The sequence below is a fragment of the Diadema antillarum genome, unplaced genomic scaffold (genome assembly GCF_040938485.1).
Source record: "Diadema antillarum isolate AM-2024a unplaced genomic scaffold, OU_Dant_1.0 scf00000069, whole genome shotgun sequence".
In the NCBI taxonomy this organism is placed as follows: Eukaryota; Metazoa; Echinodermata; class Echinoidea; order Diadematoida; family Diadematidae; genus Diadema; species Diadema antillarum.
Window position 1 is genome coordinate 186,365 of NW_027270958.1, and position 72,089 is coordinate 258,453.

A 72,089-nucleotide genomic window follows, 5' to 3' on the forward strand; every position below is an offset into this window, starting at 1 on the left:
ACTAATCAAACATGGAACATGATTCCAATATCTTCTGCTATTAAAGAGGAATACTGCGTAGGGATAAGTAATTACATGGGCAAAGATACACATCAAGAAAACGTGGCATTGCAGTTGAAAACGTGGCATTGCAGTTGAATATGTATTGGTAAAAGTACTGATCAATTATGCATCAAACATGTAAGGCACAGTGATGTACAAAATGTATCACCTTAAAAAAGATATATGGGTAAATAAAATGGCACCTATGCACATAATTAAAAGGTAAGACAGTATATAATGAAAACGAATGGGGCCAATCTGATGCATCTGCACACTGTAAGATCCCTGTCCAAAATTTAAACAGAGAGCTGACACTGCACTGTCTTTGCTGACTGGTTCATCAGCTTTCCAATAGGACGTCATGATACTTCCATCAAAATCCACTTTGCATTTGACATTATAGATAAAGGGACCCAATTCACACCACGAGGCATGAAACATGCATCTTTCACTTTCTGCAACAAAGCAAAATGCTCGAGAGCCTTACTGACTCAACATTGCCTTGTCACATTTTGTCAGATGAGGAAAAGACACATATATGGAAAGACCAACGGAAGAAAAAATCTAGTCAAAATGCTCCCACATCAAATTCTCTACAAAGCTGATAACACTTGCAGAAGTAAATAAGTACATTCTGTTTTCTACAGGATTTACTTGGAAGCTCATCCTCAAGGCCTATTTTCACACATTATACAATACAATCAAAGTGAATAGAATTTTGTAAAAGAAGGTACTGCTCTCCATATCAACCTTGAAACCAGAACCTCACAAGAACTAAAACAATGATGATATGCAAATACCTTTGGGAATCTACAGATTTTACAGGGTATGCTGGCAATTTGAAAGCATGTTCTCCAGAAATCATGATACATACCCCACTCCACTTCTGTCTATCCCTTTGCTTTAATAGTTCAAGTTAGTACTGGAATGGGGGTGGTAAACCACATTGTTGTGACAGAAAGTTAACCTCAAGCTTTACAGCAGTGCCCACAGGGCATGTGTATCAGAAAGTCAAACATACATTCAGATTGCGAAATTTGCAACTTTGCATTGAAGTTGTCTTTTCTCCTTTTCATGCCTCCGTGTGTCAGTTACTGTATACGACGTATATTTTGCGAGTCTAAATTTTTGCGAATCGGGAATTCCCGACGATTTCACGAGTGGCTAAATTCGCGATCGTGGAGTCTGTACTGAACGGAGAAGTATGCACGCGTACGTCACATTCACATCGGGATCAGAGTCAATATTTTCGCGTGTCTTTAATTTCGCGAATAGCACCTGACTCGCGAAATTCGCGAAAATAAAAACCTCGCGAAATATTCGGCGTATACAGTAGATACTGGTACTCTGTATGCATTACTGTTTTTATTTTTTCTCTCTCTCTTTGCAAAATTTAATGTTCTTGTGGCCAAGTCTTGTTTTGATCAGAGTGATATGAAGAGCAATACCTTCTTCTTTAACCTGTGGAGAAATGATAGTTAAAATACAAGGTCTTAAGAAGCCCCTACTTTTAATTTTCTCACATAAATCTGTCTTCTTGTCCCATCAAAAGAAATGTGAAAAGCCACTTCCAATAAACTGTAAATAGGAAACCTTACATGTGCTACTGTGTTTGTAGTGCACATTGTTTGTAATCATAGTTATAGAGCCATTTCTTCTTTTTTTCAAAATCAATTGTATTTCAAAACTTTCCCAATTCTTCCAACAACAAAAAAAAAATCCAGGACTATTAGGGCAATACGCAAGACATCTGTCATGGAAGCAGCACTTTATAAAAGACAATTGCACAGTTATTCTACATTCCTAAGGCAGTAAAAACAGGATTGGGAAATGAAGAAAACAGGCCCTCACCAGTAGCGTCTGCTTTGGCAGGGAAGACACGTCAGCTATGGAGACACACTTTTCTACCACACTCCGAAAAATGTGAACCCTGATTTGTTGGATTTCTGGACAAGACACTTGCACACTTTTACCTATTTCACACATAATACTGCTAACACAAGATCGCATCATTTCATAATGCAGAGCACAATACACTTTGGGAAAAGACCTGTCTGCAACAAATATCTATGGACTACTACAGGCTTTATTAAGCACTTTGGAAAGTTATGTTACTCTACGCAAGGTTTGGCAATATTGCAGTTGGAAATGATTAGTTCGGTTAAACCGGAATTGGTCAAAATGACTCTGGTGAATAACTTTGGCAACACAAATAAGAACTATATTGGGAAAATCTGTGATTTTTACAAAGGTAAGGTGTAGGAGAACAATTCAATATCAGCTATGTTTCATCATTTAAAAAAAATATACAACACACAAAAATGCACAGTTCTATGACTGCTTTAGGAAAACACAGAGGAGAGTCAACACGGCCAGAAACTCAGGAAATATTAAAGGTCCCACTAGCCATCAAAAAACATTGTGTTTTTACACCAGAGAAAATAGTGCCCATCTTGTTAGCACAGTGGCCTGTTCTATAAACATCTTTTTGAATAAAGGATTAGGTGATGTGATGATTGCTGATGCATCCTACTTATCTTCAAATTTGTGAATTGAGGACACTGTAACGATATTCAAGTTCCAGCTACATTGTACATTTCATTTTTCATTACAGTTCATATAATGTAGCAAAGTGAATTGATTACTTTAGAGGTTCTTTGGTTTCCATCCCCCCCCCCCCCCTCATATGAGCCTATAAGATTAAAGGCACAAAAACACTGGCCTGATTACACACGAACTGTACCACAGCCCACCCCCAAACAATGTTTTGTGACATGTGGTGTCTAGAAATGATATGAAAACTATTCTTTCTGCTAAAGGCCATGACCTTCACTGGCCGCCAACACTGATATGGGCATGTGGGGTGCATTGCAAGGTGTTATCTATTTCTTTGTTTTTGGTTGCAGAAAGATGTCCAAAGTGCCTGACACAGAAAGAGTTAAGATGCTTCATCTCATCTTCATCCTTTACGCAGGGCTCAACATTAACTCTTTCTCTAGTGGCCTATTTGAAAACCCAGCCACTCGAAACATCCTTACATCTGAAATTTTGGTGGCCTGAAATACACAGAAACATAGCAATCCTTTTTAAAGCCTCTTTGGAAATTTGGCAGCCTGACATCAAATTTTTGTTGGTCCTGGGTCACAAGGCCACCGCTGATATCGAGCCCTAATATATGATACAGTGTATATGCAGGGACAGTCAGCGGTGGCAATCAAATGATGACAGGAGGAATATTCCTGTGATGAAATGTTCTTCGGACTCGATGTGCTAAAATATGCTCTATTGCTTGTGTGATCATGATCCCACAGAGTAATTTTTGAATTTGTATCGTAAAGTTCCCACAGGCATAAATATTTGACAAGTGTTGGAAATACATTAAAGAAAAAAAAAACCACATACAGCATGAAAAGAAGCAAATTACACCATGTTGACTCTGCTCTGTGCCTATTCCAGCAAATAAACATATATAATCATTAAGATTCAACACAAACAGTCATTTTTACTAAGGCAACAACTGAACAATACAAACAAACAGAAGAGAAATTTTGACACTCAAAGAGACCACTTCATTACATCAGCAGGGGTTGGGTGACAATCTCCAATATGGGTCTATCATGGATGTGAGAGTACTTGCAGAAAAGCACATCTAAAATAATCTGAAACTTATGAAAAAGCATCTGGCGTGCATTAAACTGTGAACATATCAATGCATGACACACAAAAGATGCCAGATGGCGAGTGATTGCAATTTAGCCCACTTGAGTGTTTGCTCCAAGGTGAGCTGAAAAGCCTGAAAAGTGGGTTCGGAGCAGAATAAAAAGGTCCGAATTCAGATAAAACGCTTAACTCTTACATCCCCTGTCCACACAAGGTATTTCTAAATAGTATGGAATGTTTCTATTTGGTCCTCCTAAATTGCAACCTGAACTAAACGGTCATTTTGAATAAAAACATGAAGTGACCTGAAATGAAATTGAAAAATTATAAAACAAATTATAAAATTATAAAAAAATACAGTTATGAACAAAGAAAGAGAAGACACATACATAAAGTAGATGACAGAAAGAGAACGAATAAAAATGAGTGGATGAAGAAGAGAAAGAAAAAGACAAAATGAACAGGAGTATTGGAGGAAGGCAATGAATGAGACAGTGAAGGAAAGACATAGAGAGAGGGACAAACAGTGGGATAAACAGAAAGATAGACAGACAGAAACAGAGACAGACAGAGGAGAGAGAAAAGAGAGAGACAGAGACAGAGACAGAAACAGAAACAGAGAAGAGAGATAGAAGAGAAAGAAAGAGAGAAAAAGAACAAAAGGTGTGTGTTCCTGTGAGTAAAAGAAAGGGGACAACACAAATGACAACTGTTCAACTAAAATTGAAAAAAAAAAAAAAAACACCACAAAAACATTACAGAAAGCACAAGGTGGAACTGCAGGTGCGCATAAGAAAAATTAGTGAATATTAAAAAACAACAACAACATACCAACCAAACTATATCCTGCTAAACAAGAGGATTATGTTATAATGTCTGTGTTGACATTGGTGCCGAAGATAATACCCAGTCAGTGTATTAAAAGATAGTACCCATGTTTGGCAATATAGCTATTCTGGAATGTCACCACTTGGTATCCACTACTTCACAAAATAGATATTAGGGAGCTTTAGATTTTTGCGACGGGGACGGGGACGGGGATGTTCAGAGGGAAAAAAACATGTTCTGAGCATGCGCAGAAGCGCGCATCAAGTCGATCTAATTTTAGCTTGCGTCATCTGAGTTTTTCACTACGCGTTCTGGGCTATTTTTACGTCTGCACAATTTTTGACGTAGAGAACTACTTAATGCACCGATCATATGGGGGGGGGGGGGCATTTTAATTTTTTTTACGTCATGTCCCAGCGTATAAAATCTAAAGCTATTTCTGCGCACAACGCAGGGGAGAGGAAAACGTCCAGCTCAAGCGTCGTCTCAAGCATCCACGCTGCAAATCTAAAGCTCCCTATTACCACAGAACTGTACACAACAGCCAATCATTGCCTACAGCGGCAAGGATGCTGCATACAATTAATACTTGCTGACTGAATTCATCTAATCTCATGGTTATCAAATTGGCAACCCTTTATGTCAGTGCATGAAAAAAGGCTTGCATACTTCAGTGTGAGAATTTCTTTCAAGTTAGTACTGGAAATGCGATTATACATATCGCCAAGGCAAGTTGGAATAAACAATAAATATTACATCTAAACATACGACTATAAAAAACACCTCAATATACAAGTTAATGTTCAAAATTTGTGCCCATCGGCTGTACAAAAAATAAAAATGCAAATCTAGAATGACAGCACATTTCAACTGAAAGTGAACAAAATGCTATATAACTTGCATTTCACCCAGTTTCAGCACATACATTTGCTTCAGCATGTACAGTGTATAATACAAGTATTCAATCCATAATATCTGCATGTTGTCAACACATTCATTAAAAACACACTGAACATTTCAGCACCTTCCCACCAGGAATATTCCCTGATGAATACTTACAAGTACAATGGTAAATTCCTGTAAAGTTTAGAACACTGTTATTTAATCAATGTCAAATATAAGAGCTTGGGGTTCTACTATAGTAAGGCAAATATTAATATGGAAATTAGTTGACAATTGATTCCCTTTAAAGACAAACAGAATTCAAACATTGCTATACTGTTAGAGAATTCAGAACAATTTATCAAAAGCAACCGCATGAAATCAATTTCCTTGCACAATGAAATAGAAAGAAATCCACTGATTACTTCAATATTGCTCTTCCACACGTACTGGCAGCTTGTAGCTAGACTTTGACATATTCCATTCTGATACAAAAATTACATACCACAGAAGAAAAATTAGATACTTCGAATGCTGCCTATTCATGTCAGCTGCATAAAAATGGAAAAAAAAAAAAGTGTAATAGGAATGTCTTGTTTTATCTACGATAGAAAAAGGAAGACTGAGTAGAAGGAAGAGAATACAAAAAAAAAAAAGACATCTAAACATGTTCCAATGATCATAGATTAGGAAAAAAAAACCCATCAGAAGTATGAGATGGCTGGTATTCGTGTGATGTAGTGGGCAGAACATGATCTGTACATTTTACAGAGCTTAATTTGAAAATTAATTTTGTACAAGCATGATGAGGGAATACTGTGAATGGTGTTTGGTTTTTTTTTTTTGAAAGATATTTTCTGCCATCTTGAATTGCACATCTCTCTTTCACACATTATACAGACTTCACACAGACTTTACACCTCCAACATACCTCTTCCACAAAGGAGCATGCACAGATTATTTCATCATGCACAACACTATTTGGCTACACTGGTACATACTGATCTTCCAACATACTGTCAATACACACAGTACTTCACAATGTACTTACAAAATATCTCCTGGATATAAAATCAGTTTATCCATGTCCTTCCAAGAACAGGAGTAAATAGTAATTAAAAATTGCTCTATCTGAAGAAGATTTTAAAACTGTGTGTTCATTGACACTTGTGAAATAATATTGAGATGTGATAAATTTTACCTCTACTGTACTAGTAAGTCCAACACAGCCTGAGTTGATGTTCAGCAAATCACAAATTCTCTTTGGTACTACAAAATACAGACTACTGGTAACTAGTAAAGAGGTAAATATGTATGTACATGGAAGTGCCTTTCTCAAATTGATTGATTTACACAATGCTGATCATATTTCAGATAATAAGAGCACTTCTCGCGGAAGATCATTGGTAAAGACACAAAATACTTTGATAGCAAAGTACACTAGTCCTCCTACCACAGAGAACTACACTGTCTTATGTACATCTTCCCTTGAATTGAGAATTATTCCAATGAAATATTAAATTTCATTTCAATGTTTATCTATGATTTTCTTTTCCCCAGCACAGCCCAGTAAAGTTTGCTAGAAAGTTTTGCATTACAATGCAACCTCACTGTTACCACCAAAGCCAAAGGAAATGTTTCACTTGTGACAAGTGTTGAAGTGGCTTGGCTACCAAATTTTCTATCTGCCAAAGACTGCTAGCTATCTAATCATCCAAAGCCACTCTTGTCTTAAACTGTCTCTTAAAAAAAGAAAGAAAGAAAAAACAAAAACAATCAACTCTAGAACAAGCCACATGTGGCCATCAGCGCAGTTTCTGCCTTGCTACATGTATCATGTTGGTCAATTTGCATGCACAAAATTTACCCCTTGATATTTTCACACTCTCACATAGAGCTAAGCATTTGTTTTTACCTTTTCAATTAAACAGGAGGGATCAAATTCATTTTTTTTTTCTCTGCATGTATCAAAAAAATGTTTTGAAATGCCTTACACATAGTTCTAGAATATTGACTATTATTGGGTATGAGATCACTCATGACATCACTGAACATTTTCAGATCGGTAGGGACTGACAATGGATCATTCAATTTGCAAGTAATATATTTGTTTCTTTGAACAGATTAGTGTTCCAGTACACATTTAAAATCAACTTCTGAAATTAGAGAAATGACATCATTCATATCACTTAAAAATAAAACTGTCAGCTTTTCACACCATGTATCAGATTTCAGAAAATAGAAATCTGGTGAGCTAATGTGTCTGCAACACAAAAACAGCTCAACTTCCATCCATAAACAGAAGACAAATATCACTTTGCACATCTTAACTGGTTGTGAACAAAGTCTACGTACCAGTTAACTAATCTGGGCCTCAAAATCACCTTGCACTTTAACATTACACTGTCACAGGTAAGACATTTCCTTCGGCTTGGCAAAAGTTGAGGGAAGGGGTTGGGGCATGGGATGAGATGCGAGGTGGTGTACACCTGCAATACTTTGGATGTCAATTCTGTGTTCAGTAGCAGCTAGACACATTACAGCTTTATACTGGGTAGACAGTTGCCAATGCATTGTTACACTGCAGTAAAAAATACCGGTATTCAAATTGTATTGGAATATACTGCGGCCAGATGACATCCTGATATGATATTGCCATCAGACGTCAACCATACCGCATCACAAGAAAATAGTATTGCAGTGTTTCTTTCCATAGTTGGCACACAGCACCAATACGCTGCACTAAATTACCAACACATGGCATGTAAGTCTGCCCATTTCATTGTGATATCTAAAGACCAATCTTCCTTAGGTTAAAATAGGACCATCATTTCTAAACGAGTCACGTCAGACAATGTGAGCAACGATATTTCCCAATCCCAACCATACTGCTGCATATTCAGATTTAAAAAAAAAGCAGATGAATTCACTGTGCATCTAATTCAAACAATATTGTTCAAGAGACGTCAATTTCTTACATCTTTAATTTGTAATCATCCCTCAATATCTGGCAAAGAAGAGCTATCGCTACAATGTATAGAGCTGGGCAAGAAATATGGTATGCACTAAACATGTCTCTTACACACACTCAAGTTATCATGATATTCACAAACTCTTGTGAAATTTTAATTTCAAAATATGCACAAACATCATGAACAGGAACATCATCCATCCTTCTCAAAGGTGTTAACTTGAAAACCTGATCATACCTACCAACTTTATATACCAGCACATATTCTAGTTTTCACCCTTTGTACAACTCTCAACATAATCTTCCATGGTTGCATAATTAATTGTAAAAATGCATTTTTTGGCATTTACTTATAAAAACATCATTCCAGGAATCAAACTCACTTTTTCCCCAAACTTGAAATTAAGTGTAAATTTTCTTCTTTTTTTTTTTCTTAAATTGTGTATTTAAGTTGCTCTTTGAAGACATCAAGAATTTTTATGAAAGATAATAGAGTATTACTTGGGGACTTGTACATAAGGATTTGAATATAACTGTAAAATTGTTCAAGATTCTTTATTTGCTGTGATTAATAACAGCCTTACAATCAACTGCAATCCTTAATCATACGGGTTTTTGGAATGATAAATCAATGTAACACTTTGCTACCAAGCTTAATATTGGAAACAAGTGATTCTTCCTGTTTTTTCCAAACATTTGACTAAAATTTTGTTTGATATGACAGGAAGCCCATATGCATTCAAAATTCAACTGGCTGTTGGAAAAACATTCAAATAACTCTCCACAACAATAGGGGAGAAGTTAGAAAGAAAAAAAAAAACCCTCTCTATTTCTCATCATGATCTACACAGATTTTGAAGTTTCTGATGACCAGAATACAATCATTAAAAAAGGTGACAGAACAAGAGAGACTTAGTAACAAATACGCTCAATTAAAAGAATCTAAAAAGGTCAAAAGAGCGAATACTGGAATCAAATGACTAAAACACAACATCTTTGACAAAATCATCAAATAGCGATTAAGAATCAACAATCTAAAGTCATAAGCTACGTCTGAGTCTCTAAAATCTAGCCCTGTGCTTTATTGAGCCCACAGCATCCACCTTTATCGAAGTACAATGAAGATACCCTTCCTATATTACAGAGCAACACCTGATGCACATAGAAGAAAGGACAGCTCTAGATCTGCAAAGGAATATGAAACACCCTCCAATAATTTAAAGCGTTCTGAGTATAAAGTGTTTTGCAAGCACATTTTGCTCAACCTTCACTCTGCCTTGGTTTTCAGTTTGTGTGTTTATCTATCTTGCTACCTAAAATTGAACAATTATTATGTAGCCACACTCAAAAATTCATGAAGCAACAATGGAGTAAAAAATGCCCTGCAGCATCATACTGTATACGCCGAATAATATTTCGGGAGGTTTTTATTTTCACGAATTTTCACGAAAATATCGACTCTGATCCCAATGTGGATGTGATGTATGCGTGTACATTTCTCCGTTCAGTACAAGACTCCACAATCCCAAATTTCACCACTCGCGAAATCATCAGAAATTTCTGATTCGCGAAAATTTAGGACTTGTGAAATATATGGCGTATATAGTAATTGGTATAAAGGATTATTTACTATATCATGCATGCATTAAAGGCCAGGATTTAATTGGTACTGAAGTTCATACCTACCTGACAGTTTGACAAATTTGCAAAAACTCAATATAAAAATACACGTCAGCATATTATATTCCACAGAGCACGCCCTTGTTTGATCAAAATGTTCCATGGGTATATTGTAATGACCATGACCTTTCTGGAAAAAAAAAATTATACTAACCTAAACATCATATAGAAATTGAATCCTAGCAAACTTGGTCATCAAAATTCTTGCATTCAGAATGAAATTTGAAAAAAAAAGTCAGCTCTTCAATTATTAAGATTTCAGTTGGAGATAGTGTAATCTCCTTTTTCCGAGGCAACCAAGAGATCTACTCTTTTAGACTGCAATTTTGAAGTTTTGATAAGGAGAGAGAGAATTCTCATTGTATCACTCTCTGTGCTGTTTTTGATGAAACCTAAAACAAAGTGAAGGCGATTCCAAATGTGTAGTACAGTTTGCAAATATAAACCATCAAAATCATCACATCATCATTCAAGAATTTTCCATTCAATTCCATAAATGTCTTTTCTCAGTCAGTAATGAGAAATTTCATCTTTGTATAAAGTTGAAGATGAAGTTAATATTTGTTTTAATGCAACTGCTTTATATATAACTGAAAACGCCATGAACTCAAGGCATGAAACATCTAACATTTTGGAAACGTAATTGTTTGTTGTGTGTAAATCATATTTTCAGGGTCAATGTCACTATGTCATTTAGAGGCAGATCAGCATAAATGTAAAAGCTTCATTTTGCTGAAATAGATATAGCACAACCAAATGATGCTGACAATTTGGCAATCAGACATTTGAAGGTGAATAGTGTAATGATGGACCAGAATAATTATGATAATTGCATTGATGAATTAGAATATCCGTAGCCTCACAAGTATGAGTAAATACATCTACAACATAATCATCGAGCCCTGAATTTGGAGGATATTTCAGTGGGGTTAATTCTTTTGGTATGCAATGGGGTACTCTTTTCTTCTATTCAGTTCTTACCTATGTTGTGTTTAAACTCTTTTAATCATAAAATGCTAGAACATGGCAATCACAAACCTGTGAATTTTCCTCTATGACAGACTGAAAAAAAAAAATGATACCACTTGACAAAGTTCTAGTTCTACGCGTAGCAGTTGTTGTTGTCGTTTTTAATGACAGTGTAATGAGAAGGGTATTTCTTGCATAAGCTATACAAGCTACAGAACTGCGCTTCAACTCAGTAACTACGTGAAACTACAGCTACCTGCTTTTGTGGAAATGTACATACACAGTAGCACAATGTAGACCTAGCGCTAAATAGCTGAGCCCTGTCTTACAAATAGACAATGCAAATAATTGTTAATTCTCCAAATACTGTATATGGCATATATTTCCTAGCGGTTTTTAAATTCACAAATTCCATACATTTGACAACATGGCTAAATATTGCCTCTCATACTACAAATTATGCAAAGTATATGACCTCCGGATGTGGAAAATTGCTAACTTTGCTCCTTGAAAAGAGACTAATGTTTATTTCTCATTCTGCAACTGTGGTTCTCAATCATGAATTTAACCACTTGGTAAAATTATCTTGCACATTCTGATCTTATCTCATAATCAACTGCCTTTCTTGATAACACAGGGCTCTCCTAGAACAGGTCTAAACTCTTCACGAACAGAGTACTTAGAATATTGAAAGTGACTACATTACTATACAGTAGGTAATAATGATATGCATTTTGGAAAAAAAAAAGGCTCTGACCAGAACCCTAAAACTAGTACTTTCACAAATACATACAATAATGTAACGATTGAGTATACCGTTTGTATGAAACATTTTAGAGATTTATCTTAACAGTCTCTTGAAAGTTCTCTTGAAGGTGGCAATCATCTGTTCAAAGCCAAGCTATTTTCCATCAAAGTTGGTATGAAGAGATATCATGAGGAAAGAAAGTAATAGTACCTGTTTCAGAGACTCCAACTCTCCCGTTTTCGACGGGAGATCTCACGCCGAAAGCCCATTTTTGCAAAATCTCCCGTTCTCCCGCTTGAGAGTTAATTTCCACCGCCCTGGCTCTGTGTCTCCCGCTTGAAATGATTTCTTAATTAATACCATTGTATGTTGAAAAATAAGCCTTAGATAACATGAGAGAGCATCTAGAATCCTAGAGCTGGACCCCGCCCGCAAAGAACCTCGCGTTTTGAGCAAATAGAATTGGAGTCTCCCGTTTGCTAGGGGTCTCAGGCGGGAGAATCTCCCGATCAGTACGTGCTTGGGGTTGGAGTCTCTGCTGTTTGTAATCTCACTGGTGGTGTGAAATGCTGGAAGTGAAAGTATTGGGCAAATTTCCTGAAGTCCTTTGAGTTATTACAGCATCTTCAAGGTGATTAATATTATAGTATTGTCAAGCAGGAACAAATGATTTCAAAAGTAACTAAATTCTTCCCTCAGACATCCATTTTCTTCTTGAGGCCTAAGATTATACGCGAGTCTGGAATTTCATCTACAGATAACATCACTACAGCTGCACTTGAGGACTGGATATATGTTCAAATCCCAAGTCATTCCTGCAATATACTTAAATTTAATTCTTCCCAGATTTTGTTGCATTCAAATTGGTGGATACCTGCAATATACTTAAATTCAATTCTTCCCAGATTTTGTTGCATTCAAATTGGTGGATACCTGCAATATACTTAAATTTAATTCTTCCCAGATTTTGTTGCATTCAAATTGGTGGATTTTCCTGAAAAACTGATTTAAAAAAAAATATCAATTCAGTTTATCTTCAATCTCTGAATACCAAGAATCTATCTTGTAGGTTTAATGTTACAAAATGTTAATGTCAGTGCTTGTGCATGGAATGCTTCTATGGGCAAATGTCCCCTGTGCCTTGTCAGTTTGATTTTTCCTTTTGTATTCAATGATCAGTGTACAAATCTCATAAACTGAATACTGAACATTAGTCGTAACCCTCACAAAATATAAACAGGAAAATAGTCGAAAAAGAAATGAACGGCAATAATGGAAGGCATGCATGAATGTGCGATCATATGTCTAATTACTGTATTACAAAACATTTGATATGATAGTTTGATAATTGCAGGACTTGTCTGAAAAAAACCCCAACAACACCACTATCATTAAGTGAGATGTTAATCATGTGTCAATTTGTATTTCCTCCAGTAAGAGGATGCTTAATACTTCTATTCTCTCAATTCTTATCGAAGATCACTACCAGTTTCCAATTAATTGATATTTCACACAGATACAATGTACATGTAAGGTTAATTCTTGTATCAGAATTGGCTGTGTGGAGATATTTCATGATCTGCTAATATTTTGTCCTTTGTAAATTTTAAATGTATCTGACATTATCAGTGTAAACTGTAACACAAATGTGGACAAAGTTATGTTCATCTTACCTTCCAAATTTGGCATGAAGTGACATTGCACTTGTATGCTTAATACAGATGTTCAGATTCTCACTTTAAAAAAAAAAAAAAAAAACCTTTCGAAAATTTCTGTCGGAGCTACCACAGTAATATTTCATTAACCTTTTTAATGTGCAATTTGGCCTGTAGTCCTCTTTCTTCTTCTTCTTTTTTTTTTTTCATCTCTTGTTTTTTTTTTTCTATGGCAAAGAATCTGCAAAAGCAATACCTTGAAAGCCAGAATCTCAAGTTAGTTTTACTAATCTCGAAATCTCTAACTTGGGACACAAAAAACATAACAGCAAAGTAAATTATGAACATTAAATTTCCACACGTGATCTTGCTTTGTTGTAAATGTCTGTGTGTGTTGAGCAAATTACGCAAAACCAAAAGCTTTTACTAGTTTTTCAGTGTTTCTCGCATCAGTGGTGCTGAGTGAATTTGGACTGACCACGTGATCGCAATTCTATGCCTAGTATTCTGAGAATTGAAAATTTACATAAAAAACAAACAGTAACAAAACCTTTTACATACACTTATCACCAAAAAGGACACTTTCAAGAGACTGTCAAGATGAATCCTTGCCTGCCACTTCCTAGAAAACCTGCTATCAACTCTTTGGCCTATGAGATGCTGTGGGACTCAGACTTTATCATTAAAATTATACATTTCTATTAAACTACCGCTTTTTGTAATGGAATAGTAGCTTACTATGCCTCCTTGTTAATAACATAATCAACTGGATACTTACTGTAGTGGTCTCGAGTACAAATACTGAAATGTCCCTCTTGTCAAATGCAAGAGTGTCTTTTAATGTTTTTTCATGTCTTTTCAAAGTCTTTCAATGTCTTTTCAAAGTCTATGTAAATTTTCAAGGGTAAAAAGTCACATGATCCAAGTTCTGGCAGTGCTGTCAAGATTCCCTCAGGAGCAATATGAACAGCATCCATTCATGACTGGTAATCCTTGCGTAGAATAATTCCAATATTCCCGATTATGAGGTTGAATAATAACATTTTTGTTTGCTTCTGTTTTACAGACATCATGTCGTGACAGCACAAACGCATGCTTGAGCCCTGTCCTTCACATACATTTAGACTGTAGCAGTCAGGATAGGGTCTTGCAATGGAAATTCAAGCCTCGAATCCTATATCATGGGCGCATTGCATGCCCAAGTCCTTTGGTACAGCTTTTCTTTGTCACCAAAAGTCTTCACGGACATGATCTTTGGAGGTGGTGACAATCTCCTGCTGCAGTGACATCATCAAATCATGGTATCTCATATTTACACTCTTAACGTCACAACTCTTTACAATCATTTAGTGGGTAGAGCACAGTGGCAGGGACAGCGGAGAAGTGTTCCCACAAAATATCTTCACACTGACCAACCCACAAGCGAAGGCATGCTTAATAGACATACATTTCATACTTGGGCAAGATGCACTCTACTTTGGATCCCTATGACAACTACTTGAACAGCAATCGCTAGCCCTGCTGTCTCGAGAGAGTGAAGTTTTGTTACATGCATGCCACATGCTGGTCGTCTTTTCGTACGGAAGTGATGCGAGGCGACTGCTTGTTGTTACCAAGGAAACGATGTTGTTTCGCCGAGATGAGGAGGCAGTCTTGATGATGATGATGATGGGTACTCGTTGTCATGGCGATTTGAAGTGCTAGGTGAGATGAGGCCACTCGCTGTGTAACGTTGGCTAATGGACAAACAGATGCGTATTGAGCGCCACCATCCCTTCATCACAAACTGTGCCTGCACATGTATTTACACCATTCTCAAAATGTACACCACTGTACATGAGTACCATCGACATGCAAACACCATATCTTGCTCATGGCATTTTTTACATTCTGCATAAAGAGCACACACATATTCAAACGATGAACATTAATTGAATGTTACCCTTGGTTATACTCCAATTATGACCTCTGACCTCAAAACTCCTTGATGACCTCTTTAGGAGAAGGCATGTTTGGCTGACACTTTCCAAGTGTTCCATTCCAACATTCCAGTCTATGCTTTCTGGTCGCAAGGTCAAAGTCTGCCAAGGGAATTACGCTGACTTGTTCACATCACACCATAGTCCTGTTTGAAGAATGAAAAATGCGGCTCCAGTCCAAGAGTTCTTCCATGTGCCAGCACACCTACTTCTGATTTCAAGACTGACCGCTTTGCCAGTTCGAGAAACGTCACCATCACTTCAACTTTCATCCCTGCGAATGTGATGGAGTTTGAAGGAGGGTACTGGTACGACGCACAGTATGAATGTTTAATGTTCTATGTTTCCATCAGAGAGAAATTGAGCAAGTTGTCCACGAAAAGCTGGAGTAAGAAGATCACCGCTGTCAGTCTGTCCTCCTCGATGCCTGCATCATCCGGCCCTCTGTTGCTATGGTTACCTTGCATTCTCTGCATGATGCCTAAGTAATGGAGTCATCCATCATTCAATGGGTGTCTGGATGACTCGTCACTTATTATGTTATGTAAGCTTTCAATGAGGAACACATCAACAGAGGAATACATCATGCAAGAATGAATTTGTTCTGGCATCCGATGCCTTCTCTTAGAAAGAAAACCTCTTCAAGGCATCGGGCATACCCACACTCCTTGAACAAAATCATCAATTCCTAATGATGACTTTGTATACATCACACACAAGGTAGCAAATAAAGCAATATACTGTGACACACAGCACACTACTCTTTGGTGTTTACAGCCATGGGTACTTTACACAAATCTACCCAACCAGGGCGTGCAGATTTTAACATTTTCAACAATGGCATTTTGACGTTAATTTTGTTACAGATCACAATCATGGTGCAAGAGGCTGGCATGAAAACATTTGATGTACAAACACTCAAGTGCTTCTAGTTCAGCTTGTAGAGATGATGAGATGATGGACACTTATCACACAGCTGCAAGATAGCCCCGTTAGACCAGAATTCAGCTGATACAGAGGTTAAGCTTCCAGTGGACACTCCTCACCACTGCCTTCTGATAAAACAGGATCTGGTCACCGAAGGGCGCTGCTCTATCTTCATCCTCATATCACCATGACGTTTATGTGCGCCAAGTCAATCAAATGCCTGGTGGAGGAAACAAAAACATTAACAGAAATCCCACAGATGAGCAGAAGATAGATGTACTGTATCAGTCCTGCCATTTGAACAGAAAAGAATCTCCTTGACTTGACATTTTTATCAATTCATTTTCTTTTTGTCAAGGGTACAACATTCAACATTGGCACAAGCTTCCTCGAAATGTCAACATTATCAAGCTGACTAAAAAAGGAAAGTTATAACCATTTCGATGTATGTAAATCAATGAGTGATGAACATGTCAATACAGCAACCTTGGTCATGTGACTCTACTCCATGTATATAAAAACAGCCCATATGCATTTTGTGCTTTGAAAATGACTAATTTAATCTTCCATTATCCTTCATAATTGAATTGAATTGAATAAACTACTCTACAACCATCATACCCTTAAAACATTCCATACAATAAGTATTTCTTTCTTTAAAGTTCATTAGAAACAAGGGTTTTAAATCTCTCTCAATCAATTTGAAAACATACATGCATACACCCACAAACACATAAACATAATCAAATAAAATATTACCTGTGGAACTTCTGTTGGAACATCTGTGCATGTTGTGGGTTGGTGAAAGTAGCAATGGCCTTCCGTTGCTGTCCCATGAATTGCAGGTTCTTCACAAGATGAGGGTGAAAGTACAACAACAACAAATGCACCATGTCAACTTTTAACAAAAGAGGTCTATGTAAATGTAAATAATATAGTATGACTTAAACCATTTGACTGCAGTCCATGACAAAATAATTGCCTCTGTCTCAATCTCTATGTTCGCACGCCATTCCTTATTTTACGTTTAGGTCAAAAATTTAACTCTCAATGATTAGCTGTAGTTTAGCACTGTGTGGACGCACTTGAAAGTTAGCACTTAGAAGTTTAGTTGATGATTAGAACTACAAGACATCTTAGGGTTTACGCTGTTTCCATGAGCCATGGGGGGGGGGGGGGGGGTCCCACTTGTTGTTTTGCTCCGTGTGGATACAATAATCAATGAGCTTGTGAGTTAGCTTGAACCTCATTTCTTGTTTGCTTCCTAGTCAAGCTCCAGCTGTGCTACTTCGTCAAGCGAGATACGCTCGGAAGTTGTATCTTAAAGTGTAGGTGCACATGTGAACTTGCATTGTGCATTCACAAGTGGAGCTAATCATCGACAGTTAAGTTTTCGACCTAAACTTCAAATCTGGCGACTGCGCATGAATGTAACTATTGAGGTCATCAGCTTATTACCATAACAATGTTTTGGGCTTTGAACTTTTGCACACAAAAAATTAAAGAGTCTGTTTGCATGGGGCGAGAAAATGGATTCACTGCCCCCTGGGGTACCCTAAAATACCATGAGTGGTGCAAGCCTCCAAGAATTAAATTGCCTGTCAGTGAATATGTCCATTGAAGCGTAAGGTAGTGCTGGACTCCACTCAAGATTCTTCAGCTGTGTGTGTAATAGAGATAAGTGATAAAGCTGTACACAATCTGTTACAGGGATTCCTAAATATATTTGGGTTAAGGCCAGCATTCCCACTGCATGGTACACTGTATTCCCATGCTACCAGCACACTCACCTTGATTGGACCGACAGAATGAAGCATGTGATTGATGTTCTCCTTGGTGGTGGATGCTGCTAGACCAGTGATGGCCACCGAGACACATCCTCCTCCTCCGCCTCCTCCTCTTCCCCCCCTTCCTCCTCCTCTTCCACCTCCTCTCCCTCCTCTTCCTCTTCCTCCTCCCATGGGATGGGAGCCAGGAGGTATTATCGTTCTCTGCTTGCCTCTGGTGGGAGGCGGTCCGCCACCGGAGCCTTGAAAGCTGTGGAGCAAGAAGATCATTTCCAGCCATGACTTGGCTCATACCTATCAGGCTTACTAGTTTTACTAGTGTTATTATCTAAAGAAGGAGAAAATTTCCCATAGACTTGGTGATTACATGAAGCCACCTTTTTTCACTTTCTCCCCAAAAACCCACAAAGAAAGTCAACCATACTGAAGCCCAAAGCTAATCACTATTTAGTGATGCAACACACGTTCATTTCATTTCATTTCAGCAACTTTCCAACACTTATGTGAAGAAGCCCCAATATATTAAATGCAACACAAACACTTGATCGAAATAAGTTTTTTACTCCAATGTGTAGCGTGGGAATCACCGGGTGCTGTTTACTCAAATGTTTGTGTTTTATTTAGCCCTGATTTACAAGTGATTTTCTCAATCAGTTGCATCTTATTTTTGGACTTTCTTTTTGGGTAAGTAAAATCTATGTTTGGGCAAGTGTTCTGCAACAATTACAAAATCTGCTTGCCCGACAAGGCAAGTGGTTTTAAAAAAAAAGTTACGTAGTACCCTGACGCAATAAGGAGCACTCTTTTGAGTAACACAAGCATACTAGAAATTCTTGTATTTAGGGGTACCTGGTACTTCTTCCTTCTTTCTAAATCCTCTTGAATGTAGTATGTTTTCAAAATCACTGCAGAAAAAAAAAATCTTGAATTAAGGTGGATTGTAAAACAATTTGAAAGAATAAGTGTATTGCTAGACAGTGGGACTCACTGACTCCATCCATCCATTCACTTACAAGATATAAAGACATTTGTCAATTACTGCATTACTAATTGCACTCAATTCTAATCACAGCATTCTTACTTGATGACAGTCCTTTCAACTGGTTGCGCTGACATGTCGCCCTGATGTTGCTGCTGTTGTTGCTGCTGTTGCTGCTGCTGTTGCTGGGGAAAGGAAAGTCTGTTGTGGACTGCACCTCTGCTCCCACCCTGTCCCACCCCTCTCCCTCTACCAGGCTGCATTGCGCCCCTTCCGCCCCTCATGGGTCCACCTCTGGCATTGGACCGACCCCCTCTGCCACTCTGCACATTCCTCATATCACCGGCTCCTTGCATACCACCTGGTGGTCCGTGCATTTCACCTCGTGGTCCCTGCATTGCGCCCCTCTGTCCATGCATTGCGCCCCTCTGTCCTTGCATTGCGCCCCTCTGCATTCCTCGGCCACCTCTCTGTCCCCGCATCATGTTCCCCCGGCCCCTCATCATACTCCTCCCTCTCTGACCACCTCGGAAACCACCCCTGCCCCTCGGCCTTGCAACCATTTGCTCTCCTGGGAAAGAGTTTCCGCTTTGGTTTTGGGAATAGTCATTTTGCTGCATGAACTCTCTCTCGTCTTGTGACACCATCTCCTGGTATTGGTCCTCGTGGTGCTCGGGCCGGGGCCCATGCATGAAGTTCTGGTCGTGTTGATCCCTGTGGGGTGGGGAACCCATGAACGGACCCTCCTGTTGGTGTGGGCCCTGTGGCTGGTGCTGGAGTTGTTGATGGGGAGGGGCGGAGCCACCCTGGGGTGGCCTGACTCCGCCTCGTCCCTGAACATGCCCACGACCTCGCCCTCTCATCCTACCGCGACCACGTCCCCTGGACATCTGTGACTGACCCTGTAGAGGAAAAAGAGAGGAATATACATTTATTTTTACATCTTTTATGCCAAACAAGAAGGAGTGCATCAAATATAAATGAATTGCATGTACTGCAATATACAGATCTGTAGCAGATCATTGGATTCTGGCAATTAAAATTACGCTTGGATATCATTCTGAGGTAGAATGAAACACAACGTGCTCATCAGCATGGATTCACAAAAATCTGATCTTAACTGACTGAACTCACACATAATCTGGTATATCATAAGGGCTAAAAATTTCCTATGCCATCTGTTTCAAGTCTAGTAATGAAACAGACCAGATAATTAAATGACCATTCTTTTACCGTGATGTAACATAAAAACCCTGATACTCATCAGAGAGGATATTGAGATATAGCCCCCACCCTCTTTGAACAAAAAGCACCCCTTTACAACATGAATGGAGGCAAATTCAGTAGGAGTAGTTTACAGTCATGGGGTGGTATTCTGAAATCCTTCCTAGGAAGAAATTTCTTCCTAAGTCAGGATTTTTTCCTAAGTGGTATTCTGAAAATCTTCCCAAGTTTCTTCCCAAGTAGACTTAGGAAGAAACTTCAGAAGGGGGCGGGAATATGCAAATTTCTGACTTAGAAAGAAGTTGGTATTCTAGAATGCACTTGGGAAAGAATTTTAGGAAAATATTTAGGAAAGCTCCACCCGTCCCAAGTACGTTGTTAAGAATAGCACACTGCAAGCATCGTGATAGGCGCGCTTGTCAGTCATTGCGCGCACATGTACTTTGATGCGCGAAATGAGCGTGAGAAAGGGGACATGCCGCGCACTCCTGTATTTGACCCTACGTCATAGTAATATGCGATTGTCATTGGCTAGTTCCTTATGATACGGCATTTTGTATTGGCTCAGGAAAGGATGTGGGCGGGGATAAGGATGACCTAATTTGCATTAAGAAGTGCCTAGGAAGAAATTTCAGAATACCAATTCTGTCTTTCCTGGGCACTTCCTAAGTTTCTGACTTAGGAAGAAACTTAGGAAGATTTTCAGAATACCACCCATGGTGTATGGGTGTGTTAACCCCAACAGGGAAAGAAGGGATGCTTTGTTCTTACCCTTCCCCTGTGCATCTGGCCATGTCCTCCTCTGTTTGGGGTGGGGCTCATCATACGCTGGGAGCCCCCAAGGGTGGGGATCGGCTGCCCCTGGGGAGGGGGCTCGTGGTAGGTGTTTGGACCCTGTGGGTGGTATTCCTGGCTCGGACCAGACAGGACCTGTTTAGAAAATGAAAAGCTCAAAATAAGTAAAAAACATCTTCATTATCATGAAGCATTTCAGCTGCACAAAGCATAACCAGACTTTGTTCACAATAGCATTTTTGTTTCCTTTCTAGTTGTTTATATGCATGATCACAATTTATCTTAGTAATGTAGACATTTTCAATTGAAACTGAATCAGTTCACTTCCACACTACATCTGTTTACATGAACAGAAACACAAAGATTTGAATAACATTCATTCACAGAAAAAGGCAAAATGCATAATTTACATTCTGATTGGCAGACCATCTACTTGGTTTCATGCATTCAACTTTCAGCTCCTGGCACTTGAACGGCTTAAAATTGAGGACAGATTCACTGGAGTAATGTTAACATTTCTACGAGTCAACTAGATGTGGGTGGTTTTCACAGAAAAGAGGAGTGCACAGATATCAAAACCACTTTCACTTTCTGCTAGTAGACAGCAAGAAAGTGCGCTGTGTATGTGGGGAAGTACCATATCTCCACTTACATGATATCTGACTTCTTTCAGGAAAGAAGAAAATAACGGCTACCGTAGTCAATTTGAAAGATGCAGGAGGTGGCATTAGGGGGGGATCATTATCAACTAGAAATATCACTTAAGGTGATTAATACCCCCGCCCCGTGACGACAGTCTTACCCAAGGAATGATCTTTCCTTGATCTTCTGCCATTTAAATGCCATTACCATGGCAACGCAGCTTCCGACACGTCCGAAAAATATGTCTTGCACATCTTCCCACCAAGACTATTGTGTGTGCCACATTTCATAAGCTTTTGTCAAAAACTGAGGAAGTAGTTCAATCCACAAGATCTTTCCTTGATCTTCCACCATTAATATGCCGTTACCATGGCAACGCAGCTTCCGACACGTCCAAAAAATATGTCTTGCACATCTTCCCACCAAGACCAATGTGTGTGCCACATTTCATGAGCTTCATTCGAATACAGAGGAAGTAGTTCAATCCGCAAGATCTTTCCTTGATCTTCTGCCATTTATATGCCGTTACCATGGCAACGCAGCTTCCGACACGTCCGAAAAATATGTCTTCCACATCTTCCCACCAAGATCAAGGTGTGTGCCACATTTCATAAGCTTTGGTCAAAAAACTGAGGAAGTAGTTAAATCAGCAAGATCTTTCCTTGATCTTCTGCCATTAATATGCCGCTACCATGGCAACGTACTTTCGGGTACTGTAAAAAAATGCGTCTTGCACATCTACAGCCAAAGGCACACATCTGTACCAAGTTTCATGGAAATTGGGCAAAAACTGAGGAAGTAGTTTGCAACACAAAATTTTCCATCATTTTGGCTCATAATATGTGAGCTGTTACCATGGCAACATACTTTTTGTCACTGTCAAGAAATGTGTCATGCTGACCTATATCCTAAGACAAACATTCAATATGAATTCCATGAGAATTGGAAGAACACTGATGAAGCAGTTTTGCCATGAAGCATTTTGCCCTACATTTTACCAATAACATGCCGTTACCATGGCAACGCACTTTTTGCCACTGCGGAAATATGTGTCTTGCACATTAACATATTCAGACGAACATCTGTACCTAATTTCATAAAAATTGATCAAAAACTGTGGGAGGAGTTCACGACGCAAGATTTGTACCCATTTTTGCCCATAATATGCCGTTACCATGGCAACGTACTTTTGGGTACTGTCAAAAAATACGTCTTGCACATCTACAACCCAAGGCACACATCTGTGCCAAGTTTTATGGGAATCGGTTGAAAACTGAGGAAGTAGTTCGCGACGCAAGATTTGCAACGGACCGACCGCCCGACCGACCGCCCGACCGCCCGACCGACCGTCCGCTGATTCCTATATACCCCCTTCAAACTTCGTTTGGCGGGGGTATAAAAAGCTGATGTTCTCATTATCAAAGAAGTGAAAGTGGACCTCAAAACAGGAGGGGTACAATAGCTGTATACATCAGGGTAAAACTGCCTGACTGACCTTAACATTGCCTTGGTCTGTCCACTGCTTCGGGGGCTGGTGGTACCCGCCTCCATGGTGATGAAACGGAGGAGATCCTTCATCTACAAGGAGGAAGAGGAGGGGATGCAGGAATCTTGGATGAGTAAACCATTGTCAAGACACCGAGGAACTCTTAACCCCTTGAGGACGAGTCCGAGTATACTGGGAAATGCGTGTTGTAGCAAAATCAGTCCATCCTCAACGGATTAAGAGTGACTTTACCATTATCACAGACCTCCCAACCTTTCTGACTGAAAACTAAGGGATGATTTGGCTCATAAGTAGGAAAGGAAGAGCAGTTCCCATAGGAGTGTGTAGTAAAATTATCAAGTTAAAACTAGGAAATACCTATTGAAACAAGAGCTGGGAAGGGTCAAAATTCAGATTCTTCCCTCAAAATTCAGAATGGTTCAGAAGTCTGCTATCCTCTCTGTGATGTGATTCATCACTGACCTTGCATTTACCTGTATGAATGCCTGAAATACACGCTTGAAGAATGGCTGAAATACTCGTCCTTGCAACAACTTTTTGACTTTCTGTTTTTTGTTCTAAGCACTTGAAACATTTGACTGAAACTACTGTATACGCTATATATTTCGCGGGGGGTTTATTTTCGCGAATTTCGCGAGTCGGGAGCTAATCGCGAAATTAACAACACGCGAAAATATTACCTTCCAAAATGAATCCCTTGCCTTGATGATACGAACATTTCAGTACTAGTATACCATGTCACGGCTTACCGAACAGACCATACTGGCTAAGCTTGTTTACGCACGTCCACGTCTCCTTATGAATACTGTAGAGAGCCAATCCATTATTGCAAGGGGACCACTCGTCAGAAATCTAGCGCGATGGACTTAACCACTTCAAAATGTTGAATTCTAACTTACTAGTTCGCAGAGTTTGGCAAGTCTTTTTCATGCAGTGTATAACTAGTATCATTCTTATTTGCTAGTAAGTTGAAAATTCACACTTTCTTTACCACTTCATATTTTCTCTGGTCCCCCAATCGCGAATTTAACCACTCGCGAAAATGTGTGACAGCGGCAATTCGCGAAAATTTATGTACGCGAAAATTATAGCGTATACAGTAGCTGAAGTTTAAGTGGCAAAGTAGGACATTGGCACTGCAAAACATATATTTGAAATACCTATATTTTTCTCCAGTGAGGTTTATCAATAAATGGCAAGCATGAAAGAGAATTAAAATGATGGCATGTGATACGAGATAGATATACCGAAAGATATTCAACCTCTTTGAGGAAGGCTTATAATGCATTACATTACCATGGCAAGCATTCTGGTTCGTGTTGTATACAACTTGTTGCTGTGGTTGCTGCCACTGCTGCTGGTGCTGCTGCTGATGCTGCTGATGTTGCTGTGGCCCTTGCTGGTGAAACTGCTGGGCAGTCTGTGGCTGAGGAGGCGGCCTGATCTTCTGCTGAATGTGCCCCGACTGCTGCTGGCCAGATCCACTCCCGAGTCGCTTCTTGGGAGGGCTGGGCTTTTTGGCAGGAGGGCCCTACAAGACACAATTAAATAGAATGATTTAATACCTCCGCCAAGGAGGTTATGTTCTTGCCAGCATTGGTTTGTCTGTGTGCAAAATAACTCAAAGAGTTGTTAGAGGACTTGGATGAAACTAACAGGAAAAATTGATGACAAAAGGAACAGATGATTAAATTTTGAAAAGTGGTCCAGGAATTTTCATGCATTTTGGAAGGATTTTGGTATCTTTTGGCATATAGGGTCAATGAACTTGGGAGTTCAAGATGCATGTATTTGAGGTTTGCATACGCACACTGAAGTGTATGCTTTGCTTGCTGGCCAGGAAACTTAGGAGGTAAACACTAGGCTTCCTTATCATTAGAAAATTGGGCAATTTCCAGCATGTGTTTACTGTTGGAAATGGGCTGCTTAGCAGAGGTCAGCGCTCTCTGAGTGCTTTTTTAGTTGATCTATTTATTCAAATATCTTTTTTTTTTCATCCTTGGCAAAAAGATGGACAGACACATGGATGGATAGAAGAATTGACAGACAGAAAGGTATTTTTACTGTAATAAATAAATTGACAGATTATTGATGGATGGACAGATAAATGGACACACTGCCAAAACTGACAATATAGTCTAAATAAAAAAATATCTATAACAGATATGTGGACAGACAGGCTGATAGATACACATAAAGGTAAATTGATTAAAAACAAGAAAAAAATACATTGAGATCGATATGTGGATGCACCATACACACAGACATACTATACACTATACATATTTTCATGAGGTTTTTACTTTGGCAAATTTTGAGAGTCGCATACTGTATGTTTATTTTCGAAACAGGCAAAAATCTCAACATAAACGTGACGTGCATGTGCACATTTCTCTGTTGACTGCTGTACTCCACGATCATGAATTTAACCACTGGTAAAATTGTCAGCAAGTCCCGATTCACAAACCAAAAATTAGACTCGCTAAACACATGGAGTATAGAGCAGACTGACTATTGTTGGTTATTGTCACTTTACCTCCTGTACTTGCTGACCGCCCTGCGCAGCCAGTCTCTTCTTGAGTTCAGCCTGTTTCTGGATGGCCTGCTGCTGGCGCCGTTCCTCCTTCCGCTTCATGATTGCCTCGCGGAGCTTCTTCTGCTCATCCAGCATCACGCGTAATCTCCGCGCCTCCGCGTCCTCATCCTGGAGACGACAAACGCGCATCACTTATCATATTTCGGTCTGATGATAGTCATGGCAACATATTTTAAAATATGCCTACCACAAAAGCAACTATAGTAAGAATAACTTGTCTTAATAGAAATATGGAAAGTGCCTAGTTGACAGAAACCGATCGAGTAAAGTTTGCACATTAGGTTTGACTTTGTTTTTGAATTATTCTTCTCTGAAATCTGTGTGTGCCTATGAGTGTAAGTGTGAGTGTGTGTGAGTGTATGTGTCATGTACAGGGTGTAGATAAGGAGTCGTTTTCATGTTTAACCCTATTTCAACTGGGCTATTTGAGACCAAGTTTTTACTGGGTGGGGGTCAATTTGACCCTCCCCCCTTCAAATCTCAGCCACCGATCGCACGATTGCCGCAAAATTTTGCCTGAACATAGAGCCGGATGTAAACTACAAGATTACATGGTCATACAATGGAAAAATGTCGATTTTTTTTTTTTTAAATAAATTAATTATGCAAATTTACACATGAAATTATATTTTCACCTATAACTCCCATCAAAAAGACTGAAGGATTGCTAAATTTTTGTGTCAGAGTTCCTCAAGACACATCGAACAATTTTCTTGTAAAAAAATAGTGCAATCAAAATCAGTTTCTTTTGTTTTTTATTGTTTTGTTAATTTCTCATGTATTTTATTGTTTTTTTCGATCTTTTGTTTTCTATTTTTTTTTGGGCCAAAATTTGTTGCAGGCACTTCCTCAAGCTTATCTACATTAGAATTGATTAATTTCAATGGTTAAAAGTTGAAATAATCTAATTCATATCAATTAAACAAAAAAACACAATTTGCATTGGATTTGCACACGAAATCATGAATTTGAGCTGTTTTCAGGTTGACATGCATATGCAAAACATTGCGTAACTTCAGAACGGTGTACCCGGACGTCGCAAATTTGGTCTCAAAATATGCAGGAGACTTCAATGGAAAAAGTCATGAAATGATGCGGCAAAATCTTTGCGCGTTGCGGAATTGTGGCGCGAAATGTCGAGGGGGGGGGGGGGGGTCAATTTGACCAGCCCAGTTAAAATAGGGTTAACCCGTTGAAGACGAGTCCTGATAATATTCGGGCAGGTGTCTGTGGGAAATGTGTGTTATAGCAAAATCAGTCCGTCCACAATGGTTTAACAGCTAAAGCTAGCCTCACCATGTCTTTATTTGACTGCCTATTTTCAAAATAATTATAATAGCAAAGCATCTCAATCCATAGGTTCACCTTGGGGTGATGATGATGATTACTGCTGAAGACAAGCCTGCATGGTATTACGCACACTACATTGTCTCTTCATACCTCTCTTTCTGACTGAATTCCCCTTGGATTCGTGACATATCAACCCAATTTTTGCTGGACTAAGTTCTGATTTCTGTGAGGTTAATCAAAGATTGCACTTTTACTCATAGCCAACACATGCAATGCTTTTATGCAATGTGTTTTATTCTACGGACACTAAAAACTGTCAGTAAAGGAGTCAACTCATAGCCATTTACTTGAATATCAATAAAACACAAGGGGAAGCGTATTAGCATTATTGGCACAATGGCCTGATAGCGATCAAAGTGAAATCTTATACAGTGGTTTACTTTTTTACTCTGTGGCAAATTGTCTGAACAAGTCTGGCCACATACAATTTGCAAATGTAAAAAAAAAATTGCTAAAAAGGATGTTTTTGATATTCTCTATTTGAACGAAAATGGGGGAAATGTGTAAAGGTCATATTTTCATTCTTTTTAACCTTTGAATCGGTGGACTTGGATGCAGCAGCTGTCTTGCTGGAAATGACCTGGCGGAGGTCACCAGTGGCCTTCTTGGCTGCTTGCTCGATCAGCTGACTTGGGGGTGCTACAGGTTTCTGGGGTACCTGAGGTCTGCTAGGATACCGTGTGCAGTAAGAAGAGCAAAGGCTTCTATGACAACAGGTCATGATTGAAGTACTTGACTGTGTAATACGTCCACATAATAATAGTTCACACTTGAACAAAAAGAAATACACTGCTTGACAAAGTGCTTTCTATTTCACACACAGGATAACACAAGGATTCATCAAACTGAAAAATAAATCAAATTAAGAATACCTTATCAGATATGACATCGTAGTTGCAGAAAATAAGAAGACAGTCACATCAAATTTTCTTTTCAACATCAAACACAAGATGAAAGATGAAAGTGGTTCCATAACTTTTCCAACACAAAGGAAGAGATACTTTGGAAAAATAATTCATTCAAGCTTTAATGTTACTCAAATTGACTTTAAATCAACGAACTGTAATAAACACGATAATGTTCTTTTAAAATGTCATATTTTGAAAGCAATGAATATGTCTTCTATGAGTACCTCACAGGTAAACAGTTTTCTTCATTTATAAACAAAAAATTCCACTACACACTACAATATCTTCTCCATCAATCTTTTGACTTTGGGAGCAAGAATCAGATAAAGAAACCAACTCAAAGTCTGTCACTGCAAATAAAAACAACATAAGTTTTAGAGAAACCAGCAGATGCCAATTCAGACATACCTCTGTTGTTGTGGTGTTCCCTGTCGCTGAGGAGTTGGTGCACGCTGCCTCTGTTGTACGCCAGTGGGATGTTGTTGCTGAGGTTGCATAGGCCTCGGGCCTCTGGAGAAGGGGTAACCACACAGAACAAAATGCACAAATTTGATTCTTGCCCAATCTACTCTATTCTTGGAACCACACATATACTAGATGGACAAATTTAATAGGATTTCTCATGCACTCATGAAGTCCGTAGCAACAAACCAACAGTCTTGCTTGCCCAAAGGGAAATTGTCATAAGGTACATCAGTGTCAATTTCATGGGCTCCTCTTATTTGGAGATTTTCCACCATGAGAGTATGCTCAATCCTACTCACACAACTCTCTTTCTCTACTCCTTTCCTAACACAAACACACACACATAAACACGTACATAAACACATACATAAACATGTATACATAACACACACAAGCAACATAGTGTACATACATACACATACACATACACATAATTATACATACACATACACAAACACATGCATACACACATACACAAACACACAATCTATAAATCACAATCAGTATGAAAACCTCACAGAATATTGCCCTGCTAAATGACTGGTTACAACCACACAGGTCTACCAACATGAACACTGTAGCCAATCACTGCATTGAGCTAATATCTCACCTCATTTGCTGGGAAGGGTGTTGGGGTCTCGGCTGTTGAGGTCTTGGATGACCGAATCCTCCCAGCCCCGCCTGACCGGGGCTGGCTCCATCAAACGGCCTTCCCTGCTGCTGGTGCTGCTGCTGTGGGGGCTGCTGCTGCTGCTGAGGTGGAGGAAACTGCTGCCCCTGCTGGTTGGGCCCGCCGGCAGGGGGTGGGAACCGCTGTCCCTGGGAATGGGGTGGAGCTGGTCCCCGGAACTGGTGGGGTGGCTGTTGTTTGGGAGAATGTTAAGATTAGACCATGAGCTTTGCAGTTCACCAGATCTATCCTCAAATCAAATAGGTGAAATGCTTTAAGGTGCTTCAACCATCTACTTAGCACTTCATCATAGCTTAATAACAAGTGTGACCTTATTAATACAAGTACTCTTAAATTTCTACAGGGAATGGCAATCTTATCCCTTTGTAACCACAAAAGTCAGATATCTAAAAAACTGCAAAAAAATAAAAAATAAAAAATAGCAAGTGGTTAAACTCATGATAGTGGAGTACATCTATGGTTGGAGAAATCCCACTCATGTCAGGCTCAGAGATATTTTCGCTTGTTGCCAAATTCGCGAATAGCACCCGACTTGTGAAATTCCTGAAAGGGAAAACCCTGCAAAATAAGTGGTGTATAATATGGTATCATAGCAAGATGGAGTAGGTAATCTGAAAGTGGCTCTAATAATTCTTATCATCATTACCTGCTCCTGATGGGGGAAAGGTTGCCTCGGAGGAGGTCCTCCTCCCTGGTGCTGGTGTTGGTGTTGGTGCTGCGGGTGAGGATGAGGTGGGGCTGCACCTCTGGGGGGCTGGTGGTGCTGATGATGCCCAAGCTGATGGGGTGGAGCATTGTGAGCTGCTGCTGGAGCTGTGTAGATTGGACCTGAGGAAAGAAGTATTTTCATTCTCAATTTTATTGTGTATTTCTTTGCTAGTAAGGTCTTTCTGCTCATTAGAGGAGACCACCAAAAGCACGCCATCCAAAAGGATTCTTCTCATTTGCAACAAATTTGTGCACTGAACTGGAGTAATGCTTGCCTTTCATTTTCAGTCTTAGATGTATGCCAATTATGAATGGACATTTCTTTTATACAAATGATGCACAGGATTCGCCTCGTGCATGTTTCACAATTGTAAATACCCTCGAGTGCACTACGCCTACACTAACGCCACGAAATAATCCTGTGCATCATTTGTTTTATAAAATGGGTCGAAAATTCGAAAACTAACATCATTTTTCAGCGTTTTTCACGTACCTTTGTGGGTCAAGACGTCCGAAGATGTTCGTCCCAAACTTTTACGCACGTCGCACTCGCGGAAGTCCCGCACATACAGTATAAGTATAATGGGGGGTTGGGTTTCCGGACACCCGCATGAAAACTTACTTATTTTACATAGAATATGCACCCTTTACCTTAAAGACTTGATATAGACTCCTCATATAGGCCTACTAGACAACATACTCTGAAAACGGCGTGAGAATTAACCTGCTAAATCGTTGGATTTGCTCTTCAAAGTGACTCCATGTACGCATCCGGTCCCATAACGCTTGGTCTACTGTACTGTACAAAGTGTACGTATAGTACAGTATACGTACGTACGCCACATATGTTATGCACAAGGGAAGACAGGCCGGCCGGCCGGCAGCCCGAACTAGAAGTTGTTTACAGGATTGACAGCGCGTACGCGTATGCATGCAATTCATCAAAGGAGCCGCCGCGCGCACAGACGATCGGCAATCTACCATAGGATTACAGGCAGTGCAGTTGTACTGAAGTAAAGGAAGGAGGTGTGTCTCATTTCAGCGCTTCCTATTGGCTACATTCTTGAACCCATTTTATAATATCAAATATCATATTTACAGCATGTATAACAACCAACTGCATGACATCCAAATAGCCTTTTCTAAACATATGCATTTGGTTTTAACAGTGACTGCAAATTGAAAATACATGGGATCCCAGAACTTCAGAAGCTCTTCAAAACCATGAGTATGTGTCTGTTTGTTCGATCTATACAATTCCCCACATAATTTGACATCATATGTGCCAGAGTTACGTCATTTACCAGTGTGTTTTGTTTTATTTTGCTGTTATTCTAAACACGGATCATTTCATTCTTAGAACCTCAATTCATAGTCTTGGCCATGAACGAGTAATATGTGATCCTGCACCTCAAAACAAACAAAAAGTCGCCAGACATGAATTTTTAGTTAAGACCATATTCTGAAAGAGCAGACTTTAAGTTTTAAAATGATGTATAACTCCAATGAAATGGACTCTCCTAACCTATCTAAATATTGGAAAGAAAGCACAAACTCAGGAAAAGTATGAACCGAGAAAAGAGGCTCTGAAGTACAGTGTCTATTCAAGCGCTTAATCTTTACCAAACCGTGCTGGCTGTGCGATGAATGGGACAAAAAACAGGAAGTAAACCACCAGAGTAACAACAATGAAGGGATTATCAGATTAAACTGAAATTAAGCATGCCTCATTATATTCTGGCCATAATGAATGCCAACCTTGAAAGCAGTAGCACTATCCTTTCAAAAGTTGAAATTGAAGAGTGTGGACAAGGTTTTTTCAGAAATGAAAAAGGAATTCTAAAGACACACCTAATTTCACTATTCTCCAAAAATGTTCGAGATAAACTGCTAAAAAACACACTTTTCCTGCCCGTTTTATGATACCAAATTTTGACATAATGTAAAAGAAGACCCGCTCTTTCAGAAAATATGAAAAAGTCAAGTTTGGCTAGGTTGACCCATTTCACCTATTTTCAGTCCTCACGCAAAATCAGTGTGTGCGACTTTATGTTCGTTTTGAGGTGCACGGTCACATATGATCTACTACTATCGTCCATGTCCATCACAAGTGACTTGCCTTGCTGGTTCTGTGGCTGGTTGCCCCATGTCCCCTGGGATGACGACTTCTGTGCCTGAGAGTGGGGATGCACCCACCCGGGGCCTGATGAGGGTGGGGGACCGCTATGAGACAGGGCTGGCTGCTGGGACGGGTGGACCTGGGCATGGGGTTGGGGCTGGGTGTGAGACCAAGTCTGATTGGTCTGTGGCTCCTGGGAAATCCACAGAGGTACAACAGGATAATAGATACATCAAGAAATTAGGGTGCTATGGTATCTTCTCTGAATGGAACAATACAGCTAAAATTAAAATGCATTGGAAAGACTACAATTGAAAGTTTCATGCATGTGAAAATTTCTGGCTTCACAGCACTTTTGATTGTCTGTGCCATAAGTTCGCTATGTTATGATATATTTTATATGTTTGCATTCTAATATCATAGTAAGTACTGTTTATAGTATGTTTGTATTATCAGCATCACATATCAATGAGTAAAAGTACAATGGTATATTGATGAATTTAATATGAATGTATTCTACTGGTATAACATATTGGTGCTGTTGTTGTTTTCATTCCAGTGTTCCACGTCTTACAAGCTTGGCTTTTTAGTGGAACACAGTTTTCCGTCGTTATGATTACTTACTGTTTTGTTACCGTGTCAAAGTGTGCATTTTTTCTTTTTCATAATATCATTCATGCATATACTTTATATCGTATTCAAAGAAACTGTCCTTATCAGATGAATGAAAGACAAACCGAAAACTTGTACCGCTTTAAATCATGTTTTCTTTTTCTTCTTTGATGATGGAATAAATAAATCATTGATTGATTGATTGATTGATTTCATAAGCTACCTGGTAAGGCTGCTGTCTGTGTGGAACGCTCTGCAGATGAGTATTCTGTTGCTGCTGCCCTGGACCCGACTGCGGGGGCGCTCCAGCTGAATTCAATGGATCATGAAATCAAATTTCATTATCATCAGCTGATTTACCAAATTATGGACATGCAACAGCACTTCAAGTTTAAATCTTCAAAGTTAGGATATAAGATGTCTCATTAGTACTAAATACATTTCACATTTCTTTCATGCTTACTTCAAGGCTTTTAGACAACTGGTACACATAATTCATATAATCTTGCTTGTGACGTCCCAAATGTACAATGTATGAATGATCACCACCTTAGAACAGTTTCAGTTTAAAGATTGAGAAGGCTCCCACGGATATCAATCAAATAATCAATACCGAAGATGATATCAAAGTCAAACTTTCGATCAAACAATGATCTGGATGCACACGTTGGCTTCTTCCATGGTGTTCATGCGAAATAAGATAGCTCTCACATCCAATTAATTATCATCTTGTAAAGTAATGATAGGAGTTGACTGAGAAAACTTACAGATGAGTCAGTGCCAATGGTAAGGCATCACAGGTAGCAATATTCAAGGAAAGTGTTAAAAAAAAGTGTGACATGCTTTCAGAGCCTCCCTACAAGAGGTGACTTAGACTGGCCCAAAATTTAGTCTGAAGTTGATCTGACACACTATATCATCTTCACATGAATTTTATGAGTACTTGTGGGGATCTTACTGAAAGATCTTTTCCTCCAGCAAAATGCATGTTGCCTATGGTTACAGGTTAACAATTCAGTAAGGAAAGCTTTGTCAAACGTGCAGATGGCCAGAAATATCGATGTCAAGATGTCCACTTACAAGACTGAGGTGGCACTTGCACTTTGCCTTTGAAGTGCGGATTGATGTGGATTTTCTTTGGCAACTGGGAAGCTGACGATGATGTGGGCTGCTTGGTGGCAGGTTGCTGCTGTTGTGGCTGTGGTTGCTGTGGTGGTTGCTGTGGTGGTTGCTGCTGGTGTTGTTGGGGTAGTTGGGGTTGCTGCTGTTGAGGTTGCTGCTGTTGAGGTTGCTGTTGTTGATGGTGTTGCTGTTGAGGTTGGTGTTGGTGTTGATGCTGATGCTGTTGTTGCTGATGATGTGGAGGCTGCTGCTGATGTGGTTGGTTTTGTTGTTGCTGTTGTTGCTGGGGTGGCCCGTCTGGAAAAGGCGGGCGTGAGCCTGGTCCCTGGAGCTGCAGTACTGGCTGGTGTTGCATGAGATGTGGCCTTTGTGGGCGGAGTAACTGTTGCAGTGGTGGCCTACCACCCCACATGGGCCCCGCTCGACCCATCATCAGCTCGGGCTGCTGCCCAAATGGGGGCCTCATGCCAGGATGGCCTAGAATGGGGATCACACCACCGGGTCCCATCTGGAGTTGGGGGTGAGGTGGACGCATCATGAGGGGCAACCCTCTCGGTCCTGCCATTTCACCTCCAAAACCACCCCTACCCCGCCCCCTGCCCCTCCAACCACGACCCCTCTGGTTCCTTCCATGGCGCCTCTGTCTCTCCTCCTCCTTCTTTTTTTCAAATGCCTCAATCTGTTGCTGTGCTTCCTCAGATATCTCTGTGGACACAAAACCAATGTGTGAGTCACATGAACGCTTACACTGTACTACACATGAGATAAATGAACCACTAAAGATAATCATGGCGTATGATGAGTGATAAGCCAACCGCTTTAGACTGATGTTGAGCTTATATCAACATGCAAAAGCAAAAATCAATAACTGAACCACGCATGAGAACTACTTAGCTTTCTTTAGCAATTTCCTAGTAGACAATACAGGTGCCTACACATTAATGAATATGCTTGCACTTAAAAAAAACAAAAAAACAACAACTGACAAACCCCTTCACAGCTGTCTACTATACAGATTAAAAAGACCCTCATGCACAATATCATTATAAGGCAAAAATCATACTTTACTTAAAAAATGGAAATCTTACCACAAGCATATCAATTTGAATTTCAGAAAAACAAAAAAGCATGTTCAATTGAAACAAACATTTTCTTACTCAATAAAGAAATACAAAAACTCAAAGAAAGATACTAGCTGGCAGCTCCGGCCTCGAAGTCCCCATCATTCTCATCAATAGCGAGCTTTAGAGTGTAGATCTAAGATGATAATGTTTACGATGCGCCTCCTCCTGGGATGAAAAATGGGAGCAGCTGTTTGCTCATGTGCAAAACATCATATCGTAAACACAAGCATCACAGATCAGGTTAGAATTATACAAATGCATAAAAACCTCATCACACCTCTCTATAATTGACTTCCAGTCAAAAAAAAAAACCAAATGATCATCTCAGCTATAGAACAATACCTAGGGTGTCTGGGATGTTCCTTGTGCGCGTGCTCTTTAAGGACACCACGGCCGACTGTCTCTCCGATCGAAAGCGACCCCTCCTGTCTTCGTCGCCCGCCGTCTCCTCCTCACTCTCGCTAGAGTCCTCCGTTTCCTTGGCGACCTAGATGGGGAAGAAGTAGCATGGCAGGGTATTATTGTCCGTGCGCAGTTTGAGATAAGTACCAAAACATGTGATGAAGTTCCATTTCTGAGATAGTCATGAAGGATTACCACATGATACATAATATGCTGATGTTGGGTAATAGATATATCATTTTATGTCCTGTAGTATTAGTGAATGAATGAATTCAACACATTTGCGTAAAAACATGTATCTGGATAATGCACATATCCCTCTTAGTACACTTTTTTAAAATATAAACTTCAGCAGTGTTAGATGTGCTGCACAACCCTGTCCCACACAATAAAGGATTTTAAAGTATTGTACTGTACATTAATACGAATTTATTCCCAATAGAATCTCATTTTAAAAAGAGACAGTTACCAGTACATAAAACACAAGATCAGCCTAATGTTGACGTGGTCCTTCAAAATCAATACCAAGTAAACTTTCCTTTAAGCTTTCTCACACACGATTTACATTTTGTCACAATAACTACAGTGAAATCTAGTTACAGAAAGAGCAACGTACAGCTGTACCTGTCATCAACTGATACACCATATCAACACTTTGTGGGTCATACCCTACTTACACCTCTGTAGCAGCATTTGAAATCAATTTCACACCGCATGATACGAGCCATATAATGTGCAAATGAGTAGTTCATCATTAGATTCGCCTTATGCTACAATGTTGTACCTTATCACACAAATTACAAGATATATATTCTCCTGGTATTGGCTAAGACAAAGTCTAGTACTGTAAAAGTAGTTTCTTTCACATACAGCTACTTTCATTAGTGGAAAAATGAGCAAAGAAAATGGGATTCCAACGGGATCCATCCCGATGGAATCCCATTTTCTGTGCTCATTTTTCCACTAATCACTCCCAAACTATATTCGTTCTGGTCAGTTTATTCTGTCTTCATTTGTTACAGATACTCTTGGTGGTTTCCATCGGTGCTGACTTTGTCGTATGTGTCTAAATTTGCGGTCGGCAAAATCTGTGAATTCACAGTCGGCAAAAACTTTTTTATTTTGCACATGAAAACCCAAACAATAATCCAATTATTCTTTTATTTATTTAACAGAAATTTAAATTAAATGCAGGCGTACCTGAAATCCCGTCTCTCGAGTACTTTATAGTTTATAACGTGCTTGTACACACATTGCGTGGTACTGCTGTGTGTGTGTTGACCATCAATACACTCAATGCACGGAATCTTCGTGTGTGCATGTGCGCAACAGCGTTGTAACAAGCGGCAAGTTCAAAACATTTCCTTGTGTGGTTAATTCTGTGCAACTTTTCAAAACATTTTCGCGTGATGTTAAATTCGCGGTTCAACCTCAAAGCGCGAAAATAAAACCACCGCGAAAGAAACCACTTTTACAGTAATGGGTATACAATGTCTACCTCTGGTTCGTTTTCTGGCTCTTCGTCATCATCCTCTTCAACTTCCTTGGCTGCTGCAGCTTTGGCGCTGTCCTTGGGCGTGTCCTCATCCGTCGGGGTGATCATTTTTGGCTGGTCCAGCTTTGCGGTGGAGAATGGTGTCGACACTGAGCCACCTGCATCTCCCTCCGATGCCCCTGGTAGGTTCTCGCCCGTTGTGTCAAAGTCTTCCACCAAGCTGTCATCGGGTATATCGAGGTCTAGTACGTCGGTTGAATTGTCAAAGAGCTCCAAGCCCTCTGCTGCTTCGGCATTCTCTTCTTCGCCAAGTCTGGAGTACAGATCATCATTCATAAGAAATATACCGGTAACTGTTCAATAAAGCTACAGGCTATATACACAGTTACATTACCTAAGATAATTTGAACCTTTGTGAAATTTTAGCCGAAGAAAAATACTGGAGATATAAACTGGTTTTCAAAAATGTTGTCTGATTTATAATGACAAAGATAATGGAGTCTGCTCTCAAACTATTTTTTGCAAAGATTCACAATGAATGATAGTTTTTAAACAATGTATTCATGATTTATAGAGATGCTTATGACTGTGAATTTTTACTTTCTGTCAGTCCATTATATGCTTTTACAGGAATAATATCAAGACTGGGTTCCTGAGGATATTTAATCATAATGTATGCTATACTACAAAGGGGTGTAAAAGGTAACAACTGTGTACCAACACCAATACTCATTTATTCCAATTAGGAACGGGCACAGCAAAAGCTCATCATCTCCATGACGGCTGAATATTGGTCCCAACTCTTTTCTTAATGTCAACTCTAAATGCTTACAATAAAAAAATAGTTACAACCACGAGACTGCTAAAGCTAAGCAATTAGCATCAGCAATAGCTAAACATTTTCCTGTTTTCTGAAGTTTACTGCCTACATAGAGAATGGAGTATTCATAATTCACTGCCGACAAAAAAAAAAACGAGTTCTGGTATGCGAGGTTATATGAAGAAATGGTTTAGGTGTGACTGCCGTCAATGCAAAAAACAGGTGTAAAGTTGAAGGAAACAAACTTACCCCTCCTGTGCCTCTTCCTCTCCTCCATGCTCCTCCTCTTCATGCCATTCTTCCGTCTCCGCCCCTTCTCGCCAACCCTCTTCCCCCTCTCCACCGTCCCACCCCTCCTGCTCCTCCTCTCCAGCTGCCTCACCCTCCCATTCTCCTCCACCTTCACCATACTCCTCGCCCTCTCCTCCCCCTTCGTACCCCTCCTCCGCATATCCCTCCTCCCCTCCTTCGTACTCCTCGTTGCCTTGGTATTCCTCTCCTTCCAAATACTCTCCCTCCGCGGCGTACCCTTCTTCAAGTTCCGCGTACTCCTCCCCAGCTCTCCGCCCCCTTCCTCCGCCTCCAACAGCTCCCCATCTTGACCCTCCTGGTAGGCTTCCCCCTCCAGACCCGCCTCATCTCCCAATCCGTACTGCTGCTCATCGTAGTGCTCCTCTCCATCACTTATGCCTAAGAGGGCGTCCTCATCAAGCTCTTCCTCTTCCTCAGCAATGTCTTTGACCTATGGTAGAATTTGCGAAACAAGTCAATCAGACAATGAAAGTTTCACGACTATGAATCCTAGCTACCTGTAGTTTTTATTACCCCAGTCACTGAATACATTATTTCCAAACAGCACTCATCGTGCTCATTCTCCACTCTGTGGGGAGCATTCCAGCCAGTCGCCATTTTACATGTGCACACATGCTGATCAACCATCATAAACATTCTCATCCTACCCAGTACCCATTTATACTCCTGCGTGGAGAGCAGCAATGTGGACATGTGGACAAAGTGCCTTGCAGAAGAGCAAATGTGCCAGGCTTCTCATAGGCCAAAACACATATCACACTCGTGTGATTCATAGACGAGCACTCTTATCCACTCGGCCACGACACCTCCAGATGCAGCATGCAACGCTAAATCAGTGGCAGTTGTCACCACAAAGCAAACTTGATATATGAAATATAACCCTCCTCCCCCCCCCCCCAAATAAACAAACAAACAAAAATACCTTTTTGGTCGGACTCTCCTCCTGTAAGAGCTCATCATCATTGTCCCATGAGGCATCCTCAGACCGTCTTTTCCTACTCCCTTCCGCCATGGCTGGGAGACTGGTTCTGGGCTGGCTCACTACACTGTCTCTTCATTCACACTGCAAATCAAGAAGGTGACACAATTCACAATTGGTTTGAAACTGTCTGGGTAAGACTTGAAAATGGCATCCATATTTACAGTTGAACCTCTCTTATCCGGCCTCCCTTTATCCGGATCTCTCTATTATACGGACGCAATCTCGCCGTGATTTTTTTTAAATAATTACCTGAGGAAAGGGGGACTCCCAACTCCTTGAGAACTCCTACACAAACACACATGAATTACATATTACTTCCAACATGAATAACATACATTACATCAAATTTCCTTCCAAATTGCTTACCTTCAGACATTTTAACATCCCCAAACATCCCCAAATGTAACAATGAAAAGGTTGCAGTATACACATTACTGCATGTGGTACTACAATGGGCTACATCAGTACATACGTGTATGCGTATGTACATGTATAAAGCATCGAGTCTCCCGTATCCGGCCAAATCCCTTATCCGGATGAGCCCCTGTCCCGACTTGTCCGGATACGAGAGGTTCAACTGTAGTTGCATACTTTAAATTACTTTTGTGACCAATTAAGTGTCATTTTACATAGGACAATTGCCAATCGTGGGGGTCAAGGGGCAATGTTGAGTTGCATTTGTGTAATCTCGCAAAATTATGAAAATATGGATATTCTAGTTCACAGAATGGTAACCCTTACATGTAGGACCTATGCTTACATTTCAGCATCTCCATGATGATGTTACTCTAGCTGTACACTGTAAATGATTACATTACTGTAAAAAAAACATTGTACCAGAACTGCATACTAGATGCTTAAACAGAAATTGCACACAGCCCCATAAGCTTATCTAAAAATAAAAACAAAAACAAAAATGCATGTTCATTTGATAATGATACCATTACATATTATTAGCCCCAGCCCGCGATGCTGTACCCTGGCTCTGTACATTGTACCCGTGTTTTGTTTGATGGGCGCTCTGCATCGGTTGATTAAAACTCGATTTTTGAAAAAAAAGACAGATAGGATTTTTTCTTCTTTTCATCATGGATAGTGGACATGTGTGTGTAACAAAAAATCATCATGCAAAGTTGCGACAATTTATACGTCAGCACAGATGTGAGATGAATAGAAGTGAATAGGGGGCCTCATGAGGCGTTCCCCCACGGGCCTCATGAGGCGTGGGGGCAGTCCTCATGAGGCGTGGGGGCGGTCCTCATGAGGCGGGGCAGTCCTCGTACGCGGGAGCGGTCCTCATGAGCGGGTTTCCCGGACTGAGATCTACAGAGGCTAGACTATTTCATACATCATAGTCATACATGAATTCTCAGACTCGGAGAGTAGAGTTTCTAAAGCAACAAAATAAAATATCTAAAATTCGCAAAAGAAAAAAAAATCCAGCTGTGGTATGGTAGATCTAACGATTAGACTCTAACGTTAGTCTAAAGATAGATCTAATGTTAATTGCAATTGCAATTGGTATTCCATGCCTAATCAATGATACTGCCCTGTGCCTGGCATGGCGCTGGCTGCATTGCACTGGCACTGCACTGCCACCACACCACACTGGCACTGGCACTGCCCTGGCCTGGCACCCACGCAACTGGCAGAACTGGATCGCCTGAGCACAACTCAAGTCTGCCTTGCCTTTGCCGTCCTTTTTCCACAAAATTAAAGCCATTATCACGGCAAATAGATATTTTCTACGTGTAAAGTTTCGTAATATTGCCATTAGGCCTACGTAATCTATGCATAAGTCAAGGATCGAAATACGAAGTCTCTCGTGCAATGATGCACGGGGTCGAGTCCGGTTTCTTCACCTTCGGCTTTCAATTCAACCTACCGCATTGACAGACGTGTGTTTGCGCGTTTGGAGCTCGAGGTCTGGGAGGCCGAAAACCCGTTTCGAAGTCAGGTACCAAGCGTCTCCGATCCGGTTTAGTCAAGTAAATTTACTTATACAGGCACTCAACAACTTAGTCCCTAAATAGACAAGACAAAGAATATTCTAATGATGACCTAAGAAATAAATTTGTAGAGACATCTTGTTTCTGAAGAAGAACAAGTGTTTAGCTTCCCTTGATCACGCCATTTTCCGTGCCGATGAGTGAGAGCGGTATGGTGTCTTTTAGTCGAAAACAAAACAAAACGAAAAACTAAAAACTAAAAAAAAAAAAAAAAAAAAAAAAAAAACACGATGAATGACACGCTGTAGCCACCTCTGAAGTTTTACCTTTAAAGTGCACGTGTTTCTTTGAATAGTTAGTCATTAGCATTATTTTTTTTTTCCTTTTCGCCCGAAATGCATCTTTCTCGATGAAGAATCAATCAGATTCCATTAGTATGTTAATTGAATCAGTGAATGTAGAAAATTGATATTGAAACACTCCGTGAAAGCTAGTGCAAGGAAACTCTCTCAACAAGCAATCCGTTCAAGAGTTGTGCATTTCGAAAGTTTTAGAAAATTCCGTTATGCTGCTCATTCTAGACGGAAGATTTGCAGTGACTTGTGAGTGATGTCACAACAGCAATAATAACGTAAACAGAATTTCACAAATTTTCGTTTTTCTATAGGACACCGCAACCTCTTCAACAACTTACCTTCATGTCTAATGTCAATGGCAACTTTTGTGAAATATTCTTTACTTTTTTTACTTCACTCTTGCATACCATTCCTTATGAAATATAAGATATTATCATGGGTGTATGCAAGGGGGGGTCGGGAGGGTCGTACGACCCCCCCAAATTTTCAAGAGGTCCACTTTTTGTAAAAGACATTTTTTTTTGAGGGCTTTTTACTCTATATAGGCCTACAACAGGAAAAAAAAAGTGACCAGGTGGTGTTCCAGCAAATTGTCAAAAACCTCGTAAATTTCGTAACTTAGTTTTAGTATGCCATAATTTACCTTATTTCTAAGCTGCACTGCCATGCCGAAAAAGTCACTTTTGTATGCACCAAATTGCCCCATTTTAAGATATAGAATTCAAAAACTCCCTACCGTGGAAGGGGGGACACCCCCCTCCCACACCCTCCCCCCGCTCGGTCGCTCCGCTCCCTCGCAAAGGTAAAGGTCCAAAAATTTTAGTTACGACCCCCCCAGAAAAAATCCTGGATACACCCCTGATTATTTCTGATAATATTTCTTTGTTAATTGCAATAAACTTATCGATTTTGACACCACAAATTGCTGCAAAGTTTTCATCATGAGAGGGCGACACATGGACTATCAACTGGTGCTGCACTATTCAGAGCTTTGTGTATTTCTCAAGTACATGTACATGTCAAAAGATCATCGTAAAATCACTGTATGCAAATGGTTTCAGTGTTCAGTTATTAAATTTTCTCAGAGTCTGCTTCAAAGTGTACTACATGTAGGTGCAATCAAAATTAACGGACAAAATTCATTTGCTTTTTCAGTTATCTTATTTTGTGTATTGATGGCTGCATGTAAAATCTTACAAATTTTAACTGATTTTATTTTATTCAGCATTCCTTTTTAAATGTATAATCAATGTAACACAGTCAATTAAAAAAAATAATGAGTGCAATATTTTTTCATCTAACAATTGAAACTGGTTCCTGATTAATTCAAAATGTACTACGTTATGCAATGACAATACATATTATACAAACTAAAGAATCACATGTACCTGCCGTTCAAAAGACAAAGTAAGCAATTCTAAAATAGAAATAGAGGAGACCATAATCATGAGCAAACGCTCATGATTCGCTTGACGAGGATAATGGTCTAAGAAAATAAGTTGTCTATACCATGGCCGGCGCAGCCGTGGGGGCTCGGGCCTCCACACTTTTTGTGCACCATATAAAGGAATTCATAAGGTGTCATCACTTTGGGCCCCCCACACTTTTTTTTTAAACCCGGAGGTACGTAAGTGGGACTAAAATAGAAATAGATAGGGAAGTATGGCGGCGGTAAGTTTGTGTTTTTTTTTTCTTAAGACCTTTTGTTTTGTTTTTTGTTTTTTGCTTGTCAGCTGAAGAAACCCGGGGGTGTTTCATAAAGAAATTATTTGTCATTGTGACAAATCGTACCTGTGACAAAATTTGGTTGTCATCAGTAACAACTTGGCACTGATGACAAATTTCCGTTTCATAACACTTGTGACAACTTGTCACAGAAAAAATATATTTGCAAGACCGCGGACGAGCCTAATGACAGATTTTAGTGACAGCGGCCGATTGAAAACACCGCACGAAGTACTCGACAGTGTACCCCTCCGTGACAGTAAGTTTCTTTGATTTTTGCCCAAGATATTAATTTATGGCAATACACACTATTCAGACTATTGAATAAATGTATTTGATGTTATGAAAATACGTAAACTGTAGGTGCTTGATTGACATATGTATTCCAAAATTACTCGACTTGTCCGTCCTCCAGTCGTGTTACTTTCACTTTTACTGACGCTCCGATATGACATGGGCGTAGCCCGCCGGAGCTCTGGGGGAGCTCCTCGTGATTGCGGTGAATTGATATATGGGGCTATGGTAGGCGCTGATGAACCTTCGTATCCATGATCAAATCTAAAATTCCATATAATTACACTGAACCAAACTCACGTAAAATGCACGATAGCTTATTTTCGATCACTCGTGTAAATTTGAACCAAATTAGTTACCGGGAAGTAGTGTTATCGACGATAAATTGCATGTCGTCGCTGATCAAAACAACTCGCTCTTTGCGAGATTGCGAGCTTTTAATGGCGAATGTACGCCGCGTACCGTACCTTGAACCTTCCCTGCAGCAGCTCTTAGTATTAAGCTAAACTGGGATAAACTGTGCGATGATGACATCGCCCGACGGTGCTTGAAAGTGCGATAGAAGTAGGGCCCTATTATATCTATTTACAGAAAATGGCATGTGTGTGCAAATAAAAATCAGGCTGCCACGTGCCAGTCTTACAGCATTTTACAGGAAGCTGCAACCTTTCTGATGACTGGTAGTGGTAGCTCTGCATGGGCAGCCCTTTGGAAGGTATCAACAGTAACCGGTTACGTGCAGTGACAGCATTGCTACCCAGACAATTTGAAACTGAAGTTAGCCATGTAATATTAGGCGTGTCACATGCTAGCGTGCATTTTTCTTCAAGTCTGAGAGTGCATCACAACCTAGATTAGATGGCTAACTCAAGTCCCATAAGTGTTCGCTATGAAGCTCGAAGAATGAGTCAAGTTTGGAGCGACGACATGTTTAGACCCTACATGGCTACATCATTACATGCAAGCTGTCGATGTAGATAGCAATGCTTCCCTAGAACTGATTTGGTTCAAATTTTTTTGAGTCATTTGATGTTAAGTAGGTTCTATTCTTTGCAATGTGAATTTGATGGAATTTAGGTTATGGAGTTTGGGGAAAACTTCCTTATGTCCCCAGCCCCCATGGCCCCCTTACTCCACCACTTGCACATGAAAAAAAAAAAAGAAAAAAGAAAAAAAGAAGAAGGAATGTGGGACTCTGGGTTTGTGCATTCATGCAAAGGTACCATTGGGTAGTATTTTAACTAGTAACTACCTCCAGTGCAGTGGTATGGAAAAAAAAAAATATTGGGTTGGGGTGACATACACATGCACATGGCTGCTAACTATACACAGCCCAGTCACTGTGTATAGTTACATGTACATGGCTGCAAATTTAAATTGGGGCCTCATCTTTTAAAAGTACTGTAAAGTCTGTATAGAGGTCTAGATAGACGAGACCTAGCAGAAGTGAGAAACCTGCTATGCTGCAGTAAAGTAATAGAAGGATTGTGATGTTAGCCTGCACCATAGCAGCAGGCCTATGTCATTTCAGAAAAGATTTGGATGTAAAGACGCCATCTTGGGATGACCTTGATTATTATCTGCATCGTGTATACACTGTATGCCAATAAAAAGGACAAATCTCTACAATCAAAGCATAGAGTGGACCTGCATTTACAAAGATGAGAAAAGGATTTTGACTTGTTCAAATTTCTATCAGGTGGCATATTTGTGACATGTTCTACTTTTGTTGATTTAATCTGATAACTAAATCTTTTCTTGAGCTACATACCATGCATTGTGTCTGCAGAATGTCTAATGTGGATATAAATGTAGAGAACCTACATGTATAGTATGTCTAAATTGGAAGTTTATTGTTGGTCAGTAATCATTGATATTACGCCATTATACTTGTGGTCGTCACATTTCACTTTCCCATTCATATTTCTCTGACAACCATCTGTAGTCATTGCTCCCTCACAACCCTCTCCCACTTGCACTGAAAGGTTATGTTGTCAGGTAAACACTCATTCACTGCAGTGTATGAAAGGTGTAAATAGTTCATTCAGGGAGAGTAAACATGCTTTTGTTTTTCCTCTGAGTTGACTGTCTAGTGTGTTCTTGAGTCGATAGCCACAAGATGTAGACGCAAAAAACCTTGAAAACCTCTAAGAAAACCTAGATCTTATACCCTTAATTTGTAATCACTGAACCCCTCCAAGTCCTCAGCTTTGATGAATTTCAGGACTACAAGTCATGCTGTCTTGGGGTGTTGACTATTTCATACTTGCAGTGAATTTCAGTTTCCAGTGCTTATCGTTACATTTTGTTTTGGGGGAAGGGTTGTGATATGCCATCCCTCACTGTGCCGAGGTTGTGTGCAATCAAGTTACAAAAGGTTCTTTCTTGCATCTTGTCACCATGATGTAGCTCAAGAAGTGCCCGGGCCTGTGAATTGACGTGAATTGAGAGGAAGACTGTCAGTCAATGCTTCAACTAGACAGTGCCAATCTTCTTGAAGTGCATTTTGCTCATCAGTAACCAGAAAAACAAGGAGCTACAGCGTGTAAGTCAGTAAGTGGTGAGTGTTTCATAGACTACATCAACTGTTATAATGTATCAAACTATTTCTGATAGTTTTGTGCTGAAAGTGAAACCATAAATTCACATTAGGTTCAGGGGTTCTCGCACATGTCACATGGGAGGACATGAGTCTGTTTAGAACTGCAGCTAAGAAACAGTTTGGCATGTGAGATGACTTTCTTTTTTTTTACAACCAGCTTTTGGTGTCTTTTGCCAGAAAAATAAGTCAAAAGCCAAGCCTGTATTTTGGAGTGTATAGGTTGTTGAATACAACATGAAACTTGTCTTGTTTGGGAGAATTAGCCACTGAGTAATTGTTTTTTACTCATCTAAATATTCAGCAAAGGCATAATGTTGACTCATTACTGAATCATTGTGCAGTGATTAGTATGTCACACAATTGAACAGAAACATACAGTGTACAATTACAAAAGTGCATGCTTATGCTGAGTTTTCTCTTTCCAGTACCGGTAGGTATTATCAGAATAGGCGTGAATTCAGAAAATAAGTTTTCCAAATCTGGTGACAGAAATGAACACGGTTTCGATTTGATGTCTGCAGTTGTGGGTTTAAGGCATATTTGCAGTACATGAGAATGTAACATATGGCATTCTGGTGAATAAACCAAACTTTATGGCAGTTCTTATGCATAAATCATGCAATTCAATTTTGATAGAACATGAATCAAAGAATATTTTTTTTTCAATAATGACTCATACTGTGTGAATAATGGAGAGACATTACCACATGTTCAGGCTCCCTTTCACGTTACTTTATTTGAGTGCTTGAGTACACGACTCAATTCCCCATTGGGGGAGACCCTCCCCCATTCCTTTGCTTTGATGAATTTTAGGCCTTCAAGACATAGATGTCTGGGGATGTTAATTCTTTCATACTTTCATGGAATTTCAGTTTCCTGTGTTTATTGTTATTTTTCCTGTGGGGGTGACCTGTCATCTGTCACTGTGCTGAAGTTGTGTGCAATTAACTTATCAAATGTTGACTCTTGTGTCTTATCACCCTGATGTAGCTCAAAAAGTGCCTCGGCCTGTGTATTGACACAAGTTGAGAGGAAGACTGTCGGTCGACTTATTGTCAAGCCATACATCAACCAGACAGTGCTAATCTCCGTGACGTGTATTTTGTTCTTCTGTACCCAGAAAAAGAGTGATTAAACTCTATGGTAAGTGTTTTATTGAGTATGTCGGCTCAGCCAAACTGCTGCCATGTATGTATTGAAGGGATTGTATAGTATTGGTGGAGACGAGAATTTGGCTTTTAACTTTTTGTGAGATATCAAGAAACCACTTATGAAAGGGTACAGAGCATACCATTTTGAGAGGAATCAAAGTTTGTTAGATGAAAATCGGTTTTGGAATCACTGAGACATCCAAAAACAAAGTGAAACAAAGGAAAAACAAAAGTAAAACAAATCTTTATAAAAGGTGGGTCCCGCTTTTTATTAGGAATGCTCTTTTTTGGATATCTCAGGCATTTGAAAAGCAACTTTCATCAAATAAGTGTTGAATTCCTCTTGAAATTACATGCTCTTTCATATTTCATGAGAGGTTTCTCATTATTTCATCAAAAAATATAAGAAACCTGAAGTTAGGTCTCAACCAACACTATACTCCCTTTAACCTTGACTAGGGTGAGCTATTTAGGTAGAGTAATGGGGGGGGGGGGGGCTCTAAGGTTCTTCCCAGGTGCCCCCAACCCCTCCAGATCTTGGGCTGTTGACCGTGCGATCGCAATATGTCGGTGACACTGTTCCTAGCATGAAAATAACTGGGCAATTCCACGATAAAGTGGACATGACCATCAAATTTTCAAAATAGTCAAGTCTCATTCATTTTGGTATCAAATGAAAGCTTAAGGACTAAATTTTTCATATTTGACTATCTTGTTAAAAAATTACATCATTAACTTTGCTAAACATGTGCATAAAATCAGCATAATTAAATTTGACATAATTACCTGAAAAATATAATGAAGTTAAATGAATGCTGCATGAGAAAATGAAAAAGGAGGTAAAAACTTTGTCTTTGTTTTCAGAGTTTAAGGGTTGAACATCATTACCAAATCATCAAAGTGCAAGATTTTCTATGTGTTAAGCTTCAGCGAACATCGCAAATACGATCATCAATAATGTCATGGTGTTACGGTAAAAACTGATGTTTTTAGTATTGTTTGAAAATTACAAACACTACAGGGTTTATTTTGATAGCCCAAATCATGACCACACGTAGCTACCATATACAAGTACTAAAATGATGGTAACTCATTTTGTTAATTAATTAAAGCTGATTAAAATGTGTCACGGTGTTACAGTAACTGTAACACCGTGACTATAACACCGTGACTTGCATTGCAATAACACAGGACACATACTGGATTACATGTACACATGATAATTAACTGTTGAAGTGACCATCTGATTTCTCTGTCACATTTACTCAAAAGATAGAGGTTTTTCAAGGATTGTTCATAACAGATGGGTCAAGCTATATCCACAAAGATTATCCCTTGTACCTGTTGCCAGCATCATGCAATTTTAACCCTTTCTGTGCCAAAAATCGAGAACTGTGTTTACAATGCAGTGGGGTTTGATATGCCAATCAACACTCAGAGCACATGCTGGATTAAAATGGAAGCAGTCCACTCACAGTGTGCCACCTACCAGATTCATAACTATCCAGAGCAAACATTTCCGAAGGTTTTGAACTTTTAATTACCGGTACAGTAAAGGCAACAGTTTCAGTTGAGTTAATACCCTTTGTTTAATATTTTTATCATAATTGACCATTTTGTCACATGGTTTGACTCTTCTTTTGTAGACTCAAATGTGTTCCTAACATGATAAACAGTCTGAAATCTTGCTGCAGCTTCTCTGGTATCCTAAGGAATTACCTAGGGCATATTGAAGCTAGATCAATGTGTCCACCAAAAGTTAATCTCACTGGAATACTACTTTCCTGTGCATGGTGCTGTGCATAATCTTACAAGTTTCACCATTAAAAGAGCCACACTCACTAGGATTATATGTATGAATGAGAATTTGCATTGTAATCATTTTTATGTACATGTTCATTTTCCAGTTCATCTTTGAAAAAGAATAATAATTATGGTACATTTTGTACCACACAAATTGCTTGAATGATTCTTTTTATTGCTACTGAAATTGCTAAGTTGGTTCACCTGGCTTTGTGACCAAAGGTATTAAAATCAAAGTTTCAAATTTGTATGTCATCTTTAAAAATACAAATTGGACTTTTAAAGAGTAGTTGTAAACCCTAAAAGTTCACTCAGAACTATTTAACAAGGTTTCAATGATGATAGAGTGAATTATGTCTCAAAACATGAAGTATATTTTACTGAAAGAGCAGTGTTCCTGACTGTGACGTGTACAAACGTATATGACATGTCACGGCGTTACAGTGCAAAGTTTTTCTTTACTCTGTTGTTTTTGTTAATCTGTTATGATTTCAATAATTTTCTGTTTTATCTGGAAGTGTTATACTGTGATGTCAAACATTCATCATGAATCATCATTTCATTCTACCTAATGGAGAAACACTATGAGCTGAAAGTAAGACAACAGGATTCTCCATAGGTTTTCTACACACATTTCAGAGGTCACGGTGTTACAGTCACGGTGTTACGGTGCACTTATTTAACCCTATTAAGCCCAAGCTATTTTGACCCCTCGCAGGCCCAAGGGGGGGCACAATATAGGGGGCACATTGTGCCCCCCCTATATAACTTTTTTATTATTTGATGTATCATAGTCATATTTGGCACGTGGGTAGAGTAACTTATTCATACTCTACATGACCATACATTTGAATTTTCACAAGGTCACCCATGGAGGACGCTATTTACAAAAATATAAAGAAATACATAGGAAATATGCTAAAAACATGATTTTTCGGTATAATTTCTTTATCCCCATTATATATGTCTTATTATATACCAATCATTTTCATATTTGCCACAAATGATAAGCAAGTGGAATTTTATTATTTGTTATGTTTGAAATTTCTCAAGGTCACCACATGGGGGCGCTATTCATATCAACATAGTGATACATTATGAGACCTGAGATGAAATGTTTGGGATGGGAACATGTATAGTTATAACATTTCATATTTGCATGATAGTGGAATTTTGAGATTGCAAATTAATAATATGATAAACTAATGATATTAGAAGCATAACTTGGGTGAAGGAATCAAAATGACTCAAAATATAAGGGCAATCTGTAGAAAATATTATTGTTTTCAATTATCTCTATTATATCTATTGTTTTATGCCTTTGTCACATAAAAACAAAGGAAATAATGAGAAAAACTTTCCAGGACCATAATTACTTCAAATTTTGCTTCTTCAACAAATTTCAGCCAAGAAACACCCATTTCATACACTGTAATGCTATTAAATGAAATGGGAACAGAAAAAAGATGCAAAATCTGACTGACATGGTTGTCAGTTTATGGTTGCCATGGCAACCAGCAACATCAAATATAGCTAAATTATATATCAAAATGTTCGCAATAAGATTTTAGGAAAAGTCACCAAATTTGGTTGAAATCGGATTAAGGACGAAGGAGTGGCAAACGAAAATCTGGTAGGGGGGCACAATGTGCCCCCCTTGGGCTTTATAGGGTTAAAATGTATGTCATAGTTTTCCTGTCAATTGATTCTTTAATCAAATTTTACTTCATTATTATAATTCAGTCTCTAGTACATCCAATGAACACATCCACTTATCAAAATGTTCATTAACTTCACAGAGTTTTGTCAGTAAACAAAGTGCACAAAAACCCATGTCCATTTTGCGTCACGGTGTTACAGTGGTAATTAATCATGCATAACTCATTTACCATAGCAGTTTTTCTTCCTTTCTTTTGTTTTCAAAATTGCTTATGACGATATGCATAGATACACAATAACATTTTTTTCTCAAGTGTTACATTTTGATTGTTATTAACATTTGATGAGTGAAATTATACTCAAAAGTGTCACGGTGTTATCGTGGAATTGCCCAACTATCAAATGAGTTTAATCAAAGCAAAACTAATGCTTGCATGAAATTTGACTGAAATCACAATTTGCACTGAAATTGTACATTAATTCACTTTTTTGAGCAATTTTTGGTCTGACATGCATGTAATTTTGTGCATATTCAGATAATATAAGTTTGCATGCAGGCCATCACAAATTTGCTCTCAAAAGGGAGAATGCAGGAGACTTGTAAAAAAGTCATGAAACATTGCAACCATAGCTTTTTGTGATGACCACATATCACACCGAATGTCAAGGGGGCCTCCTAGTTCCCATCAGCCTAGTTAGAGTTAAAAGTTACCATTTCTGAAAAAAAAAAAATGTGCAATCATCAAAACCATAGATTTATATAAGGTTCAGGGGTTCTTGTATGTGTCAAGGAAGGAAATGACTGTCAAATGACATTTGAGATAACCTTTTTTTTAAAGCAACTTTCGGTGTCTTCTCCCGAAGAAATAAGTCAAAAGCCAGGCACGCAATACCAAGAGAGCAATATCAACATTAGGTTTCTACAGCACGAGATTCATTACTCATCTGAGGATTATGTGAAAGCTATACATATATTGAATAATGACTGAATGGCTGTACAGTGTTTACTGTATCACACAATTTAAACAAACGTAAATACATGTACCAAATTACAAGAATACGTATGCAGATTTTTACGTTCCTGTAGATAGTCTTAGAATAGGCATGAAATAAGGAAATCCCAGTTTAAAAAATGGTGGCAGAAGTGAACACATACAAGAAACATTGTATATCTAAAAATTAATGCAAAAGTGCTCAGATGGTAGGTTTAAGGCATATTTGGAGTACATGAATTTGTACTGTGTGGCATAATGATGAGTGAATAGAACTGTATATTACTATGCACAAATTATGTAATGCAGTTTTGTCTAAAAAATTTGGCCTATTGAAATTAAAATTTTTGACACAAACGACAATGTGTAAGTAAGTGGTGATGCATTACCTCATAATAAAATTCAGGCTCCCTTTCATTGAAAACTTAGAATTCCCTTCATTTCCTGATAATGATTAAAACAGCCTCCACAATTCAGATACTATTTTGACCTATTGAGTTGCATGAAATAGGCCTGCACAAGTGTCTTGAACATGATTGGTATGTCAAATCTTCTTGTATCTGTAATATGGGGATGATGACAACTGAGTGCATATGATAAACACACATGACACATGTTACACTTTCGGGAGGTGCTTTCTTGAGTGCAATATAATCAGTTTCTCTTTTGTCCACTTTCTTTTTCTTGTCTCATGTATAGGTAAAACTCAGGTGAATCAGGGGATGTCACACACACCACAAGCTTGAAGTCGGAAGGATGTTCTGTTTATGCACTATGAAGGATGGGTAGCTCGCTTTCGAAAGTCAGAGCAGACAAAAAGATGGCAGTGATCTTCTGAATACATTTCATCAGGCTGAGGTCATCACACCATAAGCAAGGGAAGAAAGTCATGAGCAGATGGTGGTCAGAAGCTGCAACACCTACTTGGGCAATAATGACCTCAAATACATCACGTGACATCCAAGTCTGGTTCTTAGTGGTGCTTAACTATGATTTCAAAAAGCCGTCTGGATATTTCGCTCTTGGAAAAGCTCATCGTTTGTACAGTACCAACACATATGATGAACTACATTGTCATCCTGTGGTCAAGCCTGAAGTTGAGCACTGATGTGGAGTATCCAAAACTCTCCATGCAATGATTGGCCAAGCACATGTTACAGAGCCTTGCTTTGTTCATTTCCATGGCAAGAAATGATCACATCACTTGTGCTTAGCTGTGTCCAGTGTGTGTTGTTGCACAGAGATGCGAGCTGCAGTTTCAGCATTTCTAGAGAGTTTAGTGACAATAATGACTTGTGACTGTGCAACTCAACAAGATAGCAAGTTGATTATTATTTTTTTTTTTTGCTCACATTAGCTCTCTGTAACTGAAATATTTCCTCCATTAGTCTATCTCAAAGGCTGTGGAATGGGGGGGGGGGGGATGGAAAAAAAATCACACCACCTATGTACTTTCAATTGTAGATCTGAAATTCCTACTGCACATGTATTGAGAGTAATTTAATTATCAGGACCTTCATTACTTACATGTCCTGTTATTTTGAGTAACAATTCTTTTATTCTATCTCTGAGGAGTATAGACTTTGAATGACACTCAGCAAGGTATGCATTCTTATGCATTCTCAGTGTCTGCCTTTTCACATTGATAATTTGCTTTCATTGTGAAAATATCTCGGTACTATCATGCAAATATGACAATGTCTTTCAATTTGACAGCATCAATTTTAATAATAGTATAATAACGATTCTGATTGTGCACACTGCTTTGATCTTGGTCTACAGTGAACAATGCATACAAGCATTTAATTGGAAAAAACAAGATGATGAATAATACAATGTTTGCCAAAACTTTAAAGAGCAACTAAACATTGTGTCCTTGTTTTATCATTAAGTGACTTAGCTATATTGAGGTGCAAGCTTAATTTGCAACGATTTGCTTTCAGTAAGGCATGTGTGTATACAGTATGTGTAAAGCTGTATGTGTAGATGTGTATATGTATGCGTACATGTGTATGTATACATACAGTATATACACATACATGTATTATGTGTGCATATGTATGTATATATCTATCTATGATGTACATACATACATATATATATATATATATATATATGTATATACAGACATATATACTGTGAGATACATTGAAACTTAAAAGAAAAAGTAAACAGACACTGCACAAATACCAACATCTCCAATGCAGCAGTGTAGTAGTTTGATCAAATGAGTTAAATTTGTCGCAGCTATGGGCATTTGTCACAGGGGCAAGAGCTGCGACAAGATTTCACAGGATTTGTCGCAGGTATCAGACAGTTGTCACAAGTTACTAGCGACAACTTCTTTATGAAATGGAAATTTGTCGCTGGACTGAGATTTGTCACAGAAACCCTGATTTGTCGCAAGTATGGCCATTTGTCGCTGCGACAAGTGCTTTATGAAACGCCCCCCTGGAAGTGGACGGGGAGAAGAGATGAGCCTTTTTCTTTTGCCTGTTAGCTCATGAAACCCGGAAGTGGGCCCCCACACTTTTGAAAACACTGCGCCGACCCTGTATACAATACGGCAAATCAAGGGACTACTCAAGTCCACCAAGTCATCATTCACTGACTGAAGGGGGGATGAAGAAAAAGTGCATCGGCACATCATGCCATATAAGCGAGTTTACATCTGCGACGCGAACGCTAAGACGAAGCTAATTTGGCAAAAAAAAAAAGAGTGTTCTGCACGGTAACACGACGTTTGCTCCTGCGACAGTTGCTCCAGTCTTATTTTCTGCTCTGACTTATGGTTAGGGTTATGTTCGTGGAGATGTGCAGGGCCCTGTTTCATAAAGCTGTTCGTAAAGTTACGAACAACTTACGAGCGATTGGTGATCAGTTCTGATGTGCTATACTTATCAGAATTTCCATAATTTACCACAAGATCCAATCACCAGTCGCTCGTAAGTCGTTCGTAACTTTACGAACAGCTTTATGAAACACCCCCAGATCGTGCAGATCTTGTAACTGTTCTGCTCAGTGCGCAAGACAGTTGTTTCCATTGTCCAACCAGAAACCCAGGAGGCTGCGACGTGTTGAACCCACAAAATAATGTAGAAAGGCCCTCTAATGTAGAAACATATCAACCACATTGTAGAAACCCGACTTTTTCTTTGTTATGATTCAGTTACATTTTGGCCATACATCTAAAGTATGTCTATTGTCTCATTGCAAACAAATGACGTGCATTTAAATCTCATTTGGATATGCAAAAGTTACTTTGTACTTTACTTTTTTTATGCAATTGTCATATTGTATACTTTTGTTGGAAATGAATAAAATGAAATGAAATGAAAATGAAAATGAAAATGAAAATGAAAATGAAAATGAAAATGAAAATGAAAATGAAAATGAAAATGAAATGAAATGTAGAAAGCAGTGCCCATAAAATGTAAAAAATTTCGACCACAAAATTTAATGTAGAACGCCCACAAGTGTAGAAACGCCCACTAATGTAGCAACCGCAAATGTAGAAAACTTCAACTACAAACGTAAAAACAAGACAGCATCTACTAGTGTAGAAACGCCCACTAATGAAGTAACAAAGTTGTATTCATCAACCACATGGGGGATGTAGAAATAAATTATTATAAACAACGAACTCTATGTGGTTAATTTCGGCTGTGTTACCTGTATACCTGTATAATGGCGAGTTCATTTTTTTTTTACATTTTCTGAAGAGTTTGTTTTAGTTTTTGATTTGTTTTGTTTTGTTTGTTTTTGTGTTTTGCTTTGTTTTTTTTTGTTGTCTCCATATTGCTGAACACGAATCTTAACAATAGCAAAACAAAACTTTAGTAACTGCCACTTATAAAACCCCCAAGGAAGTAATTTATACTGAAATTCTCTAAGACCTCAGGTAAGTTTCATGGTTGCATGCCCGTAAAAATTATTTGTTTTCCTTACACTTTCTTTTCTTTTCTTTTTTTTGACAGCCATTTCTAATATCTGTCAAAGCAATAGGCCCTCATGTTTTTATAAAATACTAATGTATATAGATATTTCCTCGATTGCGCAATTTCAAAGTAATAACTTTAATAAGTACGAACTTGAAGAGGAAACAGTCACGTCTACGCCAAGTGCAATCTTCAAACAGAGACTTTAAAATTTAATGTAAAACACATTTCCGCGTACTGTACACGACCACAACAATCACAATGTTGGTAGAGTGCAGTCAACTGAGTAGACCGACGGAAGCGAAACAGAAGCACAAGCAACAACAGAAACTTGCGGGGAAAAATATGTTTCATTAATCACGCATACAAGTATAGTTATAATAGCTACTTTTGCATTGGATACCATCATGTCACGCACACACACACACACACACACACACACACACACACACACCGAATTAAAAAGTACTTACATAATTATTGCAATATTATTAATCAATCACAGGGGCTGACGGGAAAAATCTCTAGATGGAACCGGGAAAGGGTACTGAGTACATGCCGAATTAAAGGATCCAGTCAAAACAAAAGTTGGTCTGATAAAAAAGAGTAAAATCTTACGAGTTCAACTGTAAAGATTTGATTGAAATCTGATGAAAAATAAGGAAGTTATGATTTTTGGAAGTTTTGCTAATTTCTGCAAAACAGTTCTTGTACATTGGATATGAATATGCAAGCGAGTGAGCGAACCGTGTACCCTCACATTTTATTTTCTATTGATCGTGTACAACAAATGACGAAAAAATGACTAAAACATGATTTCATTCCCGGTTGAATAACTTCAGAATAGTGATCAGTTAGATATACCAGGATTCGAGCCTCGGGCATACCGAGGCTCGAATGAAAACTGGATTTTGCCGAATTTTAAACCATAATATGGCAAGTTGTGAGGGATGACATGCTCACTTTGCCATTGGCATATTCATATTGAGATTTCAAGAACTGTTTCCTGTCTAAATATTACCGAGACTTCGAACTGTCATAACTCTTCCTTATTTTTCATCCGATTTCGATCAAAATTTTACCGTTGGACTTGTAACATTTAACTCTTTCTTTATGTGTGATTTAAGGTGCGATTGAAAGATTATGATATAAAGATTACACGCTCTTAGTGATCGAAATATAACAATTTATATGCATCCAACCTTGCTTATAAAAGTGCGTTTTAGTTTCCGTTAGGGCCTATAAAGTACAAATGATCACGTCGTTTTTGACTTGACATTACACACCAGTTATGCCTAACAAGGGAAATACCTAGAAAATCATAATGCATCGGTGTTGAAAATATCTTTTATGTACTTTTATTTCTGATTCTATTACTTGTCATAAAAGGGTTCGGTGTAAAAATGGCAGAGGTAAAAATGGCAGGGGTAAAAATGGCAGAGGTAAATAATTATGTCAGTGGTAAAAATGTCAGAGTTAAAGTTGTCAGTGGTCGATATGTCAGTGGTCAAAATGCTAGAGGTAAAATTGCCATTGATAAAAATTTAGTTGTTGAAATGCAAGAGGACGAGGTAAAAGTGACATATTTTTTTTTCTTCATGTTTCTGACACCTTTCTCGCAATACGCGCTTTTCGTGCCTTCTGAAATAAAGCACGGGGGAGACCGGGGAGAAATGGGACACGGGGAGAAATATGGGACACTCAAGTAACTTGAAAAATGCTTGGCCGGTCAACAATCCAACTATATATCAGTAAAAAGATGAGCCTCGGTACACTTGAAAATGGACTATAACCACTATACAGCTCTACAGGTATAGTCAGTAAAATATCAAACTTACTAGATCTGGTAGGTCCTATACTATGTTAGTATAGGCATTTTAATAAGTGTGCAAACTTCTGAAAACAAAATTGCTTGATAACAGACATGCAGGTATGAAAAATTGGCAGGGATCTTTTACTGTTTCTGTTACCACTGGGAGCCATTTAATACGGCAGTGTTACATTTCTCCCCGCGACATGTAAATCCTACTTTGGTCATGTTGGTTATCCAATTCTCTCTAGGTTGTCTCATTTCTCCCCGCTTGATGTCCCAATCCCCCAAAATTAGGGGTTAAACAAATCATTAATTACACGAAAATGTTTTATATATAAAGGGGTATCACTAAATACTCTTAGTGGGGCAGCTTAGGAAACCTATCGTGCATTTTGTGATACAAGCACCAAATTTGGCACAAATGTACATTAACATATTGCAAACATTTTCAGATATTGGGCCACTTGGAATTCTCTCTTTATGTCCGCCATATTGGATTTCAAAATGGTCGCCATTTGAAATCTACAATTGCGAATATCTCTGGGTCTCATGGTGCTATTGACCTGATTCTGATGTGTTCCTGGATTTACGCCCATGCTTTGGGGCAACAGCTAAGTTTGAAAGGCATCAAACATTTACATTTTTTCGCCTGCGGATTCGTTCAACAATGATTGAAAGAAATCCCATGGCAAACTATCGGTTTTTACTCTCACTGAACAGTCTATTGCTAAAGTTCGTCTCCAGTCTTCATAGGCATAAGTTTGTAAAGTGACCACAAAGTGTTCATTAAACTTCGAGATATTTGTTTTTGCGCCATGTGATACTTGAACAATGTAATAAGATATTTTGCAAGAGCTTACTTATGTCTGCCGATACATCTGCTGTAGTTTGTTTTTTGCGTTTTGTAATTTTACTTCTACAACCTCTTTGATATGTAACAGGCAAACTCCACAACACCATGCTGAAGGGCATAATGCTGATGAATATATCGTAGTGCACAATGAACCTATATTCATTTTTCATGAAACTTTATGATGCCACAGTTTCCGGGTTTCACCCCGAGAACAACATGATAACAACATGGTATACAATCCGATAAAGTAACACTAGCTGCCCTAGATTTTTAATCCTTCATTGTGTGATGATAATTAAAGATGTTCATTAATAGCATGATTAAAGGAGAAATATCTATATTTCCAAAGAAACATAATAGTACGTTATCCGTTAAGACAGATTGAAATATGTCGTGCCCCACACTGCGCATCATTATTTTTTTAATTAAAGATGTTCAATGTAAATGCAATTTTACACTAATAGCTGGGCTCAAAAGTTATATCATCTGTGATTAAATATTTGCTAAACCAGGTACTTCACGGTATATTGCTTTCCAATAGGTGATCTTCAACCATACAGACAAGAAAAAGTCCACGCCCCGCATTAAAAAAAAAGAAGAAAAATGCATGTCTTTCCAACAGTATGGTTTTACGGGACGTAATTTGCCAGTGGTATCATATTCACTTTTCCCCATTTTCTGTGTATCAATAAGAATGATCTGTATTCCCTCCTGCGTTCACATTGCTGAGCAACCATTAAAAACTGTTCACTATCAGAAGTCACAAGACAATTCACTGTGTACCTGCTTCTGATGTATCATCAGAATGTCACACTGTATCAAACTCAGAAATAATGAGAGTGCTCTAATCTTTTTAAAACATAATTCAATAAAAATTCTTCAAATCTGCAGTTTGGATTTGATAATTCCATGAATACAGTTTGCTCTGGCTAAGTTATCATTCAAAACCTCTTCATACGTTTATCTCCGACGAAATCGATCTCATTACTTCTAACATTTTACCTCTGACATTTTTACCTCTGCCATTTTTACCTCTGCCATTTTTGCCTCTGCCATTTTTACCTCTGCCATTTTTACCTCTGCCATTTTTACCTCTGCCATTTTTACCCCTGCCATTTCTACCTCTGCCATTTTTACCCCTGCCATTTTTACCTCTGCCATTTTTACTCCTGCCATTTTTACCTCTGCCATTTTTACCTCTGCCATTTTTACCTGGCACCCATAAAAGTAGGATGTTTATGTTGTTTTCCGGAGCGTATCATCAGTATGAGCAAGGAGCTCCTTGGTATGAGCATCGATTCCTTGTTCTCGTGACCGAACATTTTTCTAGCCAAGCTATTCCAAACTATAGGGCGGTCAATTTTTTTTCTCTCTGATGTTCTCGTAGCTGTATGGAAAACGAAAGCAGTAGGTGTAGTCCACGAACACAATGGTATAAGCTTACAGCACATGATTAAGCTCCACCCTTATAAGTGTTTCTTTCTTTATAAAGCACTTCAAGTTCGTTTCTTTTTTTTCTCTCTGATGTTCTCGTAGCTGTATGGAAAACGAAAGCAGTAGGTGTAGTCCACGAACACAATGGTATAAGCTTACAGCACATGATTAAGCTCCACCCTTATAAGTGTTTCTTTCTTTATAAAGCACTTCAAGTTCGTTTCTTTTTTTCTCTCTGATGTTCTCGTAGCTGTATGGAAAACGAAAGCAGTAGGTGTAGTCCACGAACACAATGGTATAAGCTTACAGCACATGATTAAGCTCCACCCTTATAAGTGTTTCTTTCTTTATAAAGCACTTCAAGTTCTTTCAGGTTATGAATGGAGTTGATGAGCACAACAACATACTGAGCATGTTCGTAGGCATATTGATAATACACTGTATAATAAGTTGTATTTTGTGTATGCTATGGTGTTCGTAATATCATACGTGCGCATAATGGTGGCTTGTGACTTTTCTTTTTTATTCACACTTTGAAAGAAATTGTGCCACCCTTATTCCTGTCTCGAGCCATCTTACTTCTTTTATAATGAAAACAAGCAATGAATAAAGAATTGAAGAAATGATTGAAGTATCATCATTATCGTGCAATATTCTGAATAAATGATTTAATTTTTGTGTATCATATTGTTCTATACGTTCTGCTAATCAATAATCTAAAGCGATTTAAACATTTAAGATTCCGTTCATACGCATAAACTGATTTAAACATTTACAGTTCCCATACAGATTCGACAGAGAAATAGTGAACCATTTACTGCGAAAAAAATGAAAATCTAGCATTGTTTATACAATATTGTTAAACGCAATACTCACCCGTGAGCTTTTATATCACCCTAAAGTGCCCCTTTGTCTTAACTAATAGTTGATCACGTATTTTCTTAATAGCTATACGAATGATTATGGCATGCATGGACAGAAACGTATCACTTTACTACCTGATGTCTCTTCTCAATAATTATTTTCACCTATAGACCCGTTTGATGGCACCATGGACACAAGTTGTTGTAGTTGATTTGACAAAATTATACAAAACAAATCAACTAGAAAAAAAAAGGAACAAAACGTCCGTAAATCCTGCAAGGGCGTATATGAGTGTCCGATTATCGGACTACTTTTGCCCCTTTCTTTATGAAATTCATCGTAGTTATGGCTTTAGCAAAGTATATACAACTTCGATGTTAGTAGATATTGTGATCATGGAAGAGAGAAGAGACGGCGACTCCAGAAGTTAATGAGTGTATGATAATTGTACTATAGGCAGACTCCAATTTTCATTACAGGTGTACCAAAGTAGCTATTCCGATCGCTGAAAATGGGAAATACAATGTAGTATATACTACATTTTATTTACAAGAAATATTATCTTCCTCGAGATTGTCACAGCATTCACAAACATACACAGACACACAGGCACAGACAAACAGAGAGACACACAGACAGACAGACAGACAGACAGACAGACACACACACACACACACACCACACACACACTCACACACATTCATGTCTCTAAGCTCCGAAAGTAGTCGAGCTATGACATCCGGGAATATACAATGTAAATGCAAGTCATCCCTCGTTTCTATGGACTGTAAAATGTCCTTTATATATATTTCTTTTTAATTCAAGTTCCATATTCCACATTCCATATTCAGATTTCATATTCCATTTGATTTCGAAGTAAAATATGTATAACACAACATTCAATTTTAGACATAATTTCACAAAAGGACATGTAATAAAATTATGTGTAAATATGAGGAACCTACTGAAAAGCAATGCTTGTAGGATGTAGGTTCTAAAGAACATTATAAGCGTTTAGTACTACATGCATAAGCGTTTAGTACTACATGCACTATATCAACATCATTAACGCAATTTAATCTCATAAGTGTCTCACAACACGTTCTAAAAAATAACGTTTAAAGCTTTACCTATGTATCGTGCATCAAAAATAAGGCAAAATACAATGGTGATAGACTAATGAATTTACCCGTTCCGTACTGGAGTCTTAAATCCCATAAAATGAGACTTTAACAGACCATTCTCACGTATAATAGGCAATGGATTAGGCAAGTCAACTTCTTGGGAACGGAGAACATTACTGTGGATCAAACTGAAAATGGTGAGTTGGATGATAATAATGCTAGTTGTAAAAAGATCTGAACCTTTTACAGTCAATATATCTTTACAATAAGCGGTGAAGCGAAGCGAACGTTGTGGTGAACATTGCTGGAGCAGGAGTGATATCTGTCACTTCGTATAGTTGTCTATCGGTGCTGTTTTTTCGTGTTACCATTTTCTGTTTAAGTTGTGATGATATCCGTGAAATTTACGGCATGATAGGTATATCCTTCAGGAACATTTCTAACAGTCAAGAATTCATCTCCGAGAACTTGTCTTGTTGATGACGAGTCGACGGATCACTCGAGTTGGCTCGGGCACGTTGCGCAGACGACATGTCACCACTGCTTTCATGACGGTCTTGAAGACCGGGTGCTTGGTGGCGTAGATGAACGGGTTGATGCACGAGTTGCAGAGCACGATTGCGCATGCGTAGGGCACGAACGGGTCGCTGTCTTCGTAGAATAGACACACGGTGAAGGGCGCCAGGCAAACGAAGAATGCGCAGACGACGATGAACATGTTCTGCGTGATCTGCAGTTGGCGCTTGTTCACGCTGGCGCCGCGCTTCTTGAAGACTAACGACGAGGGGGAGATGATGCTGTTGTTGTTGTTTGTCTGGACGACCGGAGGTACTCCGTTGGCGTGACTGCTTCCGTTTTGACAATCGCTGGCGCTGCTGAGATGTACCTTCTCGCTCTCAGCTGCCGCCGCCTTGCTGTGATCCCTTTGAGAATATTATGAAATATACAGAATTTACCGTTATATCCCGATACTTCTGAATCGAGACTAAACGCTATACAAAGAAGAGCACTGTCTTCTGTATGTTCACAGGTGTTCTGTTGTAAACGCGTCTTTTTCTTTTTGTTGTTGTTTTCAGATAAAGGGATACACTGTATTATGAGCTTTGGATATTCCCTTTGCCGTCTTGAATAAAGACTAAGCGCTGTGGACAGCACAAACTTTGGATATTCCCTTCGCTGCCTTGAACAAAGACTAAGCGCACCGCGTTTACAACAGAACACCTGTGGACATGCAGAAGACAGTGCTCTTCTTTGTATAGCGGTTAGTTTCGATTCAGAAGTATAGGGATATAAAAACGAGACCAAATTGGTTAAGAATTCATTTATTATGACAAAGCTACTCATTTGGAAATGCTATCATAGCTTGATAAGCATATCTATGTCCGACAAACAAAATGACACCAAAAAGGTTTTGCCACCTCAGGTGGTACCAATAACCCTTTTTTCGGGTCTTTGCCCATGGACTATCTCCACAAAGGAGCTCGTACAGTCTCCACGAGGGAGCTCATGCTATTGTGTCTCTAACACATAGCAAGCATCAATGAAAGACCAATGTAAATGCCAATTACTCCCTATTGTAGATCGGATCCTGTGCATTGTTATCGACATCCTTCAGGTTGCCGCGTCGTGAAAATTCTACAAACTTTTTTTTTAACTCACCGATTTTAATCAAAACAATGTACACGGCAAATCGAAATGACCTAAGCATCGATGAGTTTGATAGATGAAAATGCATTGCATGTTCGTTGTTACGGTTATAATGACCAACCTTGTCTACAAGTTGAATACCAAAGGACCATGCAGAGTTACATCCTATGACTTGATACACACTTGTGATGATATTCGGAGTATAATAATTTTTCTTTAACTTAGTGAAGTTCACGACCTCTGCGACCTTGACTTTGTAAAGGTTGACTGTATTTTGAGCGATCTATATAATTGTTTGGGTTGTTTCCCCTCAAGCTGTGCAAGTGACTTTCAGCGTTAAAGTGGTTCACTATGAATGCGATTGCAGGGGCAGATCCAGGAATTCTGTAAAGGGGGGGGGGCGTAACTAATAGTTCTGGTGCCACTTCTGGGTTTCATTTCATTTTTTCCTTTTTGTTTCTTCTGTTTTTAACGAAAAATAAAGGGGGCGTGCGCCGGTTGCGCCCCCCTCTGGATACGCCACTGGATTGTAAAAAAAAAATAATGAACGTAATCATATACTTTAATACATTTCACCGGGAAGAGAATGATCACACAACAGACTATCATCCGATTAGAACATGGATGCAATTATAAGTGGACGATTGCCCATTAGTATGATATATTTTTCCGTGTGGTTAAGACTCAGTTATTTCAGATTCACCTTTTTCTAAAGCATGAGAGAAATTAAGGCCTAAATATTTCACGAAAATTGAATGATGCTGATCAATCACATTGACAAAATAAGCACTATTCGTCGGAATATTGAAAAGCCCAATATGAGGAAAGGAGTCTACAGGCACAACAGGACAAGTGTGCAGATTTCGGCAGCACGCACCGATCGAACAGGATCAACTTTCAAGCTCAATTTCTGATTCTAAGCGTTACGCTATACACCTAATGTGTTTTCTTTTTCCTTTTCTTGCTTGTTTGTTATATACTTTGTTGACTCAAAGATACCTTGTCGCAGTCGCGTAAAATACCAGCGCGAAACTGCTGTAAATTAAAGAACCAAATGACGACTTTATTCGGTTATAGAGTGATCGGCAAATACCAAACAATAATATCGGCACAACAAGATGCCGAATGGTCAATCAGCAGTGGGATGACCATGTCGATTATTCTTGGAGCTAGATCTTACCCAGTTTCGTTGCTGAGGTCCGACTGGGTGGTTTCCTGGGTAACGGACAGGTGAGCACTCATCACCTTTGCATGCCGCCGAACGAAGCAGAAGAGTCTTCCGTAGCAGTAGCAGATGATCGTCAGAGGGATCAGAAAGATTCCGAACGCCTGCAAGAGCTGGTACGTGTCCTCCTTGGGGTGGTCCGACGTCTGGCCGCACGAGTGGTATTTCCGGTTGTAGCCGAGGGCACCGATGTCGATGATGGGTAAAAAGAGCATGAAGACGAAGGAGACGACCCAGATGAGACCGACCCAGAGGACAAGGTTGACTGTGGTGAAGGTCCGTCGGTAAGTTTTGAAGTCCTTGGTGACGAGGATGAATCTATTTAAAGCCACGGAGGCGAGCGAGTACAGGCTGGCGGCGATGCACAGATACATGATGCCGCCGGCTACCGAGCAGACCCACGGCTGCAAGGGCCATCCGCTGGGGCTGAGCAGTGCCACTGCATTCCACGGCACCGCGGCTGATGTAAGGAGATCCGCCACGGCGAGATTGACGACGAAGACGTTGGTGATCGTCCTGAGACGACGAGAAACGATGACAGCTGCGATGACAACCGAGTTTCCCACGATGCCGACTATGGATGCAATGATGAAGAGGATTGCGACGAAGATCCGCTGCGCGGGGTCGTCAAATTTGAACCAATCGGTAGGCGGGATCGTAGTATTCACCGACATCGCTGGCATTGATGTAGTCATAATACTCGTTGAGGTATCGCTTTCCGTGGCTGGGCGGCGTATTTTTTATTTACACGCAAGCCTGTGGCTTTTTGCAATTAAATTCAATGAAACCGCGCTAGTAATGCCTCTATGCTTACTCCGCTCGGGTTCGTTGCGAAGAGTTTTGTGAGTGCCTCCGCTCGCGACGATTCGTGTGTGCACGGGCTGTGAAAGTTTTGCCTGCCGTGGTGGACCCTGTAGAGCCCACTACTAGTGTCAAAATCGCCCACTAATGTCAAAACATTAACCACTAATGTCATAACACGTCGACGACAAATGTCAAAACAACCACTAATGTCATAACACGTCGACGACAAATGTCAAAATCGGATCAACCACTAATGTCATAACACGTCGACGACAAATGTCAAAATTTTCATTTTTACTGCAAATGTCCTAACACGTCGACGACAAATGTCAAAATCGGATTAACCTCTAATGTCATGACGTCGACGACAAATGTCAAAATTTCCGAATTTACCGTAATGTCATGACGTGTCACAAGGGCGGATCCAGGAATTCCACAAAGGGGAGGCGCCTTTACAAAATCGCGCCTTTACAAAATCAAAGGCTGGCGCGACCCTCTCCCCCTCCCCAATTTTTTTTTTCTATTTATGTTGTGTTGACACAATAAAGAGAGGGGGCACTTAAGGGGGATGCGCCCTTCTAAATCCGCGATTGCGTCAATTACAAATATCAGTATTGGATTAACCACAAATGTCATAACCCGTCGACCACAATGTCATATCGCGTCACAGGGGCGGATCCAGGAATTCCGTAAAGGGGGAGGGGGCGCCTTTACAAAAATTAAAGGCTGGCGCGACACTCCCCCCCCCCCAAATATTGTTTTAACATAACAATTATAGTGAGGGTGCACCAGAGGGGGATGCGGCCCCTCTCGATCCATCATTGCGCCAACCACAAATGGAAAAACCCATTGCTTCCATTAGAGGGGCGGATCCAGGAATTCCGTAAAGGGGAGGGGCGCCTTTACAAAACGAAAGGCTTGCGCGACCCTCCCCCTTTTCTTCTTTTTATTTCTGTTGTGTTGACGAAATAAAGAGAGGGGGCACTAAGGAGGGGGGGGGGGGGCTCCTCTAAATCCCCCATTGCGTCAACCGCAAATGTCAATATTGGATTAACCACAATGTCATAACACTTCGACCACAAATGTCATAACGCGTCACAGGGCTGGATCCAGGAATTCCGTAAAGGGGGGGGGGGGGGGGGGGGGCTTTACAAAATCAAAGCCTGGCGCGACTCCCCTTTTCATATTTTTATTTCTGTTGGTTTAAGTTAATATCGCGAGGGTGCACCAGAGGGGGAAGCGCCCCCTCTCGTTCCATCGTTGCGTCAACCACAAATGGGAAAACTCATTGCTTGAAATTGTGGGGGTGGATCCAGGAATTTTGTGAAGGGGAGGCGTATACGTCTTTGCAAGAAAGTTAAAGGCTGGCGTGACCTTCCCCCTCCCCATTTCTTCCTTTTATTTCTGTTGTGTTGACAAAGTAAAGAGAGGGGCACTGAAGGGGGATGCGCCCCCTTATAATCCGCGATTGCGTCAACCAAAAGTCAAAATCGGGAATTAACCACAAGTGTCATAACAAGTCGACCACAATGTCATATCGCGTCACAGGGGCGGATCCAGGAATTACGTAAAGGGGGGGGGGGGGGCGCCTTTACAAAACCAAAGGCTGGCGCAACACTACCCCATCCCCCCTCCATTCCTTATTTTTGTTTCTATTGTTTTAACCAAATAATCATGGTGAGGGTGCACCAGAGGGGGATGCGGCCCCTCTCGATCCATCATTGCGTCAACCACAAATGGAAAAACTCATTGCTTGCATTACAAGGGCGGATCCAGGAATTCGACGAAGGGGAGGGGCGCCTTTACAAAATGAAAGGCTGGCGCGACCCTCCCCTTTTCTTCTTTTTATTTCTTTTGTGTTGACAAAATGAAGACAGAGGGCACTAAGGGGGGGGGGGGGGTGCGCCTCCTCTAAATCCGCCATTGCGTCAACCGCAAATGTAAATATTGGATTAACACAACTGTCATAACACGTCGAACACAAATGTCATAACTCGTCACAGGGGCGGATTCAGTAATTTCGTAAAGAGGGGGGGGGGGGGGGGGAAGCTTTACAAAATCAAAGGCTGGCGCGACCCCTCTTTTCTTATTTTTGTTTCTTTTGTTTTAACCTAACATAGTGAGTGTGCACCAGAGGGGGAAGCGCCCCCTCTCGATCCATCATTGCGTCAACCACACATGGAAAAACTCATTACTTGCATTACAGGGGCGTATCCAGGAATTCCGTGAAAGGGAGGCGCCTTTATAAAATCAAAGGCTCACGCGAAACCGCCCCCATTTTCTTCTTTTCATATTCTCTTGTTTTAGCAAAAAATAGAGAGGGGCACCTAGGGGGATGCGCACCCTTTCGGTCCATGATTGCGTCGACCACAAATGACCAAACCCATAACTTGCATTACAGGGGCGTATCCAGGAATTCTGTGAAGGGGAGGCGCCTTTACAAAATCAAAGGCTCATGCGACACCACCCCATTTCCTTCTTTTCGGGCATCATGGGGGATGCGCCCCCTCTCGATCCATGATTGCGTCAACCACAAATGACCAAACCCATTGCTTACATTACAGGGGCATATCCAGGAATTCCGTGAAGGGGTGGCGCCTTTACAAAATCAAAGGCTCACGCGACACTACCCCATTTTCTTCTTTTCATTTTCTCTTGTTTTAATAAAATATATAGAGGGGCACTATGGGGGATGCGCCCCCTCTCGATCCATGATTGCGTCAACAACAAAAAAATGACCAAACTCATTGCTTGCATTCCAGGGGCGTATCCAGGAATTCCGTGAAGGGGAGGCCCCTTTACAAAATCAAAGGCTCACGCGACACCACCCCATGTTCTTCTTTTCATTTTCTCTCGTTTTAACTAAATATAATAGAGGGGGCACCATGGGGGATGCGCCCCCTCTCGATCCATGATTGCGTCAACCACAAATGACCAAACTCATTGCTTCCATTACAGGGGCGGGTCCAGGAATTTGGTAAAGGAGAGGGGTGCACCTTTGCATAATTAAAGCCTGACGCATCACCCCATCTTTTGATCATTTATGTTGTTTTGAAGAAAACAAAATAGAGGGGGCATCAGAGGGGGATGCACCCGTCTCGATCCGCGATATCGTCAACCACAAAATGTCAAAACTTATTGCCTGCATTACAGGGGCGGATCCAGGAATTCTGTAAAGGGGAGGCGCCTTTACAAATTTAAAACCTGCCGCACCCCCTATTTTTTCATTTCTGTTGTTTTAACAACAACAAAATTGTTTGAAAATTTTGACATCTGTGGTCGACGCGTTATGACATCTGTGGTTAATACCCGATTTTGACATTTGCGGTTGACGCAATCGCAGATTGAGAGGGGGCGCATTCCCCCATTAGTGCCCAATCTCTTTATTTCGTCAACACAACAGAAATAAAAAAAAAAGAAAATAGGGGAGGGGGAGGGTCGCGCAAGACTTTTACTTTGTAAAGACGCCTCCCCTTTACGAAATTCCTTGATCCGCCCCTGTAATGCAAGCAATGGGTTTGGTCATTTGTGCTTGACGCAATGATGGAGCAAGAGGGGGCGCATCCCCCTCTGGTGCCCCCTTTCTTTTCTTTTTTCTATTTTTTTTTTGTTAACACAACATAGATAGAAAAAAGGGGTTGCTGTAGCCTTTAATTTTGTAAAACCGCCTCCCCTTAACGAAATTCCTGGATCCGCCCCCATAATGCAAGCAGTGAGTTTTGACATATGTGGTTGACGCAATGATGGATCGAGATTGGGCGCATCCCCTCTGGTGCACCCTCACTATAATTATTAGGTTAAAACAATAGAAACAAAAATAAGAAATGGGGGGGGGGGTGCCTCGCCAGCCTTTGATTTTGTAAAGGCCCCCCCCCTTCCCCTTTACGGAATTCCTGGATCCACCCCTGTGACGCGATCGAGGTCGACGTGTTATGACATTTGTGGTAAATCCAATATTTATATTTGTGGTTGACGCAATCGCGGATTTAGAGGGGTGCATCCCCCTTCGGTGCCCCTCTCTCTTTATTTTGTCAACACAACAGAAATAAAAATAGGAAAATGGGGGGGGGGGGGAGGGAAGGCGAGGGTCGCGCCAGCCTTTGATTTTGTAAATGCGCCTCCCCTTTATGGAATTCCTCGATCCGCCCCTGTAATGCAAGCAATCAGTTTGGTCATTTGTGCTTGACGCAATGATGGATCAAGAGGGGGCGCATCCCCCTCTGGTGCCCCCTTCCTTTTTTTTTTTTCTTTCTTTTTTTTTTGGTTAAAACAACATAGATAAAAAATTGGGGGGGGGGGTGCTGTAGCCTTTAATTTTGTAAAGCCGCCTCCCCTTTACAAAATTCCTGGATCTGCCCCCGTAATGCAAGCAATGAGTTTTGATATTTGTGGTTGACGCAATGATGGGTCGAGAGGGGGGCGCATCCTCCTCTGGTGCACCCTCACTATAATTATTAGGTTAAAACAACAGAAACAAAAATAAGAATGGGGGGGGGGGTGCCTCGCCAGCCTTTGATTTTGTAAAGGCGCACCCCCCCCCCCTTTACGGAATTCCTGGATCCACCCCTGTGACGCGATATGACATTATTTTTGTGGTCGACGTGTTATGACATTTGTGGTTAATCCAATATTGATATTTTGTGGTTGACACAATCGCGGATTTAGAGGGGGTGCATCCCTTTTTAGTGCCCCCTCTATTTATTTTGTCAACACAACAGAAATAAAAATAAGAAAATGGGGGGAGGGCGAGGGTCGCGCCAGCCTTTACAAAATAATATAGAAACGCCCACTAATGTAGCAAAATACATCAACCGCAATGTAGAAATCGCCCACAAAATAATGTAGACAATTTCCACTACAAACGTAAAAACGAAACAGCACCCACTAATGTAGAAACGCCCACAAGTTGCATACATCAACCACATATGTAGAAATAAATTATTATAAACGACGAACTCTATGTGGTTAATTTCGGCTGTGTTACTTGTATACCTGTACAATGGTGAGTTCACTTTTTTTGAATTTTCTGAAGAGTTTGTTTTAGTTTTTGATTTGTTTTGCTTTGTTTGTTTGTTTTTGTGTTTGTGTTTTTTTTTTTTGCTGTTTCCATATTGCTGAACACGAAATTTAACAATAGCAAAACAAAACTTTAGTAACTGCCACTTATAAAACCCCCAAGGAAGTAATTTATACTGAAATTCTCTAAGACCTCAGATAAGTTTCGTGGTTGCATGCCCGCAAAAATTATTTGTTCTCCTTACACTTTCTTTTCTTTTCTTTTTTTGATGGCCATTTCTAATATCTATCAAAGCAATAGGCCTATATTTTTTATAAATACTAATGTGTATAAACATTTCCTCGATTGCGCAATTCAAAGTACATTGTAATATCTTTAATAGGTACGAACTTGAAGAGGAAACAGTCATGTCTACGCCCAGTGCAATCTTCAAACAGAGACTTCAGAATTTAATGTGAAGCACATTTCCACCCGGCGCATTCTGTGTATACAGGACCACAACAATCACAATGTTGGTGGAGTGCAGTCAATTCTGAGTAGACCGACGGAAGCGAAACAGAAGCACAAGCAACAACAGAAACTTGCGTGGGAAAAAAAAAATGTTACATTAATCACGCATACAAGTATAGTTATAATATCTACTTCCTTTCAATTGCACTGGATACCATCATATGTCACGCACACACATATACACACACACACACACACACACACACACCAAATTAAAAAGTATACTTATTGCAATATTATTCATCAATCACAGGGGCTGACTGGAAGAATCTCTAGATGGAACCAGGAAAGGGTACTGTGTACATGCCGAATTAAAGGGGAAAATCCTGTCTAAATATAAGTTATTCTCATAAAAAAGAGTAAAATCTTACGAGTTCAACTGTAAAGATTTGACTGAAATCGGATGAAAAATAAGGAAGTTATGATTTTTTGAAGTTTTGCTAATTTCTGCAAAACAGTTCTTTTACAGTGGATATGAATAAGCAAATGAGTGAGCTAACCATGTCATACCCTCACAATTTTCCATTGATCGTGTACAACAAATGACGAAAAAAAAATGACTAAAACATGATTTGATTCCCGGTTGAATAACTTCAGAATAGTGATCAGTTAGATTTACCAGGATTCGAGCCTCGGGCATAATTGCATTTGAATGAAAACTGGAAATGTGCCAAATTTCAAACCATAATATGGAAAGTTGTCAAGGATGGCATGCTCACTTTGCCATTTGCATATGCACATTGACAGTTTAAGAACTGTTTCCTGAAATATTAGCGAGACTTCGAAATGTCATAACATTTTACTCTTTCTTATCAGACTAACTTTAATTTGGACTGAATTTCATTTCATTTCATTTCATTTATTTTATTTTATTTTCAACAACATTTTCATACACAAAATAGCACAACATCAATACAATGTAGTAACAAAGAAAAATACGTGAAGTTGGCAATACTACGCATCGCAAAAGCAAAATAAACAATGAAAATTGAATCAAAACTAAAGTTGCAGGAAATGGAGGAGACATGCTAAAAAGCAAAGCTTGTATTTTGCAGTCTCCTCGTGCACGTCGTGGACAAAAAGACTAAATAACATCAACAAGCAATTTCCCCTTGAAGGTATGATTTAAAGGGGATGGCTACTAACTGATCAGTGGGAATGCTGGGGGATGATTGTTCCAGTTCTTGTGGGATTCATTTAAGAGTACATTATATATCTATTGTTGTGTGAAAATTATTTGCTTCAGAACAGTCTCATATTCAAGTAATGTGAAGTTTAATGCCCCGTCACTGTACAGGCATGCTAGCCTGGAAACATTAAACTGCACATTAGTTGAGAATGAGACCAT

At 39.6% G+C, this 72,089-nt stretch overlaps 2 protein-coding genes across 2 annotated transcripts; both read right to left on the reverse strand.

The window, feature by feature from the left end:
- Nucleotides 1-16,448: 16,448 nt before the first annotated feature.
- Nucleotides 16,449-41,055, reverse strand: LOC139716672 (uncharacterized). Its single transcript, XM_071628202.1, has 21 exons — nucleotides 40,867-41,055; nucleotides 38,922-39,062; nucleotides 38,216-38,429; nucleotides 37,937-38,171; nucleotides 36,871-37,180; nucleotides 35,313-35,457; nucleotides 33,805-34,551; nucleotides 32,948-33,033; nucleotides 32,113-32,305; nucleotides 29,932-30,113; nucleotides 29,205-29,455; nucleotides 28,538-28,639; nucleotides 27,754-27,886; nucleotides 25,812-25,979; nucleotides 24,572-24,806; nucleotides 23,252-23,346; nucleotides 21,103-21,204; nucleotides 19,210-20,009; nucleotides 18,132-18,378; nucleotides 17,101-17,189; nucleotides 16,449-16,561 (listed from the first exon to the last, which is right to left on the reverse strand). Exons 2-21 carry the CDS (start codon nucleotides 39,009-39,011, stop codon nucleotides 16,519-16,521), a joined length of 4,467 nt encoding a protein of 1,488 aa, XP_071484303.1. The 5' UTR covers nucleotides 39,012-39,062; nucleotides 40,867-41,055; the 3' UTR covers nucleotides 16,449-16,518.
- Nucleotides 41,056-61,992: 20,937 nt separating this feature from the next.
- LOC139716673 (melatonin receptor type 1A-like) lies at nucleotides 61,993-65,084 on the reverse strand. The gene is made up of 2 exons (XM_071628203.1): nucleotides 64,366-65,084; nucleotides 61,993-62,461 (listed from the first exon to the last, which is right to left on the reverse strand). The coding sequence occupies exons 1-2, from the start codon at nucleotides 65,082-65,084 to the stop codon at nucleotides 61,993-61,995; spliced, it is 1,188 nt and encodes a 395-aa protein (XP_071484304.1).
- Between the last annotated feature and the right edge of the window lie 7,005 nt (nucleotides 65,085-72,089).

What these genes read in the sequence shown, in the direction of transcription:
- LOC139716673 (XM_071628203.1), bottom strand. Translation starts at nt 65,084, where the DNA reads ATGTCGGTGAATACTACGATCCCGCCTACCGATTGGTTCAAATTTGAC. An exon ending in GACCTCAGCAACGAAACTGG is followed by an intron (nt 62,462 to 64,365) that starts GTAAGATCTAGC and finishes ATATTCTCAAAG; the next exon opens with GGATCACAGCAAGGCGGCGG.
- LOC139716672 (XM_071628202.1), bottom strand. Translation starts at nt 39,011, where the DNA reads ATGGCGGAAGGGAGTAGGAAAAGACGGTCTGAGGATGCCTCATGGGAC. An exon ending in CCAGCCACAGAACCAGCAAG is followed by an intron (nt 30,114 to 32,112) that starts GCAAGTCACTTG and finishes TTCTTTCCTCAG; the next exon opens with GTCCAATCTACACAGCTCCA. An exon ending in TTCCAACAGAAGTTCCACAG is followed by an intron (nt 16,562 to 17,100) that starts GTAATATTTTAT and finishes TTCCTCCACCAG; the next exon opens with GCATTTGATTGACTTGGCGC.